Source organism: Fundulus heteroclitus, chromosome 15 (genome assembly GCF_011125445.2).
Source record: "Fundulus heteroclitus isolate FHET01 chromosome 15, MU-UCD_Fhet_4.1, whole genome shotgun sequence".
Taxonomy (NCBI): domain Eukaryota; kingdom Metazoa; phylum Chordata; class Actinopteri; order Cyprinodontiformes; family Fundulidae; genus Fundulus; species Fundulus heteroclitus.
The window spans coordinates 14239255-14310581 of record NC_046375.1 but is presented as its reverse complement, the minus strand read 5'-3'; the positions used below and the strand labels follow the sequence as shown (position 1 = coordinate 14310581).

Genomic DNA, 71327 nt, shown 5'->3' with positions numbered 1-71327 from the left:
TTTAAAGCGGGTCCTGAACTCTATTGGTAGCTGGTGTAAAGAATCTAAAATGGGGGTGACGTGATCTCGATTTCTGGAATGGGTCAAAAGTCCGGTGGCAGCATTTTGTATGGTTTGAAAGCGTAGATTTATCCAAACCAGTGAATAGAGCATTTCAGTAATCTAAGCGCAATAACACAAATGGATGCATTATTTTTTCCAGTTTTGCTGAGGAGACCACATGTCGGCGTTTAGAACTGTTCTTTAAATGAAAGAAACTGGATCGAGACAGAGATTTCACTTGTTAGTCAAGGCCCTGAGAAAGAAGTGAAAATTACACCAAGATTTGAGATACTGGACTTCAGAGTCGGATAAAATGAAACAAGTGCCTGACTGATTTTAGAATGAAGTGCATTAGGCGCTATAATATAATGTTTTTGGTGTTTAAAATTAGGTAATTGCTGGAAAACTAATCACAGATCAAAGATTAAAAGTGGACATGGGTGGACGGGTGCTTCAGGTCAATGTTCTGCTGGAAGATGAACCTCAGTCCCAATCTCAAATTGCAGGCAGCCTGACAGGTTTTGCTCCAGAATATTGTTGAATTTAGCATCATCCATCCAAAACATGGCCACAGCATGATACTGCCAACACCATGTTTCACTGTGGGGACGGTGTTTTCAGGGTGACGAGATGTGTTGGGTTTGCTCCAGGTATAGTGTTTTCCTTCGTGACTGAAAAGTTTAATGTTAGTCTCGTCTGACCAGAGCACCTTCCTCCATACATTTGGGGAGTTGTCCACAGGCCTTTTGGCAAACTCAAAATGGGCCTTCTTGGTTTTTTTTCTGGCCACTTTTCCATGAAGCCTAGTGGACAGATCCTCCACTCTCTGCTGGGGAGTTCTGCAACTCCTTCAGGCTTACCTTTGGTCTCTGTGCTGCCTTTCTGATTAATGGCCTCCTTGCCTGGTCTGTGCAGCATGTAGAGTGAGGAGGTTAAGAGGTCAGGGACAAGTTTTTGATTGTATTAAACTGAACACTCTAAAACGACTTAAATTATTTTTGAGTTTTCACAATGGTACTACTTTTCTCTTTTTAAATGTCTTTATAAATCTAAACCCAGTTTGCAGTCTTAAGTGGAGACATGAGAAACTTTTTTTAAAAATACCTAAAAGCTGCATGTGATTCTATTATGAATATGTGTTTTATGCTGCTGATCAAATTAAGTTTCACCAGCAGCTCTTTACTGATACTACTAATTTAAGGTCACCTTCTTGTGTCAGAGCAATTTATACGCCAGCCTGCCGGATTTTTTAAATGTTACACATCTTCAGTGGAAGATTTATTAATTACAACACAGGATATGACATGGAATATATTTTAGAGCTCAATATTATCACAATCCCCTGCCTGTTCGTCACAAAGCTTTCCAATCTGTGCAGTTAGAGGAAAGTGTGGGACAAATGGGCGAAGCAAACTGGTCCTGGGTACTGAGAAAAGCCTAAACTGTGTATGAGTCCCAGAGCGGATTTGCAGAGTTTATCAGTCCCGACACAGCGTGGCACTCATTGCTCGTACGCACTGCTTTGGATAAGGGGGTTGGAAGAAGACTGAGTCCTTGCCTTGGTCAATAACATCCCTGAGGGTGCACAAGGTGCTAGTCAATCAGGAAGTGCTGAAACATCGGATCGGCCGATACATCCACAGTTGCATTTTGATTTACATTGTATTTAATAAACACCTTGGCAGATTATTTTAATTTGAAACACAAGTTTTAGCAGGTAGATGAAGCATTGGGAAGAATTAAAGGTTAAAGGTGTTTAAAAAGCATTTTTTGCTCCAAATGTAATCGAAGGTTCTGCATTCCATATCTAAGCATTTATCGCAGGTTTAAAGGATTTTCAGTCACTTAAAAATCACATTTTGCACTGAAGATAAACTCCTGCTTCCATATGCTGCCCTCATTATGTTGTAGGAGAAAGATTGTGGACCTGCTACTTGGAGGCTACACATGGCTGAGGACATTTAACGACCTGATGTTTTGACTAAGCACATAGATCTGGTCTCTCACAGTGTGAAGATAACTAGTGTGGAAGATTAAAGTCCATTTTTATGGTTCAAGTAAATAACAACATAATACGTATCTGTCTATCTGTCTGTTGTTTAACAAAAAGTAAATTTTCCTGTTTAAGACCAGTTTGGATTACTGGAATTGTTTCTATTTGCTGCATGTCTGAATAATGGAAGAGATCGTTATTTTAAACTTTCTTCAAATTCTGGGATTTCATTAGTTCAATTAGCCATTAAAATCCAAACATTTTGGTTATGCTTCAATAAGACTATTTAAAACTCCTGCTGGAATTAATCCAACTCCTTGAGTTATTGTTTCAGCATTTCCACACAATGCTATTTCCTAATCAGACTTTCTATTGTGTGAAGTGCACCAGTCCCTCCTGCAGAAAAATATCTACACCAGCATGATGCCGCCACTGGCATTCTTTACAGTGGCAGTGCAAGCTTCCCCCTTTTTCCTTCAAATATAATGACCAAGCACTTTTAGTCAGATCTATTCTCAGACATGTAAGGTCTTTGTTCACAAGCCCATTTGCAAACTAGAATCTTTCTTTTTATGTTTATTTAACTAATAGTTTCTTCCTCGCTGATTGGCCTTTAAGCCCCTGTCAGTACAGGATTCTTATTACTCTGGATAATGACACTTTCTTACCACCTTTTGGTCAGTATATTCTGCTTTAGTTGGATTGATGCACGCATTTCAGGATCTCTCTTCATACTAGATAGTATGATGTTTGGACATGCTTGTTATATTTGTATATCATTATTTTATCAGATCAATGTGACACGTTCACCTATTTGTAAATTGTACACAAGTATGATCCAGACTCATGGATGTCTTCCATTCTTGATATCCTGGGAAATGTTGTCACACAAGGAAGCAGAGTGGATTTGAGATATTGACTTAAAATATGTGTCACCATTTTTCTCAAATATTATGAATCAGAAGTTTAAATGCATAGTAATCTTCATGCATGTAAACTTCTCTTGATTGAAGAAATTTTAAAGCTACCATTAAACTATATCATACTTTGACCCAATTCTAAATTTATTTGATAAAATTAGACTTGACACCTATCCAGGGTGTATTCTGCCTCAAGCCCTGCTAGAGATAGGCCCCACCCGCGACCCTGCATGGATAAGTGGGTATAGATAATGGATGGAAAATTACCTCCCTGAAAAAAATGGAGTGGAAGAATAAATTTACTCAGATGAAATTAAAGCTCTTTTCCACACACTGAAAAGATTGGCTAAATCACATAATCATTAAAGGAGAGCAGGTTACAAAAAGGTCTAGTTTTGAAGGGCAAGGCGGCAAATCTTCCAAAGAATCAAACACAAAACCCCTAATCATAGAAAAAATTATATTTTTTTATAAGATGCCATTGCAAAGCTTTAGATTCATCTAGCCTCAGAGTGAATCAATTCTTTGAATATGAGAAGAACACTTTAAAATTCTTCTTCTTTCAATAGCCACAGTTCTAATCTGTTGATAACGATAATCTCTGTTCAGTACAGGTACAGAACACATGCCTTTTATTTAGACCTGCACTGGGAGACTTAGCGGCAGGGTTTGGCAGGGGCATTTGGTAGCCTACTGTCATGATATGGGGTTTTGTTTATGTTTTTGGACTGTTTGGCTGATCCTTCTCCACTTCATGCTCATTTCAAGCCCCTCTCAGACACCCTTAATAATTAGCTCCACCTGCCGCTGCCACTAATTATCCTCCAGTCATCCCAGCCGGTTCACTGCCTATGTATACCTGCCTCGCTCACTTCTCACTGCCAGAACATCTCTTCTCGTCGGTGTGCTTTTCTCCAGTGTTTGTGGAGCTCAGCTGCTTATCCTGTGGACCTGTTCCCACCCCTACCCTCACTAGTCGGCCTTACTAGCACTTGGGAGCGATGCCTGCTTCAGGCTCTTCTTGGGGATTCTGTGTTGCGCTCTGCCCTCACTGAGGTCTCATTGCCTGCATCGTCCGGTCACCTGCCTGTTCCTGCCAACATTATTTAGTCATGTGCCTATTCCGGCTATCATCACCTGGTCAGCCTGTCTCAGTCATCTCCTGTTGTCATCAGCCATTCCTGGTTGTCTGTTTCTCCTGCCGCCTTCTTTTTATTTTAAAAATAAACATTTTAAAACCATTCTGTCTGGCTAGAATAGCGGGTTCCCAGAGCGCCACACATTACACCCAACGCCTCTATCCGTATCACTTTGACCTGGAGGCAGCTGGTCTTGTGCTATGTGCCACGTGCCTCTGTGTCAGGTGTATGAAAAGTTTGTTTTGTTTCTGGCTCCTTTAAATCCCCTTTTTATCACATGAACTTGTACCGCTTGCTCATGCTCTCCTCGAGCTCCAAGGAACTCAGAGCGCAGTAAGACTGAGTAACAGCGGATGTAGTAGGCAATGCTTTTCACAGACTCACGGAGGCGGTCTGGAATGTGGAGGACACAAACAGGATTGGAGGATATGGAATTTGGGGGTAAGGCAATTAGGCAGAAGGGGAGGGAGGAAAATTAACTGGCAGGGGTTGGAGGAGAATTGAATCTAACAGGGATGCCTGATGAATGGCCAGACATGAGGGAATAACTAAATTAAAGATGGTCAGGCAGAAAAATAAGATATAACAGAACTACTAATATGATATTGTACAGAAGCCAACTAGGCAGGAACCAAATATAAGAATAAACTGCCAAATAATAGATAACAGAAAACTAACAGAAGCTGAGTATGTAAACACTGAACAATAAAAGTGTAAAACATAAACAGGCTGCAGGAGCCCTAGCGAGCTACAAGAAGTAGACAAATTCCTGGGGATGCTGACACTTTTCCACCTTGATGGAACTCAGTTTTCATGTTATATCCTGTGAAAAAGACACATTTATTGAATAATCTCTTGTTACAGATTAGACTTTGTGTCCTTCTAAAACTAAACATAATGGTATCAATATAGTCTCAATACATCTGGACATGATCTTATCTTAAAAGGTATTTGCTTAAGTTGTTTCTTTTCATATGTTAAGAAAATGTTTTAGACCTGAATTATGAAGGATTATAACAAGTTGTAAAAGAAAATAAAAACTTCTTAGCAAGCCACAAGAAAGTTAGATCCACATAATTTAACATGAGTCTAAGGAAAACAAAACATCCCCTACCTGTCAAGAAAATCTTAATATTTTTTTTTCTTTTGGCAAATGTAATCTAGTCTTTAGATATATATTATATGAGAAAACTGCAATTAAAGCTTATGGTATGGATATCTAGTAGTTTCCTTTGTGCTATGCACCCCATATGCTGACGTTTTACTTGCCAAAATCCCCATATGTTAAGTAAATTACTCCTTTTTTCCCCTCTCCTCAGTTTCAGCCCCACTGCCGGTTGCAGAGAAAGAAATCATTCAGTTTCAGTCTTTTCTGCTACATTACCCTTCCTTATAAAACTCCACCCATCCGACACGCAGAGGCACACAGGCGACCAGACTCTCCAGACTTACTGTAATTGCGTTTGCATTTGTCTGCACTTTTCGCTCTCTAACATGAAGGGGCAAGCAGAGTTATTTCTTCTCTCTACTTGTAAATGGTACATTTAAAGTTCTGAGTGGATCCAGTGGACTAAAAGAGCAGGAGTGGGAGATTCAAGAGGTGCAAAAATTACTGGAGTTAGGTAAGTCTGATGTGTGGATTGAATAGTAGTTTATATAGAGAGTACACTCAGGTTTTTTTTCTCATACATTCCTCCGCTAAGGTAAAGACATTTACATCAGTTGCAAAAATGTAACAACAACATGCTCTAGTAAAGATATTTTCTAGTTTTGAGATGCTTGTATTGATGTAGATGTTCTCACTTATACTAAATAACTAAAACATACTATACATATTAGACTATTAATCTATTTTATTGATCGTTAAAATTTGAAATTATGATACTATAAATAATAATAATGTATTTCCAATTTGTTATTTGTAGTCCTAGAACAAATACCTATACACATATAAAATGCAAATTGGGGTTAAAAAATAGATTTAAGGAAACCAAAAGAATTATTATAAAATTTGGCCCCAAGTAAGAGTTGAACTAGAGTACCATAAGAGAATGCCTTTAAGATAGTATCTCAACATAAAGATGTAAGGTATCATCAATTGTGACAAAAATGTGGTGTAAACAAATTTAAAATGCAAAGATTATCAAGCACCACACTGTGAATAAAGGACAGTAAAGTGTTTCTGTAACAATTAGAAGTTAACCTATTTTAATATTAGTAAATTAATTACTAGAAACAGGCTGTAATGATTTCCACATAAAGAAAAGTGAACCATGATCCATAATTCACGCCTGGACATAAGAAAAGGCAATTATCATGTAATTTAGTAAAGGGCTGTGGCTCACTGGATGAAAGTAGCCCAGTGCACATGGGGCCCAAAGATAATGCTACAATGCCTGAACAAAATCACAAAATGCACATTGGGATTCTTAACATCGTTTTTTTTTTTTTATTATTACAAGTGAGGAACTATAAGCGAAAAGCCCTAATTTATCCCCATGCAATGTACAGATAATCATTAACGCCTTCATCACACTACTAAATATCTGCCTTGTGTTTCAGTGGTGTATAAAGATTTATCAACATTGCCATCCACGAAATGTACACCACCACTTGTGACATTTACAAAAGTGCTACTCAATTGCTGCAGCACTATCCCAGTAGTGACGTTACCTAATCTTATGCTATGTTATGCAGACACTAGTTGCACAAAAGAAAATTTACTCACCACTGCATGTCTGAATCTTGAGGGGCTATAACAAAAGGGCAGTCCAGCACATTTTTTAAATAATGCAGCTAAAACCCTGTAGACGGTTCATAGAGCAATCTACATTCAGCATGAGATTAACAGACAATCAAGAAATGTGGAAGAAAGAAAAACAGGAGGTTATGTTTCTGCAGAAGAAACATACTGCATATTAATGCCATTAATTAATGCCCTCATTCCAGTTCACTCCAGTGCACTATGCAAAACAAGGGTACATAAAAACGAACACAGACTCTTCATAGATCTGATAGACTTGATGTCTTTACAAAATCTCCTAAATTCCTTATTTTTCAGACCAACAAACATAGATGATCATACATTGCAAAATAAGAAACATTTACTATAGCTTAGGTTTTTGAACCCTTTTTTACATTCTATCTATTGATCAGAAGCTCAATTAATGATGCCACTGCTCTCTCATACCTTAATACGCTTGATGACAGTCACTGGGGAAAATGGTAGCTGACGCTACATGACAAAGTTGTAACTTGATGGATGAATATTGTATTTTCAGTTGCTCGTGCCTGAAAGAAAATGCTGTCATAAATTAAAGGGAAGTGCACAAAAAAATTTATGCATACAAATTTGCTATCATTTAACTTTTATTCACATTTTAGTTGTTTGATTTGATTCACTCTGATTAGTTTTTTTGCAGGAAAAAAAAAAAAACAGTAACTTCTTTTGGCACCGCCTTCATACCAGAGACCTCATTGTCATGGTGCTGCTGAGAGTAATTTGTTTTGACAGCTGTAAAACACACCTGGTCAGGCTTTGACAGAGGGGCCGCAAAGCTGAATGACAGCCACACGACAAACACTCAGATTAGCTCCTAAACTCCCAGTGAAAGAGGAGGATGTGTGCAGCCGAGAGCAACCGTACGAACCAAGCCAACATCTCAATGTCAGGGACTGATAAAAAGAGATTCACCAAAACATTTTTTTTTTAAAATCACAGAATCATTTCTTACCAAGATTTCATCTTCAGAAAACAAATATGTCTACACCGCTGTTGGTAAGGTTGGAACCAGATATTTACGTACACTGAAAAAAAAGAGCCCTCACTAGTTTATTTTACTTTATGTCTGACATTAAATCAGACTAAACTGTTCCTGTTTTGGATCAATTAGAACTGCCCTCATGTGTGTGTCATCATATAAAAGTTAACAGAAATCAGCCGAGACAACGGTAGGGGAAATGTGAAACTCCACAAGTCGGGTTTATCCTGGGCACAATTTTCACTTCCCTTAAAATGGCACATTCATCCGTTCAAACAACTGTAAATGCCATGGGAATGTTCAGCTATCATACTGTTCAAGAAGGACACGCGGGTTCTGTATCCCAGCGATTAACGTTTTTTGGAGAGAAACTTGCGTATCAACTAAAATCAAAACCGCAAGACCTTGTGCAAATGATTGCCCGGGCTGGTAAAAGAGAATCATTACTCCAAAAGCATCATAAAACTGGAGAACAGTTGGCAAACAGCAGAAACCTGAATTTTTGGAGACAGTTCTATGGAAACTAAAATTCAAGTATTTGAACATAGGGACCGTTGCTTTCTTTAGACGAAACAGGGTGATGAGAAAACGATCCAGACCACAAAGTACAGAAGTGGAAGTATCATAGTTATGAGGGTGCTGGTACACTTCACAAAAATACATGGCTGATTAAAGCAAGATCTCAAGAAATGCATCTTCCAAATAGAAAACGACGCTAATCATACCAACACATTGTTTTCAAAACGGCTTAAGGACACAGAGTCAATGTTTGGGAGTGGCCGTCAAAAGACCCTTGACTCAGTATCGCAGGATATTTTGGGCAGAGCTAAAACTGTGTCTAAAAGCAAGATGGCTAGCAAACCTGGCCCAGTAACACCAGTTCTGTCAGGAGGAATGGGCCAAAAGTGTTTATAAGAAGCTTGTGGTCAGATGGCCAAAACATTCGATACAAGTCGTATGGTTTAAAAGACAGTTCTGTCAAATATTAAGATTCTTAACTAGAAGAAAGTCTGGAAATGTCTCATTATTTTGGCAATTTGCAAATAGAAATAAGTTTTGTAATCCTAAACGAGATAAAACAGGAACAGTTGGCAAAAAGGAAAAAAAAACATATATGCATGTTTTATGTAGACATCTGGTTTCAATTGTACAAATCTCTACAAAATGTTGAAATTATTTTTCATATTTTCTATCTTTATTAGAGTAGCATGTTAGCTAATTCTATTTCAGGATTTAATCCCTTAAACAGGTCTTACATATCTTTGTGTTTAAAGATTACAATGAAGCACTAAATGGTTCAAACTAATGGCTTTCCCTTTGTTGCAATGCTTCTGCTAGTTTAAGCCAAGAGAAAACTCAGCCCATAAAAGTCACTTCACTGTGACGGATCCTCTGCAGTGAAGCCAAGAAAGAAGAAAAAAAAAATCACTATATGCTGAACAGAGTCCAACACAGATGCAGTTTGTACCTAACCGCCTGCATCTGAACTTTCCAGGCATTTTTCAAAGACAAAGGCCACAGATGCTGCAAGTCTGTGATACACTGAGGAGTGAACGTTCTCCTAGTTAACAGGGTTCTAAGCAAACCAAATTAATGTCAGCAAAAGACTCTTTAAAACAGACAAATGACAATTTTATCTGACTACCCTCTGTCGTTAGGCCAGTGCTGTCACTGTGGAACAACAAGGATTTGTTTTACTACTGGTGAAACAAATGTAGTCAACGTCTAGAGCAATAAAAAGTGTTTGGATGGCCCCAATTAGGAGACATAAAATCCTACCCGGTGACAGGTTTCACATTTAATTTATCAACAAATGCTTCACTTTTTCTGTTTATAGTTGACTAATTAGTTTTAAGACTCAATATAATGAAGACTGTTCACACTTAATAATATAATTGCAGAAACAGATCCAGTGCATGCCGTCATTGTGACCTGGATCACGTCTGGAAAATTCATTAAATCTGCTTTTATTTTACATTTTATGTCATCCTAACTGCAACAATGCACACAGACAAAAGAAAGCATTACCATGATATCAGGGTAAAAGTCTCATAATCTCACTAACCTTCTTTGAAGACTTCTTCACAAAACCAATGCAACAACATATTTGAAGGCACCATATAATGAGGCCACATACAGAGGAAGTCCACTGTGGGTTTTATGGATGTCTCTCCACACTGTTAGTAGTCTTAAAATAAGCACACGATTTTACTGTTTGTGTCTCCAGATGTGGTTTTGGCATTCTGAACAAGACATACAGAAAGATAAAAACTAGCCATACTTTCCTCTCAGCTTGGAGAAGTTCAAAAAGTGTTGAGCTCGAACCAAACGTGCTCTGATAGCAGAAAGGTCTCTGCAGTGCGTCTTTCTCTGTGGTCTGGTTTTAAATATTTTCCATTTCCATACAGAGAAGCAAGAAGCTTAGATCGCCACACAGGTTCAATAAAAACTGCAGTGGTTTTTAGAAAAAAAGGAGATTGGTCCGTTTTTTCCCCCCTCCATGTACTGTCAGCATTGAGAAGCTATTATGACAGATCCATAGAAAACCACCAGAAACAACAGAAACCCTGCTGCAAGGCAATGTTTTGGCTTTCACATCCTTGGCGTGACACAAATTACCACATCATCTAGCCACAGAATGTGAGAAACTCTTTACTACACAACCACAGCTGAGGCAGCAAACTTTGCAGCAATATCTTTGTTTTACAGCAAAAAATATAAAACCACTGAAAGACTAAGTTTAACCTATTTTCCTTTTGACGACAAATGCAGACGCATAACGTCTGATCCATGCGTTTTGATGTAAAATGGTAACCTTCTGAGGAATCTAAAATGCAGTTGTGGTTTTATTCACATAACTTGAAGGGGCTGGACAATGGTGCAGTTGTTAGCACTGTTGCCTTAAAGTAGGAAGATCCTGGGTTTGATTCCTGTTCAGGAATGCCCCACCCTTCATGCATGTGTAGATTCTGATCTGATCAAAAGTTTTCTAACTAAGGAATCCCAGCCGATTGCATCGAGTCGTGCTTTTTGTTGTTGACTATGCAGCAATCCCTCATACCGAGCATGGGCTTAGCATCAGTGGAGGGGAAAACTCCCCTTTAACAGGAAGAAACCTCCACCAGAACCAGGCTCAGTGTCGACAGCCTTCTCCCACCGACTGAGGGTGTGAGAGGGCAGAGCAGACGAACAAAAGATCCCAAGTTCAGTCTGATTAGATGGAGATCATATGAGATCATCAGTTTTCAAGTCTTGCCACAGATTTAAAATCTAGACTTTCACATTCAAGCACATCACTGTCTGTCACCAATGCAATCTAGTAATTTTTGCCCTCAGTCCTGCAAAATAAAACTTGTATAGATCGGCAAATATTGCACAACCTTTTGAAAAAACATTATTAAAGAAACACAATTTTATTTCTATTTTGAAGTTTTAAGATAAATAGTATGGATAATTTTTTTGCTAATTCATGTAGGAAACAAAACCACAAGAGGATAATCAGGCAGTCTGTACAAATAATATTACTAGTAATGTTCACTGAAATCATTCTAATATTACCATTAATGTAAATTCACTCAGATAAGAGCGACCTGTATGCAGCTAAATTATACATGCTGCATGCATAATATTATACAATCTGCACATGACATTTCACAAAAGTTCAGCTGAAAAAAAGTTGTTTGATAAATTGTGCAAAGAATAATATGATCAGCGCTAAAATATGCAGCGTGACATTCAGAGAACCGCACTTTTCAGTCATGTAAGTATTAGAGAAGAGTAGCAGCCACGTTTACTTCTCATACTGTGTGTCAAAAGGCATATTGGATAGCAGGAACATTTCTGGAAATGTTTCTGTCATTTAACAGATTTTTGTCTTTTCAAACTGATTACGGACCTGTTGTATGAGAGAAGTCCCTCTGTGGAGATAGGTTCAAATCTCTGACCTGTCAGGAAAGGTATCTGTTGCAAAACTACCAAATCTGTGTACGACTACAGCAAGTCACCACAGATTGTCATTAGCAGCTAAAAGAACATCTCTTTTTCCATGACAAACAAAAAAACACAACACCCCTTTGGAATATGAAAACATACAAATCTGACTCTGAAGTGTAGAGTGCTTAGAAGTCACAGCTGACCTGTGCAAATATTAGTGTATGCACCCCTGGTGAAAGCATCAGAGCTAGTAATTATGGATAAATACTCTACTGTACTTCATATTTCCCAATTCCTCTCTCAGCCCTTCAGTCTCCTTATTTACAGTGCGTTGACAAAGTGTCTATACCTCCTTGAACTAAATAATTTTTTACATTTCATGGGTGTACAAGATGTTTATGCAGTATAGGTAAAGAAAGTTTTAACAGCACTCCTTGGGGCCAAACAATGTCCTCTGAATGTTTTACACAACCTAGAAATCTTTTTCCACCTTTCAGGGGAATTCACAGCCACTCACCTTTATCTCTTCAGGCTACCATGCGGCAGGTCTGGATGAAGCTCATCTTGGCCTGGATATCCTTGGCAACTGCTGTATTTGGCCAAAGTGGAGACGATGATTGGGGTTCAGGCTCTGACATCTACCCTGCCTTAATGGCCACCAATGATACATTGGAGGCTGTGGGTGATGAGCCTGTGAGTGTGGAAAGCAACTATCTCTTAGCCTCGCCATCACCGCCCCCCTCGCTCCAATTTGAACCCCAACCAGATAACTGCTCCGTCCACTTTAGCACTAATGCAGCGGTTTCAGATCGAAAGCTGAAGGCCCGGAGAGAGGAGCTGGACTACCTGCGAGCTACTCAGTCTGGAATCAAGACAGTGGTGGAGAACTTGGAGCAGTTCGTGGGGGCAGAGCTGGGGGATCAGAAATATGAAGATGTGATTAAAGAAAACATCATCAGCATCCAAGAAGATCATAAGGGCTGCAATGAGGATTTGGAGAAAGCGGAAGAAGATTTGAAGAACCAGCTAGAAGGAGATGGTACTGCCGGGATGGAGAAGTGAGTACTGTTAAAACATCATGAATAACAATAGATGGAGGGGGATATTTTGCTTTTCATTAAACATTAATGGTTTGGTATCTTCATTTAGTTCAGTCTAGGATGCCATTTGGAAAAAGCTCACATCAGTGGAGTCGATCAGACTGTAAATTACATTGCTTAGTCTTGGTTATTACAGCCTAACTTATATTTGGTGAAATATTCCTTAGTCGTTTGTAACTCAAAATACACTTTCTGTGGCCAAAAATGAGCTTCTGCCATAATTCAGATTTTATGTTTGACCACTCTTCTTGTCAGAGAAGGTCAGCTTAATTAGAGTCGATAGTTTTTCTGTCACATACCTAGCATTTGAGATTAGCACACACGTTTTAATGGGGTTGGGGTTCGGAACTTCGTGAAGGCCATTGCAGAAGATCATGGCCCAGTCACCACACTCATGTGTGTCCAGGTTTTGAATCTCAAGCTCTTGAATTGAACAATTCGAAGTCCATCCTCCTTTTTCATTTTCCCATCCACTGTGCAATGATGAAGTATCACTTGAAGCAAAGCAGCATGACGCTACTACCACCGTGCTAGACAGTAAGCTCCACATTGTTAAGTCAAAAAAGATTTTTTTGAACAAACGTAGGCGTGCGTTTGATTTTCTTATGTGTAGTTTTGGCCACAGAAATCCACAATAATTCTAACTTGTGCACCCTGATCTGTGTTTTAATCACTTTTCTTGTGTATAATTGTTCCACCAAAGAAGAACAGTTCAAACAAATCATTAGTTCCCAAATGAATGACATCCTCGTCCATGATAATGTAGCAAGTGCATGTAAACATCTGACAGCAAATGTATGTTGCAATGACTAGAGATTGGCAGATCACTGTTCTTTAAATAAACCCTAATTCATAGCACCCTGTTTTGGCATCAACCAAACACAGCATACCACAAACAACGTATACTAATTACCAAGTGTGGTGGTGGAGGGATTGTGATTTGGGCTCATGTAGAAATCCACAAAACTCGGGAAATATGTGGTCATCGAGTCGGCTATGTACTTCCCAATACACAGAAAAATAAAATCATGGAAGGTGAACACATCTGTCTGACAGACACTTATCCTAAATTGTATAATCAACAGTACAAACCTATAGCCGAATGATTGAAAATGTAAATATTCAAGGTCTTGCAATGGTCTAATCAAAGTTCAGTCCTTAAACTATCCGTTATGCTGTGGTGGGACCTAGAGAGCTGATCAAAAGCAATCGTCTACAAGCCTCCGTGGGCTTAACCAAAAACAGTGCACAAGAAATGTACTCCCCAAATATATGGAAGAGTGTTAGTCAGGTATAAAAAAAAAGTCACGTGTCATGTGCCAAAATATTATTCTACAAGCTATTTAATCATTGGGTGAGCTGTTTTTCACACACACGTTGACAAATAATGCCGGAATATTCTGGTTTATGTGCTTGCTGTTAAATTAAGATCCTTTCAGAACCTTTTAAAGATCAAATAAAAATGTAAAATAATGTGTACTATAAATATTGTAGAGTAGTTCAACAGGTATTCCTTCACTTACTTTCCCTGTTCTTATGTGTCCTCCTATAACTGTTTTTTTTTTTTTTTTTGTATTCTGGAGCAGAGTAAGAGAGGAGTCTGTGGTCTTTGGAGAGATGCTTCGAGCTGCAGCAGACATTGCCAGCAGGTTGGAGAGGTCATCAAAAACCCTGCATGCTTCATTTACTCAGCAGCTGAAAGACATTGTCAAAATCCACCACTAGGAAAATGATGAAAAGGATTTCAAAACTGCTTGGATGTCAGTTTCCATTTGAATAATAATAACTACATGAACGAAGGCTGACAAGCTGTTTTGTGCTCAGCATGACAGACTTAAGTCTTTGGGTGTTTTTGTTACTTACGTAGATGCATGTATATGTCTAGTTGAACCTTCAGCAGAATCAAAATAGTTTAGGAAATATATTTTGAAAGAAAAGGCTAGGAGAAGGGAGAATGACAAGGTAAAACAAACTGCTCTGTTTGTGGAAGTCATAAAATCGCAACTTGTTAAATATTATCTTTAATTCAGGAATTCTTTGTGGAATAAGATTGCAACAGCGTGTGGTGTAAGTTTGAGCCAAGTCTAATATTTATGAACCAAACTAGAGGAGTCTTTTAGAAAGCAAACACCAGTGGTGGTCTTCACCAGAGAAGGATCTGCTATCTTGTTCCAGAGTGTGGCTGGAGGTCAGGAAACATTTAGAATAGGAAGAGTGTTCACATGGATTATGTTTTTTCAACAATTAAAAAAGGACTTGGTGTAACATGAAGAAAGCCACGCTCCCCTGCTACTTTCTTATATACACTTTGCCAGAACTGAATCAGACCCAAATCAGCTGAGGTGATTTGTGATGGAGTCCTGATGGAAGTACTGCTGCTGACCTGTGATGGACTAATGATCCAGCATGTACTCCACCTCTCGTGCATTGTCTGCTGGAGGTAGGCACCTCCTCCCTAATGAAACACCTCCCAACACCTCTTCCCGGGACCCGGCAAAGATAAGCAGAGATGGACAATGGCTCGATGGATGGATGGAAGCTCTACATACTGATGCTTGGTTTGAACTTCAGATTGTTGTCTTCATTACATTAAAACATATCATAAAGGGGACAGTAGGAACAAATCTTAGCGCTATGATTTAGAATATATTTACATTAAATGGATGTATAGTATTCATAGTATAGAGTGTGTGCTTGCTTAATCCAAAAGTTAGCCCAAAACCTTATGCAAAACATCCTCTTAAATGTGTTTTATTGTCACTGTGCGTGTGTAAAAACCAAGATGCTAGAGGGCAACTAACAAAACCCAAGGCTTGATCTGGTGGTTTGAAGCCAAATACTGTCACCTTAAAACCACAAAGCCAACCGGACATTGTGGTATGAACCCAAATAAGTGATACCTGTTTTGTTTTTTTTGTTTTACAAATAAGGATCTAGAAAGCATAGCATACATTTGTGGAAGAAGGTGCTCTGGTCAGATGAAACCAAAATTAAACATACAAAATTATATGTATGATGGAAAGCTAATGCTACACATCACCCTGAACACACCATCTCTGTGGTGAAACATGGTGGTGGCTGCATTATACTGTGGGGGATGCTTTTTTTTCCAGCATAAGTGGTAAACTAATTAGTGCTAATGGAAAAATGATGGCCCTATATACAGGGCAAATCTTGAAGAAAACCTGTTAGAGACTTCAAAAGACGGGAGACTGGGTGGAAATGTTTACCTTCCAGGACGACATTCATCCGAAACGTACAGCCAGAGCTGCAGTGTAATGGTTTAGGTCAAAGCATGTTTGCATGCTAGAATGGTATAGAAAAAGTTTACCTAAATCAAATTGGGAATCTAAAAAAAATAATATTAATAATAATTTGTCCTCCTTTACAGCTATTCGTTTTTTTAAACGTATATTTATTACATAAATTATATTTAGGTGTACGGTTTTAGCATGACAATAAATAAATAAATTCAAGAGATTTATTCTCTACAAGGCGTTGCATGCTCAATGTTGTTGATTTAATTAATGAGCAAGATTCAAAGGTTCTGTATTGTCACCAGGTGTTACCCTGGTGCAATTTCTTTTTGGACAAAAAAAAGAAAGAGTACACATGACAGAAATACCAGACAACAGAAAATCACTCTGATATTCGAACAAGGGCTCAAATTGAATTATGATTAATATTTATATTTCAAAAGCAGAGCAGACGAGAGCCTACCAAAAAAATGTCGCTGTACTTTTCCATATCTGGAGTAAGAAAGTATGCCTGTTAAGGCAGAACCCGTTGTGAAAGGGGTTCTCCAGAGACTCAGAAAGAGTGTGCTGTCATCAAGGTAATAATGTTTGCTTGTTGTTCCAATAAAACCATCTTTGTTTGTTGTTTTCCAACGATGCGTCGTCTGTGTTCGTCCACACCCCGGGAGAACTGAAACATCTCCAAGCATATTCGTTCACTTAGTCTGCCCTCTAGCTGCTTTCCACAGAAGTGACTCTCTTGAGTTGAGCTGCGTGTGCTGCCTGTGCTGCTCTACAGTGAAAGAAGGTTAAATAATTAGTGTGTAGTAGTTTCAAGTGTTTTAGAGTAAAAGTTTCCTTTGCATCAAAACTTTGTTGCGAACAGAATTCGAGAGAGAGACAGAGGGAGAGAGAGAGAGAGAGAGAGAGAGAGAGAGAGAGAGAGAGAGAGAGAGAGAGAGAGAGAGAGAGAGAGAGAGAGAGATAAAGGCGCATGTTCCCTTCTAGTTAGTTTCCTCTGTCCTGATCAGTTACTGAATTTTAAAACAATTTCAGTAACAAGGACGTTACAGCGCAGCGTGCGTAATTGCGCAATGGTTTGGATCTGGCACCAGCGCAAACCTGGACAACATTCTTCTCGATGAGTAGGTTTCTTAAACAGAACCCACAACATTGACACCCTTCAGTGGTGACCGAAGAGAGATTTACCCATGCTGCCAGACGGCGCGGTACTTGGTCGGAGCGCTTTTTGCGCTCTCCCCTCTCCCTCTCCTCTAACAGCAGTCGTGCAGTTGTCCTGATATGCCTCCCAGCTGTGAAGATGACACATGTTTCTCTCACGGAGCGGACTCTCACGGACGGGACCTACTGCGCTCTCCTCTCTGATCCAGTTAGACCTATCTTTTTCCGCAGAGCGCAAAATGATTCGCAACCACCTGTTCCTGAAAGGGACGGTCATCGTCTGGACGCTACTTCTAGGTCAGGCTGGTAAGCGCTTCTTTCATTTCATCCTGTAACTCCAAACAGGAATTTAAAAGACAACAGACTGAACCTAAATAATTATTTTTTTTAAGGAACCAATGAACCGCGATGAGCTTCACCTGTATTTTTCTACCGATATTAAACGTCTGCATATATTTTCAGCTAAAACCAATGAAATCGCCTTGACTTCTTTGATAAGGTTTTTAACCTCAGTCTCACCACCTATGAACACCTTTGCACTTTAAAAAAATATATTTGTTGCTGATTTTATGTTGACCTCGTTTGTAGGATTTCAATACCTCGTGTGATCTTGTCTTTTAACTCAATTTTCTCAAAAGTGAATTGAAAGCAGTTTTTATATAATTTCATCTTTTATTTTAACGACTTCTGTTAAATCAATAAAAAAGAGGGCATACGTTTTTTTTTTTTTTTTTGCAAGGGCATATAAATTAGAAGCTTCAAACTAGGGATGTTCTGATATCCATTTTTTTACGTAATTTGTAAGTATTTGAGCCTCAAACATAGTTTTTACTGCACACTTGACAAGAACGTATTGTAGTTGGCCATAAAACAGTTCCTAGATAGATAGATAGATAGATAGATAGATAGATAGATAGATAGATAGATAGATAGATAGATAGATAGATAGATAGATAGATAGATAGATAGATAGATAGATAGATAGATAGATAGATAGATAGATAGATAGATAGATAGATAGATAGATAGATAGATAGATAGATAGATAGATAGATAGATAGATAGAGTTTTATTTCAACAGGTCAAGATGTAAATATTTTGTCCTTTTTCCCTGTATGGCCCATTTGTTTTATTTGGACCACCTGCCTCTTCACGATCCCTGCACTTTTTCATGACCGCTATATTGTGGCCCAGTTGACCTAAAACAAAAGCAGCAGGTGAAAAAACAAATCTTGGGTGTAGACGGCCACTGTGATGCCAATCAGTCAGACATGCTTTCATGATTTGATACTTGAGACCATACTACGATACCTCTGTTAGAATCGATAATTGACAGTAATTTAGTTGGAACTACTGGAGAGGCTCAAGTAATTGTCATGATGTTATACGTTTGTCACGATTTATTTCTGATCTAACTGGCCTACCAGCTTTCACATACATTCATCAAATTGTGACAGTTTGTTTTCTCTGAGTCAGCCGTGATTGCAGCCAGAGCCGGGGTAAACTTTATTGTCTCCAGATGCTGTATTCATTTTAGATTATTGTTGATAGTCATAAAAACGTGTGCTATTATGTGTTTTTCTCTTAAATGCTCCCTCTTGGCAAGAAATATTGTTTTACTTCTGGTTTATAATATTTTTTTTAATTTATTTTAAAAGGGAACAATGAACAAAAGTCATTATATTGTGTAAAACAATAGCCCATGATTGTTAAGGTGCAAAACACTAAAGAACTGATAAAGCTATGTTCATATGATGCGTACTAAACTTTAAATATGCATTACTATTGTGTTGAAATATGAGATGTTATGAATGTGTAATGCGTTTTGAAAACATTTGTCGAACTTTTTATAGGCTATGTTATGAGACTGACAGTGGAGCACAAAAATGCTCTTGTAGCAACAATTAGAACTGCTTCTTGTCGAATTGAATACGTTTTTCACTCGAATGTACAAACAAATTATTTGCTAAGACTTGCTCAATAGATGCCTGAACAAAAAAAACTTTTAAAATTTACATCTTCCTTCCCCATTTTTCCATTTTACTTTTGCAGTCAAAAACAGAGATGCCAGCTTTTGAGTTGGTTCATTTGCCACCAAGCCAAAGATCAGCTCTTTGACTTAAAGCCTTGCTGTTTTCATGTCCAGAAAGTGTTGCATGTTGTTCTTCTGCAAACTTTGTACTTTAAGCACTTGACAGCCCAATTTTACCAAGAGCGCCTCTGGCTGAGCAAGCTGCTGACTCGATCCTCCAAACCGGTCAGTGTTTTATGGACCTGGCCAAGAAAGCCTGGCTGGCATCCAGCCTTCAAAGCCCAGTTTGCTGGATGTTCAAGGTGTCATCTCATTTTAAGACTCCACTGCCAGGAGGTTCTTTGATCTATGGTGCCCAGGAGCCATTCTGTTTAGCCTCACGTCTGATCGCTCAAGCACGGACAAATGGATGCACTTCACCGGGCCTGTCAAGAGACCAGATGAGAAGGCTCAGCTGCGGCCTTGTTGGTCGGATTAGAATAACCAAATCAAGGCGGGAGATGAACCGGCCAACTCCTAAGAGTAGCAAAGTCCTCTGCACTAATACAGAAAACTGCAAACATAGTGCAACCCTATTTAAACTTAATTCTAATAGACGATTTATGGTTGTACTTGATTTTAGTCTTTAGTACAATTTTATCATAATTATTTTTCACACACACACACACACACACGCACACACACATACATACATATATATATATATATATATATATATATATATATATATATATATATGTATGTATATGTATATATATATATATATATATATATATATATATATATATATATATATATATATATATATATATATATATATATATATATATATATGTGTGTGTGTGTGTGTGTACAGTATAAGTACATATAGACTGTTTCGTTTCTAAGTTTAAATATTTTATAACGTAATGAAATGGTGTGGGGTCTCTGCCATCCCGATTTTAAATGAATCAAGGATGCAATACGACCAAACCATAAAAGGAAACATCCCCATTTCTTTGGGGTGGAATATAATGAGCCTTGGTGCATGACCAATTGTAAAATGTCAGACTGTCAGTTTAAAGCTTTTGTTTTAGAGGTAATTAAATAAATGAGGAATTTACCGTCTTCAGTTGAGAGACTTTGACAGTTTTTGCAAATTAAGGGCGGCTGTTACTCCTCTATAACTAAGCTAATCAACTACAGAGTTATAAAAGCATATCATCAGGTCTTAGGCGCACTTATAGTCATTGTATTTTTCCCAGAATACATTTTTTTAATCCCTTCAAATGTTGTGTCAAAAATCAAAACACTTCTTTGACAGCTGTTTTATGCAGAAGCTGTAACACTAAAACAACAGACATGGCAACAGAAACACCCTTTACTGTTAACGTGTGATAGTAATGGCTTTGGTCAAGGGCATTGAAAATATATTCCTATCCATTTAACTATGTCACATCTTTAATAATGTTAAAACCACAAACATCAGTGTATTGAATTTTTGTTTTACCAATACTGAAATGTTCGAGTGAAACATCCCATCCCCATGGGTCAATAATTTGCCAGCTTTTTCTGCAGTTGCAACCACAAGTCTTGTGGTGTTTCTCCAGCATCCCTCCACATCCGGAGGCTAAAACATTTGCCCTTCTACACAATCCATCTCAAGCTCTTTCAGGAAGAGAGTGGCTGTGGACATCTGTTTTCACGTCTGTCTACAGATTGCCGATTAGATTTAGGTCTACACTAGTCTGGGCCAATCCAGCATATGGAAGTGCTTTGATCTACTTCAATCCCAAATCATATAAACTGGTTGCTGTGAAGGAGCTGTACTCAGAACACAGCGGTGCTCAGGCTGATTGTCATTGTTTATTTAAGAAAATGACTTCAACAAAATAGAGGAACGAACAAGGAACAGCAACCAACAGGAACCCCAGGTGAGGTGGCGGGACGGGATGGAAAAGAGACGTTGATGAATGGACATGGATGAACAGAGAATCTGGCGGGGAGTTAAGGAAACTGACAGGCTTTTAACTACTGGGAGAGATAAGGAGGGGCATGAGAACCAGGGGGGGGGCTAATGAGGGGAATGCCATGCAGTTGGAGAAGAAGCAGATAAGGGAAACCAAGGGAATGTTGTTAATAAACACAGAATAAACGCATAGGAAGCTGAAAAAGATCACAAAGCAACTACTAACACAAAATAAAATAAAAGTCTTAACTAAACACTCAAAGGGCAGAACGTTACAACGAAGAAACTCCACAAGGATAAATGAACCGGTACGGAAAGACCTTAAAGGCAATAATAAACTACCACAAATAATCAATATACAATCAAAATACAATCAAATTTGTCCTGAAGGAAGGTATACCCCTGGTTCGGTTTCGAATCTTCTGCAGCCTCTTAACAGGTTTCTTCTAGAATTGCCTTGAATTTAGATTAAATGATCTTCCAATGAACTCTGAACAGGTTCTGTTCCCCCAGCTGAGGAAAAACATCCAAACCGCATCACACTGCCACCACCATCTTCTAACATGGGGATGGTGTGTTCAGGGACTGTTATTTATTTCCTCCACCTCGCATGTTTTGCTGTGTCTCCTACATGGCTTGTGCAAAACTGCAAAAGGGGGCTTCTTGTGGCTTTTTTTTGTGCAAAGGCTTTTTATTTTTTCAACAGATACTCCCGCCTGGCGGTCGTTCTGTAGTCTCTTTCTGCTTTTGGAAGGATTGAACGGTGCTCCGAGATGTTGCAAGCTTGGTATACTGTTTTAAAACCTAACCCTGCATTAAAGTTAATCCCATGTGTTCCTCTGTCCCCATGATGCTGTTTGTCTCTGATGTTCTCTAACAGACTGCTGAGGCCTTCACAGAGCAGCAGGGTTTACGCTGAGGTTAAATTACACATGGGTGGACTCTGTTTACACTAACGTACAGGATTTTATTTAGGGGTATCACAGTAAAGGGATCTGAATGCAAAGGCCCACCTTAGTTTTGTAGATTATTATTTCTACAACAAAAATTAACCATGTATCTTTTTCTTTCGACTTCCCAGTTATACTCTACTCTGTGTTGGTGTGTCTTATAAAATCTCAGTGAAATGCATGAAAGTTTGTGGCTGAAATGTAGCAAAAATTGGAAAAGCTCAATGGCTACGAATACTTTTTTCAAGGTACTGTACATGCAGGCTTTCTGATTCACACCACTGCTGAAGCTGAAATCCTCACTGCAACGCCTTCCGTGCGTCTTATCCTTCAGCAAAATACTGGTGACTTAACTTGCACCTGTATGCAAACGTATCCTGACCTCAAATGAAGAATCCATTAAATCAACTACCTGACTGTGAGAAGCCACATATTCAGATGAGTTAAAGCTTGTAGATCATGTGGCCTGAATGTCGCCGTTGTTCATGGAGAGCAAAGACTTCCTCGCTCTCCTGTTCAGCTAGAGAGATTTCAGCAAACCGTCCTCATGTGGAGCTCATATAATAATGATCTGTTGAGTCGTAAAAAGTCAAAATCGATAACACTTTGCAGAGAAACTTCTTGTATGTTCATATGTGCAGGATGCAATTTGTGAAGGATTATATTTAGGTAAAAATATTTCGTAGAATAATATCAGAGATTAAACTAAATTACCTAGATGAAATGTGTTTTATGAGGTTGTAACAAAAATAAAGCTTCTGAGCAAATAAAGACATCCTGTTTTCCGCAGTTCTTGGTCACGTCAAGACCCACTCACATGCCGAGGATGAGCTCTTCAACACGCTGTTCTCCGGTTACAACAAGTGGTCAAGACCTGTGCCAAACATCTCCGACGTGGTTATTGTCAAGTTTGGACTATCCATAGCTCAGCTCATTGATGTGGTGAGTTTATTGAACCAGTGATTGGAAAGAATTAGGGATAGTAGTTGCCGGTTGCAAAGGATTCAAACAAAATTGTTGTTTTAATGCAAAATAGCTTTCTCTTATAACGCTGAATAGATATTCCTGAATCAAACAAAGGAGTTTTACGTGACATATTCACAAGCGATTTTCAATAATCTAGACGCTGCTATGTAATTTTTTGTATTATTATTGTTATTATTATTTCTATTATTTTTATTACGTTGCTTTGTTATTTGATGATAAAGAATTGGTCTAAAGGCAAAACTGTTCTTCTGCCCCTTCATCTATGGTCATGGTTAAAAGAAAGGGCATATTGTTTTTAGGTTTTTAATGTAGAAATTATCCTAAAACTTGATGTGAAACTGTTTAAATATAACCTCGAATCAACCATGAAAGCAAAAGGGAGGTTTGTGAAAGAAGTACATGCCAAATACCGTGCACATGTACAACAATATGTTAATCTGTAAAATCTAAAGAGGATGTTCTTTCTTTTTGCCATGACAGTTTGATCCACCCCTTATAGCTGTGAGATTTAACCAAATTAAAAAGATCTCATTTGAATCTCATTTAATCTATAGCAATTTAGCTTCACACTGACATCTTTAACTACTTTACAACTCATTTCTTTATTCTCTCTTTTTTTGCATTTTAAGGATGAGAAGAACCAAATGATGACAACTAACGTGTGGTTAAAACAGGTTAGAAAACTTAATATATCAAACTTTTTAAGAAGTGTTTCTACCTTCTTGACAAACATTCAAGGATCAAACCATTTCTTGTTTTTCCCTCCCAGGAGTGGAATGACTATAAACTCCGTTGGAGACCAGCCGACTATGACAACGTGACGTCTATCCGAGTTCCATCAGAGCTCATATGGGTACCAGATATAGTCCTCTATAACAAGTGAGTCTAACAAAATAACTGTAAAAAAAACAAAACAAAAAAAAAAAAAAATACATTATCGACATACCATGAAAATTACTCTCTCTTTTTTTGTGATTTCCACATGACTCTTCTGCAATGTTTGGGTTTGAACTTCATTTTCCTTTTTACTAAATGCTAAATTATGTTTTTATGTTTTTACAATACAATAAACAATTATGTTACAGACATACATTGAGGCATACTCGATTAAACAACAGGTACACAAATTGTAGTTAAACGCAAGTAAAAATGAAAGAATTTTGAAGTACATGGGAAATAAGCGTAAGTGTTTTATAGGAATCATTTTCACACAAATTCTGAGCTTATTTTTGCCTATTCTTAAAAGTAACAAAGATTTTTATTTTTCAATGTATCCTTTGAGGATTTTTGGTATTTGGATGTTATTTTAAATTAGTATTATTGTCTGGAAAAGAATATTCTTAATTATGATGGCATTTTTAAACCGATTAATATTGGCAAATATGACGTGTGGATGTCACAAACCACAGAGACTAACAGCCATCTATTCAAACTGCTTGTTTTAGCATTTTACTTAAACCGTTATTTTTTATATTTTAAATATTTAAAAAAATATTTTTAAATATTACCTTTAATTAAACTCACTTTGCTGATCAACTTTTGGGTTGTAGGTTTATGATACATGCATAGTGCCATCTAGTGGCATAATACATTAATTGCTGTTTACGTGTTTTAGGTTTATTTGGAGTGCTTCTTTTCTAGAATGTGTTAATTTTTTAAAATGAAAGCAGCATTCATGAATGCACTGAAATTCAACGTTGAATCCAAACTTTAGACACGACTCCCTGCTCCTAAAGTCACCTGACTGAGATTAAAATCGAGCAGGTTGATGATGGAGTTCTGCTCCATCGAGTCTGTTTAATTACAGTCTGTCAGGGAAATTAAAGTGGTGAAACTGATGAAATGATAGAAGCTCTTCAACAGAAGCTACCATAATCATAAAAATTATGAATAGTGAGCTGCATTTTTGACCACGTGACTTTTCCCAGAAGAAAAACATAAATATTAGCGTGCTGCAGCCCTTTTGCCCCAGATTTGCTTCCCTCTCATACAGTCAGATGTTGAATTTGATTCACAACATTTCTTTTCTCTAGTGCTGACGGCGAGTTCGCTGTGACCCATATGACCAAAGCTCATCTGTTCCACACGGGCAAAGTGCGCTGGGTCCCGCCCGCCATTTACAAAAGCTCCTGCAGCATCGACGTCACCTTCTTCCCCTTCGATCAGCAGAACTGCAAAATGAAATTCGGCTCCTGGACCTACGACAAAGCCAAGATCGACCTGGAGCGCATAGAACACACCGTGGATCTCAACAACTACTGGGAGAGCGGCGAGTGGGCCATCATCAACGCCGTGGGAACGTACAACACAAAGAAATACGACTGCTGCCATGAGATCTACCCGGACATCACTTACTTCTTCATCATTCGAAGGCTCCCTTTGTTTTACACCATCAACCTCATCATTCCCTGCTTGCTGATCTCGTGCCTCACCGTTTTAGTTTTCTACTTGCCCTCGGACTGTGGCGAGAAGATCACTCTTTGCATCTCGGTCCTTTTGTCCCTCACTGTGTTCCTGCTGCTCATAACAGAGATCATACCCTCCACATCTCTCGTCATCCCTCTCATAGGCGAATACCTCCTCTTCACCATGATCTTCGTCACCCTGTCTATCGTCATCACCGTGTTCGTGCTGAACGTGCACCATCGCTCGCCCAGCACCCACAAGATGCCCCGCTGGGTCCACTCCGTGTTCCTGGATCTGATCCCGCGCTGGCTGTTCATGCGCAGGCCGGCGCCCGACGGCCGGCGCCGCAGGCTGATGCTGCTCCAGCAGAAAATAGCCGAGGAGCGGCGGCAAATGCAAATAGCGGGGTATGACCCGGGCCACTGCGTCAGCACCTCGTACACCTGGACGAGAGACGGGACCGCTCTGGAAACGCCAGAGAGAAGCTGTTACGAGGATTTGGAGCTCGGAACGCTGACGTCGTACTTCTCCTTCCGCCCGCCGTCTCCCAGGCCTCCGGGGTCGACTCCTCCGCCGCAACAGAAAAATATCGGCGACAGCCAAAAGCTGCAGGAAGGCGCTGCAGGATTAAACAGGCAGCCCACCGGAGCCAGGATTAACTCAACCCAGAAGCCGCCTAAAGGGGACGGTTCGGTGTCAGAGTCAGCTTTCATTCTTTCGCCGGGCGTGCTGCGTGCATTACAAGGGGTTCACTACATCGCAGACCACCTGAGAGCTGAAGACGTGGACTTCAGTGTGAGTATTGCTTATTAGATGTACCGCAGTTCTACCATTTCCCTGCTGATTAAAACATGCTAAGCTTGATAAATCATATTAGGGAAATTATCTGACAGTTAATCTATGATTAACTAGGTGATAATTAAGTTAAAAGTAATCAATGCCATGATATACTGTTGCTATATGACAGATTATAGCAGATTATACATTATTAGTTTCCTTTCAAATTGAGAGTTTTCCTTTCAGTGCATCATAAGGTTTGTGTGTTGGACACTAGCAGCAAATCTTGGACCACATTCTGTCTGGTGACCTGATTCAGTTTATTTCCAGTTTGGCTGCTGAACAGCTGGTCGGACCCAGATGTTTTTTCTATCCCTTCATGCATCATACCTGGGTACTAACTGGTTACACCAACAACAAAACTCTTCAGTGTGAAAGTTGGTACTCTAGGCCAGGGGTCACCAGCCTATTTGAAACTTTGAGCTACTTCATTGGTGTTGTGTCATGTTAAGGCCTACCAGTACTCACCTTTGAACTAGAAGAGTCAGACTTCACCTTAACTTTATGTAAAATAAATAACATTCCATGCTTTGGTATAGATATTGTCATTTTTAAATCCATATAAATGCAAGTGTGAATAAACAGGAAGAATAACGGAATAAAATAAAGTTTTGGTGGTGGATTGTGGTTCTTTTAGAACAGGCTCGTGGGCGCCACATGTGGTCCTCAGGGGTTGGTTTGTGCCCGTGGGCACCATGTTGGTGATGACCCTCTGCTCTAGGCAAAAAGATTTAGTTACTTTCATATAAGAGAAGTGTCAGAAAAAACATAAACTATAGGAATCAGAAATCATGACATTTCTAACCCCTTGTAGGCTATTGTTACAGGTTTACCTCAAAGCCAACACTGATGCCACCACTGATCATATTAGGAGCACTTTGCCGCCAGCTAGTGGTAGTTATGCCTAGTTTTGCTACACTGCATCCTAAATACCTACATTTATATCTTTTACTTTTGCTATATTCAAATTAACAATCTCAACGTGCATTTCTGATTCTGATTCTGATTTAGGATATGTTTGACAGCAAAAGCGCAAATAAATTACTTCTCATATAATCGTGATTAAATCAGGCAGAAAGGAGTCAAAGTAGCATAACAAAAAAAAAAAGATCACAGGAACTACTTTACTGAAAATTGCAGAAGAGATTGTGCTTGAAGATGATAGACTATGGAAAATCTAAAATATGATAGCTATAATCTGAAGATTTAGCTGAGTGGGAAGGGAAGGACAGAGGATGTCTTTTTTTTATCATTTTATAAATTGAAAAAAGGGCGTTGAATCAGCTGAAACTCGTCTACTTGATGAATGTACATACCAGAGAGGTCTGAGGTGCACCGTGTGAGAGGAGGGAAAATCCCAGAAAAGGATGACAACTTCAGAAACTAATCTGAAGTTGATGGGTCAATGATAAGACTTTTGTTTCTTCTCTGAACACTGATGAGTAAAGTCCTCCTAATTTTAAAGAGAAATTGGTGATGCTGAATAACCCAGGAGTCTGAAAAAATAAATAAAAATAAAACATACTTGCAACAACTTCACAGAAATATGATGGCAACTATCAAAGTGTGCATTGTGAACAAGTCTGGTGTTGTAACCAAATCTGGCAGAGTCCTGTTTCTGACTCGGCCAAGACATATTTAAGCTGATAATGTTTCTTTGTCTTCTAAGTCAGAACATAGCTATTAATGCTCCTGCTGCTGCCGCTAAGGAGTCGCCACAAGGTGTTAATCAACCAATCAGAAGCAGATGCTTCCTGTAAGGCAACCAATAATAAGAAAATTAATTCTATTTTTTTTCTGACGAATTCTTTGGAGGAGTGCAATAATCACAAAAAAGTCAACAAGCTATTATAGTAGCTAAAAGCATCTCCTGACTGAAGCTGCTTTCTCATTTGAAACCTTTTGGGGGGTCATAAAACATTTATAATTTAAAGATTCACAGCCTTGTCAGTGTGAGATGAGAGACTTTTACGACTAGACCAGTGGCCTGTCCGAGGCAATTTAAAAGGTCTTTGAAGAAAGCAGTTAAGCGTATGTGAAAGCTCAGATTTAATGGGTTTTCTGTACTACCATACATACATCAATACCCTAGGATTTTCTTCAGGTTAGACTGAGTCTGTTCTAAAAAAAAAAACAAAGGTTCAGAAAACAGTCAAGAAGATTTTTTGGTCAACTCACAAAGTGATGAAAGTCGGATTCTGAAAACATCTAGAAAAACAGTCAATTAAAGAACAGCAATTTAAAATAGCAACTTCTCTTGCTTTACTGATGTACAAAAAATAGATCATATTTTTGGCCAAAAGTCACTTCAGGGAGATTTCTCTCAAGTTCTGGAACTAGTAGTAACACGTGGGCATAAAATCCACTTCTGTGGCTGCTTTTGATGTGCCTAAAGTCACATTGAAACTGCAGATGAGAACCAAGACCTAAAGTTTCAGAGCGCAGGTTCCTGATAGATGATTGATGATGACAGTTTGCAGTAAATCACTTTGACTGAATGGAAAAGCGAGGAACCGTCTCTAAAATGAATATACTGCAGTGCCTAAACCATATATTTAAAAAGCTAGTTTACAAACAAAATAAATTTACCTCATATGATTTTGTCTTCTGAATAGCTATATTTTATTTATTTTATTGATTTATTTATTTTTTCCACAGGTGAAGGAGGACTGGAAGTATGTTGCCATGGTCATCGATCGGATCTTCCTCTGGATGTTCATTATTGTGTGCCTGCTTGGGACAATAGGCCTCTTCCTACCCCCATGGTTGGCTGGCATGATTTAGGTTTTTTTGTGGAAAAGTTTGAAAAAAGAAATTATCTGATTTAATGTTATGTACATTTTTATTAAATAGTTAACACTTTCTGGGATCAGAACCGAAGTCACCTAACTTTACTATAAATAATGAGACCAGTGACATTTTATTTCTGTTTCCAACCTCTTTGTTTAAAAAAAAGTTCAATCTTTGTAGCTATAATGGCAGCTATGGGATCTAACATGCAGTTTGTCAGATATATTGAATAGATTCAGGCTTCCAGATTTGACAAACTTTTCATTAATGGACTTCAGTACTACTGCAGCAGGCTCAACAGCAGAATGCTGACATCAGCAAGAAAATATTCACAAAAAAACGTGGATGCTGACATAAACCAGCAGTGAGATTTACTGTGTTAGCATGCTAATTAGGGGCAAATATGCAACAATTGTTATTGTTAACATTAACGAGTTTTATGTGAGCTGGCAGGGTGTCAGTGAAACACCAAATTCTGTAGCTGACCAGAATCTGTGACCCGATTTCTGTAGGAACCTCAAACTTGATCAAGGTTATTATCACGGTTGCTGTCATGATGTATTGTTTATTTGTTTTGTTTAAATCTCTAAATTTGAATTGATTCCCGTGTTTTGTTTATGTTTATTTCGTTTTTATTCCGTTTTTTTTCTGTTCAGCTGTTTCCCTGGTTTGCTTCCTTCCCCTGTGTTTGTTCTTTGTCATTTCAGCCATTTTTCCTCAGCTCCTCTAGCCACGCTCTACTTTCAGCTGTTGACAAGTTAGTAAATTAGACTCAGCTGTTCCGTCCTCCCAGAGTTTGGCCTTCGAGTTTCCAAGGCAAGGCAAGTTTATTTGTGCAGCACTTTTCAGTAACGAGACGATTAAAAGTGTTTAATCGTTCCTCGTTCTTGTGTTATACCCCATCATGGTTGTGTTTGCTCATGTTTCTGGTGCTCTAGTCTAATATTAAATAAATACATATGATGTTTTAATCAATTAAATAAATAAAAACATGTCATGGATCAAAATAATCTGGTCAAAGAACTTGGTGCACCACCGGAAGCAGTTTGGACTTAATCTGTTGGTGGATTGTCGTTTCCCTGTTATAACATTTAGTTTAAAACGATAAATTGTAAAAGTTTCTTTTTGAAGGATTTCCAATGATTCCTCGGCAGCGGATGCACCTTTCAGTCAAACTTTTTAATTGTTTGTTGATACTATACCAACTACTACTGCTACTCTCTGGAATCAGTGCACTGCATTTTAGACTTGTGTTGTGTAACAACAGGTTTGGTTAGGCTATGAATAACTGTTAATAAGTACTAGAGGTAATTATTAACAAAGTTAGCCATTTTAAATAACATTACCAAATTGGGACACCACCTGATTGTCAGAAAATAATAGCCAAAAGGTTATTAGTCTTTGTTAATTATTGTTTTAAGAAAGACCTGCCTGGTGAAGTGTGGTATTATAGAGCAATCTGTGAAGGAGTGGATGTGATCATTGGCTTTCTGAAATGGCAAATACTGCATACATATACAGAATCAACACACCTTTCCAAAATACAAGAATTTATATTTACTGATTTACTTCAGTCAACAAACCAATCCACTATTGACATTTAACTAAACTAAAAGTTAAAATGAAACGAATAAGCAACTAATAATCTAGAGTAAAGGGAAAATATAGTAAAACTGAAGCCAATAAAATGATGGTGAGCTTGTTTGTTTTGAGGAATTGGGAATTAGGTCAAATTAGCTTTAAAAATAATCAAGAACAACAACTGGTTTGTGTTCAAACAACCAGTTCCCAATGCAAAGCAGAAAGGAAAAATAAAATATTATTTTAATAAAAAATATTTTGGGAATAATTTGCTGAATTAGGGATCAACAACCTTCTGCACTATTGGGTCTTAGTTCTGTGTTAATCAGTCTTCAGTGAATGATTGTTGAAAAGGTGTTACACTGCCAAGAAACGTTTACGGACTCACATCATGACGAACGCATCTTACCTGTTCAACTTTTAACTTTTGTTGGGAGAACGGAGGCACAATTTTGCTAATTTTTAAGGGCCCTGTGGACATATTTTATTAAGTTTAGTGATTAGATGCAATGATTAGAAAATACAGATAAGACGGAGGAAGCTCAAGTTACCGGACCATCAGAGTTTAAACAATAAATAAAGTTTGTTGCCACTTAAGAAGCACAACCCTAAAAAACTTTTGTAGCAACAAAGTTCAGAGTTTTTTATCACTTATCATTAAACAACACACACAAAGTAAACCACAATAAAATAGTGTTATCCTTGAAGTGTAACTCACCCCGCTGTATAACCATAACCAGACAAATTTAAACAGTTTAAACAGTTTCTTTGCAAAAAAAAAAAAAAATCCAAAAAAATCTTATTTTGGTGTAAGTTGCACTTTAACAAATTTTCTCTGCCCAGACACATCCTGTACTCTCATTCTGATGAGATCTGAACAGATTTGCAGATAATGCTGTCTTTCTCGTGGCAATGGAAGGGAAAAAAACAGCTTCAATGACACGATTAGGGACACCGTCTCTTCTTGTTAATCTGTAATTCTTTCAGATTCCTTCCTGCGGGAGCTCAGGACTAGCTAGGCTCAGGTGGCTGGAGATAGTCAATGCTTACTCAGATGACAGACTGTTTATTGTTGTTCTAGGGTATCTTCAAAGATACATTATTTTACTCAGCCACCGGGATCAAAACGTTCATGTGCGTGTCCCTGCTATGCAGTCTTGTGGATCTGTTAGAAAAGAGAAAGACAGAAAACATGCTGAGGTCTTGTAGCTCTATATTGTCCCAGGGATCCCCACTGTGAAAAGTCTCCTTTCTGGTAGCTGTCATGAAAATGAGTTCATGATGCACATTCTGATATATAGAGCTTTTACCACTCTGTTTTATTCTCTGGTGCATTTCAGTCCTTTTTGTTGTCATGGCCGTGCCCCAACACTAATATGTTCAGCGAAAGTTCACTTGTGTTATTTTTTGTTTGCGGTTTGTTTGTTTGTTTTTTTTGTTTATTTGCCAGAGGCATTTATTCTCGTTTGCTAACTTTACACTCCATGAGTTTGACACCACAAATATTTTGTTTTAATTGGTTTTTGTTTCTCAGCCAGTAATGGTTGACTGCACTAGTCACAGCAACAAGGTTTGAGCAGAAATGTTTTTTTGCATTGCTTTTTTTAATCTCCGTTTTTCTTTTTATTTAAGATGCCACGATTGCAATTGTTTTTTTGAATCATAATAAAATAAAAGGAACAGAGCAAAATAAATGAAAGTGCCTCTTTCTGAATAGAATGCATTCTTAAGTGCTGTACATCCATCAATTAGCTATACGCCTTTCTTTTGACTGGCATGAAGCTGGAGTACCCAGAGAAAACCCACACATGCATAGTGAGAACATGGAAACTCCTTGCAGAAAGGACACCAGGTCAGGATTCAAACCCAGGACCTTCTTGCTACAGTGCTACAATCTACACCAATGCCACATGTACTATACAGTTTGTTATATGTCAAAAATAACCTGACTGAAACTGTGGATAACATAAAGCAGGAAAGCCACACTGGACTGGCTCACCGATCCCAAAAAAAAAAAAAAAAATGTATGTAATTGTGTTAAGACATTTTGAAAATAGTTTAATGTGACATAAACCTATTCATGTGAGAAGATCAGAGATAAACCAATATTTCCGGTGGTTTTGATTTATCTGTTTAACTTCTGGTGTTATCCTACACAAAATTATGATGAAAAAAAAACAAAAATAAGCCAACACTAAAACCTCTATCTAAATTTAATTGAATATTTCTAAATATTTCTTAATGTTTTCTTGATGTGCTTGTCTACCAGATGTGCACTTCAAAAATCCGTCCTTCGTTTAAGAGTGGCAGGAAGAAAGTTATTGTTGAAAGAACACACAAGCTTGAAGTATCCCAAGCAGGAGACCCAGCAAACATGTGGATAAAGGTGCTCTGGTGAGAAAAGACCTGAAAAGTTTTTTTTTTTTTTTATCTTCATTAGAAACTACGTAATCAACACTGCAGATTACCATGAACTCACCATCCCCACTGTGGAACATGGCGGCGTTAGCATTATGCTGTCAGGATGCTTTTCTTCAGCACAGACGGGGAAGCTGGTTAGAGTTGATGGGAAGATGGATTGAGCTAAAGACAAAAGCGATCCTGGAAGAAATCCTGCTGAAGACTGCACAGGAATTAAAACTGAGGCTTGGGCCCACCGTCCAGCAGGATAAGTAAGCTAAAGGTTCAGCTAAAGCTACACTGGAATAGTTTAGATCAGTCCTTTTTCATGTGTTAGAATGGTCAGATAAAAGAGAAACATCTACTGGAAAAAAAATGTTAAGGTTATCCTGCCAACAATCTGATAGAAACACTTAGTTTAAAGTAGCATATTATTTCTGTCTTGATACACTAAGCAGGGTACTTTTGGTGGTTTGTGATTCACATGGGAAAGTCTTTGTTATGCACCATGACCTACTATGGGCCACAGCTATGTAAGAACGGTCTTTCTTACATCAAGCCTGCAGACTTGTGTGAAAAGTATACAAACAAAATCTGCATTCAAAACCTTTGCTGCCCAGTCTCATCAATAAACGTGCTGCAAGCCAAGGAGTGTAATAAATGACAAACTAAAAGAGATGCAATTAAGTAAGTATGTGAACAGTTCAAATATATATTGTAAACTTTGATGAAAATTGTACTTTAAACATTTATGAGCGTTCACTTAAACCACGAAAACATCTTGGGAGATTAGAGTTGTTTTAACATGGCAGAAGTCTGCTTTTCTGTCACTGTATCTGTTAACTGGTAAATTAATCTCTGGTTCATCAACATATAGACTCTACAAGAGTTAGTACTGCAGGTAAAGAATTGATGGATCATAACCTCCTCAACTGAACCTCACTTGAATAAATTTTAACTCTTTGGGTCATATTTAGGCTGCTTACTCAACACTAAAACTTGTAGCGATCAAACATTAATCACAGGATGCATTCAGTATTTACAAAGATTTTTAATTTTCAGCAGAGGAATGAATATCTCGTCGTAGTCTTTGACCATGTCCATGCTGGAGTCTGAGTGACCCTGCTCTGCTGCTTAAAAATCAGATCATTACACTTAAACTCTTTGACCGTCTCACTTTGCTAATCAGCAACATCAAATTTAAACATGATTGTTCTCCAAAGAACAAGAGGCTGCAGTTGGCTCATACTTATTAATACAAAACTATCTGAAAAGGCCCGAATACGACTACAGACATGGTAAAAGTCGGTTAGAGAAACCAGAAAACAAGCAGTTCACTCTGGGGCCGCTGGCTTGGCTATATTTGCCCTGACTCTTGCTTGGTCCACAGCATCCAACATGTTCTTGCTATCCATGGCCAGAGTGTGTGCAGCGGCCAGCATCTGCTTCTTGCACTCCTCCTTTAAAGATGTGATGGCGTTCTGCTGGGCCAGGTGCATTTTTTTGATCAGCTCGGCCATGTCATTGTTGAGCAGCTTCTGGGTACCTTCGATCTGTGGTGCAAGTGAGGAAAAGGATTGGATCAGAAAAAAATAAAAGATGGCCTCATAGATATATATATATCTTTTTTTTTTTGCAGAGTCCTGCCTTTGTGCATTTAAGTTAAGGATATTAGTCTTTAAACACCATGCTTTTCTTGTGTTTGAAATCCTACTGTACCTCAGTCCTGACCGACTCATGTAAACTGGGCAGCACATCATCCACGCTGTGGATAAGATCCCTTAAGGCCATCCCAACAGACTATGAGGACAGATCAATAAAGAAAATGAATCAGGTGTATGACTCAGGAGGATTTGCTCTACCTTTTAAATTAGCCAATAAAACAGCAACGACCTACAAAGTGGAGGTTGAGGGCAGGTAATTTGTCTCAGTGTACCTTGACGATGGTGATGTATTGTTCTGGCTTCAGCTCGGCGATGTCATTCTTGAATTGGACAACAGCTTTGACCAGGTCCATAACGTACTGGTATACTTTATCATCAGAGCGGTCAATCTCTGCTGTGGGAGCAGCCTAAAGTGGAGTTTTAATTGTTAAAAGTATTAATTTACAATTAGTAGGGAAAAAGTATTTTGTCTACTTTAAATGACCAAACACTTAGAGATGGGGGAATTGTCTACCTGTGCTTTGAGTCGTGGGGGTTTCTCAGGTGGAGCTGGGTGGAAAGAAAGATCCCTTTACCGAACAGTAAAAGGGAATCAGAGTTGAATGTAAAACAATATATTTTTTCTTAGAGCTTACCGTGCTCAGTTTCATCTTCAGTTGGCTACGAAGACAAAAACAAACATGTTTTTATGCATTAGAATCACAAAATTCTAGTAAGTGTTAAAAATAATAAAATATCTCAACTGAAGTAGTACCTAATGTAGGCATTAGACAAGAACAGAAAATGTTTTTGTGAAACTGCCACTTTCGTAATTTTACTGCTTGGGTCTTTAGATCCAGTTCTAACAGTAACACCTAAACATCTGAATATTGTGAAAAAATCAATATCGGAAACTCCTGGTACACCCTGACCAGACTTGATCTGTTATAAACTGATATGCTGTGAATAATACAAGAAGACACATTAGTCTATAGACTATCGCAACGTCCAAAATAAAAATAGTTTAATTGTTTAATTTAATGCAGGGAAGTCTTTTGACAAGGATTGTTGGAAATTTATAATTGCTAACTTAATTATTTTTGGATCCAGACATCTTTGTCGTGGACCAGATTATCATACAGCTCACTAAATGCTTGTGTAAAAAAAAAATGTCTTGATTTCTCGGAGCTTGAATCTTGAAAGAGGCATGCTTGTCCAGTCTCCCCTCACTGTTCTCTATATTAATTTAACTGCTGGCAGCTGCAGAACCAAAAATATTTGTGAAATTCAAACAGCTAGTAGAATCCATAAATTGTGTTTATATGCTGATAATGTGCTGCCCTTTCTGGAAAATGTAAACCCCTCTTACAGAGACAATATCCCTTATAAATACATATTTAACTATTTAAAACCACTAAAATAGGAATACATCAAAGGCATTCCCCATTTCCCCTAATATTCATCTTCTCTGTAACCTTTTTTTTTAACAGAGTGGAAATGCTAAGAACCTGGGCATCAGTTTTTCTAACAGGCTAAATGGGTTGACATGATTAATTCACTTCCTGAAATGAATGACAAATATTGAACTTTTTCACAATATTGGATAATGTATGTATCAACCTTTGGCCTAAATACAAAACACTATGTCAGGATAAAGAACGAATACTGCACAACAGCTTGAATCCCATTCCACGGCTGTGAAACATGGTGATGGCATCATCTGATGTGGGGATGTATTAGCAGCAACAGGTAAGCTTGTCAGAGTCGATGGGAAGATGTTAGAGGCTACAAAAGACTTGAAAGGGCAAATGTTCACCATTTAGCAGGTTAAAACCAGCCAGAGCTGCAAAAGAATGTTTTTTTTTTTTTTTTTAGACAAAAGCATATTCATGTGTTAAAATGCCCCAAATTGCAGGCTAAAATCTAATTGAAAATCTGCAGTGAGATTTGAAAATTGGTTTTCACAGATACTATGCAAACTGACTGAGCGTGAGCTACTTTTGAAAACAATAGTCAAATAGCTGAGAGGTGCAAAACTTGAAAAAAAACATGATGTAAACCAATTGCAGCTTTAATTTCAGTGAAAAAGTGGTCATTCATTTTTTTATAGACTATAACATTGACATATTTCCTCTAGGAACTGTATTGTCACTTGCATATCTGATCTTGTACACATGGACACCTACCCTTGAGCTGGGAGTGCCATCTTGTCCCATGGGGTCCTGCAAGAGAACAGGCAGGTTCATTTTACAGATTAAAGACATGGGGCCTCTCTTTTGTACTGTTATCAGGGGGACATTCAATCTAATATTAGTGGGGCATCGAGGCTGAACAAGAGTTTCGGTTATATTCAAAGGTGCCTTGTTCCGGTCAGGTTCCACGGTAACATTGAATTGGTGAGCAGAGGAACACAGGGACACAGAGAGGGGATTGACAAAAGCTAGCGATGCTCTGTTTCCCACCAGGAGTCGCTCCTCCTTCTCCAGCCACTTCCTATCTTCCATCATCTGCTCTTTCTGTAGCTTCAGAGTGTCCTGCATGTGTTGTCTCTCCTTCTGCCACAGCTGCTGGGCGTCCCTCCTACTGTTTGGCTCCGTTTGCAGAAACTCGCCCTCCTAATCCAGTGAATATAGAGTTTGTTTAAATAGAAATGATTGACAATTAAAGCATTCCAGCTGACAGAAATAAGCTTCATTTTTATTTTTTTATCTAAACATGACTAAAGGTCTTACCCCTAAGCTGAGGCGACGGGGGGACCTAACTGGCAGGGCAAGCGTGTTTCTGGAGTCAATCGGGGATTGGTATTCACAGGGGCTGGCCAGGTCAGGTGAGCTGGCACACAGAGCCTCATTCAGCTGCACAAAGGTACAAACAGATCAGTCCCATTGTAAAAATCCTGTAAACATCTGAAGTTATTTGCCCAAACTGCCGCACCTGAATATGTAGACCGATATTGAGCGTGTTCCCAAACCGGCTTGGCTTCGTCCTTGAGGGCTTCAGTGAAGGTGAAACAGGTAAGTCAATTTAGGAAATCTGACCTGCTTTCTTATAATGTATACAATCATACAAAATAAAATGAACAAGTTTTTGTTTGTTGTTTTTTGTTTGTTTTTTTTTACCTTGGGGGGAGCTCCTGCAAAGTTCACCATTGGTTCAAAAAACTTAGTGGTGCGTACTCTGTCTCTGTCTCTTTCTCTCTCTACCGCTTCCTCCTTCTCCATCTTGTGGACGTCACTGAAAGAAACATGTTAGGATCATGTTTCTATAAACTGAATTAAATTTGATTTAAACATGACCCGATTTACACACAGCTATACAACTATTAAAAACTGATAAAAGAAAATCAAAGAAAATGAGTGAGTCAGTAATTTTAATTGTGAAAAAAAAAATCCAAAATGATACACAGTGAACATGAACATGGCTTACTATATTTCTTAAAGCTTCAGCTGCAATACACATATCTTAATATACAGTATGTTCCCATAGTTGCTGTATTACTGATAGCAAGCTGTCCAGGAAAGGCTGCACTTTCATCCTACTGATATAAAATTTCTACATTTTCTTTGTCTCAACCTTTCTGGAGCTAGGAGAAGTCTTGCAAAAGACTTAAAATATTAATAATAATTAGACTCAATGTATTAAGAATGTAACCTGACAACAGCCAGCTGCATGTCTTGCTCCGCCTAGCTCCACTCACATACATCTGGGACACGGCTCATTGAAAGTGATTTCCCCAACCAATTTTATTGTCTGGCCAATCAGGACGCAGGGCGGGTGTTTCCTGGATGTGACGTAGTGGAGAAGTGACCGTGAGATTCCAACAACAATGGCGGCTCGCATCGAGGAAGCAAGCGTTAGCATTGATGCTGCTATTTCTTCTGTGTTGTCCAATCTACCTAATATTGTTTCATTAAAAGAACATCAGAGAACGGCTCTGAAGGCTTTTGTTGGTGGAAACCATGTTTTCGACCTTCTCCCAACCGGATTTGGCAAGTTTGGTTTTCCGGGGCGCGTCCGCGGACGCGCAACGCGGACGCGCCCCGGAGCGGTTAGCGGTTAGCGCTAACCATATAAGGAGGCCTATTAGTCCTCAACGCGGTCGGCCCGGGATCGACTCCGACCCGCGGCGCTTTGCCGCCTGTCTTCCCCCCTCTTCCTGTCAGCTCACTGTCAATAAAATGCGTGCCACTAGAGCCGCAAACACATACAAAAAAAAAAAAAAAAAAAATATTTTCCTGCGTCGCTCTCATCAGCGTCACGGGTTAGCTTCGGTGTGAGTGGTTGAAATAGCACGTCGATAAAGATGACAGACAAGTGGCATATCCAATCATATGCAAGGAGTTTTGATAAGGCCCAGCCTTCAGTAAAGGCAATTCCTATCGCGGTGTCCCAGATGTATGTGAGTGGAGCTAGGCGGAGCGATACATGCAGCTGGCTGTTGTCAGGTTATTAAGAATGTGCATAATTATTAAAAATTCCTATTATAAATATTTACAAAAACTTTTAGGTTTTTAAGTTTTTCATAGTAAAAACAATGACAGTGAAAGCAGGAAATAATGTCTCATTTTTGCAAAGACTAAAATAGAAAAGTGAAACAAGTCACATGTCTCACTTTCATATAGCTGATGATGCAGTTCTTCCTCCATAAGCTAAAGATAGTTTAGGTTTTTAACCTAGCTGCTTACTAGAATTGTTTCAGTTCCCATTTATGATTAAACAATTGATGAAGTTAGCAGTGGAGTTCAACAGGGTTATATCAATGCTTGTTTGCTCCAGAAATTTGGTGCATGTAACTGTCAGGATGCAGCGTGAGGGCTGCATGCTGAGCCTCTCTCTCGTTAATGCGCAGCCTGATGGGTTCCACCTGTCAGGCTGCAATTAACCCGCAACTGCCTCCACCTGGTCCCACCCCTATTTAAGCATACCTCTCTCTGCTCTCGTTGCCGGCCCGTAGTGTTCACTTCCGTTCAGTCTCAGTCTGTTTCATCCTCTGTTGCGCCTCTGTCCAGAGATCTTTCCTCGTCTGGTTGCCAGAGTTCCCGCGCCCGCGCCTATCTGCTACTCCAGGATCCTCTCAGCTACAACGGTCTTCAGCTCTGCAGCTCTGCCTCAACGGTCTTCAGCTCTACAGCTCTGCTCAACGGTCTTCAGCTCTGCAGCTCTGCCTCAACGGTCTTCAGCTCTACAGCTCTGCTCAACGGTCTTCAGCTCTGCAGCTCTGCCTCAACGGTCTTCAGCTCTACAGCTCTGCTCAACGGTCTTCAGCTCTGCAGCTCTGCTCAACGGTCTTCAGCTCTGCAGCTCTGCCTCAACGGTCTTCAGCTCTACAGCTCTGCCTCAACGGTCTTCAGCTCTGCAGCTCTGCCTCAACGGTCTTCAGCTCTACAGCTCTGCTCAACGGTCTTCAGCTCTGCAGCTCTGCTCAACGGTCTTCAGCTCTGCAGCTCTGCCTCAACGGTCTTCAGCTCTACAGCTCTGCCTCAACGGTCTTCAGCTCTGCAGCTCTGCCTCAACGGTCTTCAGCTCTGCAGCTCTGCTCAACGGTCTTCAGCTCTGCAGCTCTGCTCCAAGGACTTCCGCTCCGCAGCTCTGCTCCACGGTCCTTCGCTCCCGAGTCACCTCCGGGTCAGTCTCCCCGTGTTCCTCCTGCTAGCCAGCTTCCGCACCCTTCACCTCCGTCCATAAAGACTCTGGTTCCTCTCGTCATTCACTCATCATTCTGTGCAATAAAACTCACTTCAAGAACTAGCTCTGTGTGTGCGTGCTGTGTCCGGGTTCATCCAAAGACAAATCATGACAATTACGGGCCGGCCCAAGGATGAACCCGAGCACGCACAGAGCCTAGGTGCGGAAGCTGGTAGGATCCGCCCCACCTCAGTTCCTGTCTGCGTGCTCAACTTCCTGTCCGCGTCTCAAGATCCCCGCTCTCGACTTCCTGTCTGTGTCTCCAGTTCCTGCCTGCGATCCCTAGTTCCTGTCTCCATGCTCAAGTTTCTGCCTTAGATCTTTAGTTTCCTAGTTTAGCTTTATTTTCCGGATTTGTTTTCCAGATTCTCGTTCTTAGTTAGACATCTAGTTCTCCAGTTTCAGTTGTTGTTGTTTTGAGTTATTTTGACCCCGAGGTTTTGAGTTACTCAACATTCTTTGGTTTTCCAGTTTTCCAGTTTTCCTTTAGAGTTCTTTAGTTTGGTTGTTCTGCTTTCAGAAAATTCATATAGGTTTAACCATGGTTTTGGTTACCCTAGGATCTTTTGTACTTTAGAATTATTTAGGAGTTTTTTTGTTTTCTTTAGAGTAGTTGAGTTTCTGTTTGCTTTGGGTTTAATTTTCTTTCTGCTCAGTTCTATTGTTCTAGGTTTACCTTTAGTCTTGCGTTGTGCATCTAAATTCTAGTTATTTACCTTAGATTTCCTGTTTTTCCCGTGTTCTTAATTCTAGCTTTAGTTATCTAGTTTTTCATTTGTTTTAGCTGAACCAGCCCTCGTCTTCCTGTTTTTGCTTTGTTTTATAGTTTAGTTCTAGGTTTCGGTTCCCCTCCGAGTTTTCTGGTTTATTTGGTTTTCTCGTCTAGCCCCTGTAGTTCCTCTCGAGTCCTGTCTTAGTCCCATAACCTCTGTCTTAGTCCCGTAGCCTCTGTCTTAGTCCCGTAGCCTCTGTCTTAGTCTCGTAGCCTCTGTCTTAGTCTCGTAGCCTCTGTCTTAGTCTCGTAGCCTCTGTCTTAGTCTCGTAGCCTCTGTCTTAGTCTCGTAGCCTCTGTCTTAGTCTAGTAGTCCCTGTCTTAGTGTAGTAGTCCATTGTTTCCCTAGCCTAGTCCTCTTGTTTGGTCTCCTTCTGTGGTTAGGCGCTGCCAGAGCTCTCCGGCGCTTCTAGTCGCCGGCTGAGTCCTCTGGCGCACCCGCCTGTTGCTGCCCAGCGCATGCAAGCCGCCACCAGAGCCCTCCGGCGCTCCCATGTCGCCGGCTGAGCCTCTGGTGCGATCGGCCAGTTGCTGCTCGGCGCATTCCCTGTTCCCTGGCGTGTTAGGACGCCCTCTGTTCGTGTTCCCTGGCGTGTTAGGACGCCCTCTGTTCGTGTTCCCTGGCGTGTTAGGACGCCCTCTGTTCGTGTTCCCGCGTGTTAGGACGCCTTCGTTCTTGCTTCCCCTGACGTTCCCATACGTCAGTTCTTTCTCCAGGGGTAACCATACACCAGTTGTGCTCCAGCGTTTCTATACGCTGTAGAGCCCTAGTGTCATGGCCCGCCTGTACCTTCCTCTGGCGTTTCCACACGCCTGTCCTCTTCCCTGGCTTTTCTGTATGCTAGTTGTGTTCCACCGTTTCCGTACGTTGTTGAACCCTAGCATAGCAGTACGCCTATACCTTCCCCTTGGCGCTGTGTGCGGCCGTTCTGCCTCGGCGTTTACCTCACGCCCCGGCAATCTTACCCTTATGCCCCGGCGTTTCCCACACGCCCCGGCGATCTCTTCCCTTGCGCCCCGGCGTTTCCCACACGCCCTGGCGATCCCTACTCTAGCGCCCCGGCGTTTCCCTCACGCCCCGGCGAGTTACTTACCCTTGCGCCCCGGCGTTTTCCTCACGCCCCGGCGAGTTTCCCCTTTGCGCCCCGGCGTTTCCCTCACGCCCCGGCGAGTTGCTTCCCTTGCGCCCCGGCGTTTCCCTCACGCCCCGGCGAGTTACTTACCCTTGCGCCCCGGCGTTTCCCTCACGCCCCGGCGAGTTGCTTACCTTGCGCCCCGGCGTTTTCCTCACGCCCCGGCAACCTCTCTCTTGCGCCCCGGCGTCTCCCTCACGCCCCGGCGAGTTACTTACCTTTGCGCCCCGGCGTTTCCCTCACGCCCCGGCGAGTCTCTCCTTTGCGCCCCGGCGTTTCCCTCACGCCCCGGCGAGTCTCTCCTTTGCGCCCCGGCGTTTCCCTCACGCCCCGGCGAGTTGCTTACCTTGTGCCCCGGCGGTTCCCTCACGCCCCGGCGATCTCGTCCCTTGGGCCCCAGCGCTTCCCTCACCCTCCGGCGTACCTTCCCCTCGGCGTTCCCATACGCCCGTTCCTTGCTCTTGGCGTTTGCGCACGCCCGTTCCTTACCCCCGGCGTCTCTGTACGTTAGTGGTGCTCCAGCGTTTCCTTGCGCTGTTGAGCTCCGACGTGTCAGTCCGCCTGTCCTTTCCCCCTTGGCGTTCCCATACGCTCGTTCCTTGCCCTTGGCGTTCCCATACGCCCGTTCCTTGCCCTTGGCGTTCCCATACGCCCGTTCCTTGCCCTTGGCGTTCCCATACGCCCGTTCCTTGGCGTTTTTGCACGCCCTTTCCTTTCCCCCCGGTGTCTCTGTACGTTAGTGGTGCTCCAGTGTTTTCTTGCGCTGTTGAGCTCTGACGTATCAGTCCGCCTGTCCTTTTCCCCCCCCTTGGCGTTTCATACGCCCGTTACCTTCCCTAGCGCTGCTGTTGGCCCGTTCCTTCCCCTTTGGCGTTGTGTACGCCCGTTCCTTCCCCTTTGGCGTTGTGTACGCCCGTTCCTTCCCCTTTGGCGTTGTGTACGCCCGTTCCTTCCCCTTTTGGCGTTGTGTACGCCTGTTCCTCCCCCTTGGCGTTTCTGTACGCCTGTTCTTTGGCGTTTATGTACGCCCGATCCTTCCCTTTTAGCGTTGTGTACGCCCGATCCTTCCCTTTTGGCGTTGTGTACGCCCGTTCAATCCCTTTGGCGCTGTCAAGCGCTTGCTCTTTCCCCCGGCGCTGTCAAGCGCTTGCTCTTTCCCCCGGCGCTGTCAGCGCTTGCTCTTTCCCCCGGCGCTGTCAAGCGCTCGGACCTTTCCCTGATGTGCCACGCCCTAGTCGTGCTCCGGCACATCAGTGTTTTTAGCTCCTTGGGTTTCCCCCGTGATCTCTAGCTCCTTGGTCCCCTAGTGTTCTCTAGCTCCTTGGTCCCCTAGTGTTCTCTAGCTCCTTGGTTCCCTAGTGTTCTCCAGCTCCTTGGTCCCCTAGTGTTCTCTAGCTCCTTGGTCCCCTAGTGTTCTCTAGCTCCTTGGTTCCCTAGTGTTCTCTAGCTCCTTGGTTCCCAGTGTTCTCTGACCCCTTTGGGTCCCCTAGTGTTCTCTGACCCCTTTGGGTCCCCTAGTGTTCTCTGACCCCTTTGGGTCCCCTAGTGTTCTCTGGTCCCTTTGGGTCCCCTAGTGTTCTCTGGTCCTTTTGGTTCCCCTAGTGTTCTCTGGTCCCTTTGGTGCGTGCTGGCTTTTTGGTCTCTCAGTTTGACTCTTGCCCGCCTTCCTAGGCCCCCTCCACCCACCCAGCGTGGAGATTCTGGGCCGTCCGGTGTCCGGCCTTGGGGGGGGGGTACTGTCAGGATGCAGCGTGAGGGCTGCATGCTGAGCCTCTCTCTCGTTAATGCGCAGCCTGATGGGTTCCACCTGTCAGGCTGCAATTAACCCGCAACTGCCTCCACCTGGTCCCACCCCTATTTAAGCATACCTCTCTCTGCTCTCGTTGCCGGCCCGTAGTGTTCACTTCCGTTCAGTCTCAGTCTGTTTCATCCTCTGTTGCGCCTCTGTCCAGAGATCTTTCCTCGTCTGGTTGCCAGAGTTCCCGCGCCCGCGCCTATCTGCTACTCCAGGATCCTCTCAGCTACAACGGTCTTCAGCTCTGCAGCTCTGCCTCAACGGTCTTCAGCTCTACAGCTCTGCTCAACGGTCTTCAGCTCTGCAGCTCTGCCTCAACGGTCTTCAGCTCTACAGCTCTGCTCAACGGTCTTCAGCTCTGCAGCTCTGCCTCAACGGTCTTCAGCTCTACAGCTCTGCTCAACGGTCTTCAGCTCTGCAGCTCTGCTCAACGGTCTTCAGCTCTGCAGCTCTGCCTCAACGGTCTTCAGCTCTACAGCTCTGCCTCAACGGTCTTCAGCTCTGCAGCTCTGCCTCAACGGTCTTCAGCTCTGCAGCTCTGCTCAACGGTCTTCAGCTCTGCAGCTCTGCTCCAAGGACTTCCGCTCCGCAGCTCTGCTCCACGGTCCTTCGCTCCCGAGTCACCTCCGGGTCAGTCTCCCCGTGTTCCTCCTGCTAGCCAGCTTCCGCACCCTTCACCTCCGTCCATAAAGACTCTGGTTCCTCTCGTCATTCACTCATCATTCTGTGCAATAAAACTCACTTCAAGAACTAGCTCTGTGTGTGCGTGCTGTGTCCGGGTTCATCCAAAGACAAATCATGACAGTAACACCATCCATCTTTCCCTCCACTCAGATCAGTTTCCCAGTCCCTGCTGCTGAAAAACATCCCCACAGCATAATGCTGCCTCCACCGTGTTTCACTGTTGGGATGATGAGATGTGTTTGGTTTGAGACAGACTTTTCCTTGGTGGTTGAAAAGTTCAGTTTTAGTCTCATCGAATCAGGAGCCCTTTCCTCCATACATCCGGGGAGTCACCCACGTGCCTTTTGGCAAACTCAAAACGTGCCTTCTTATTTTTAACAATAAGTAAAGGTTTTTTTTTTTTCTTCTGGCCAATCTTCCACAAAGCCCGGCTTTATGGAGTGTACGGCATATTGTGGTCCTATGGACAGATTCTCCCGTCTCTGGGGCCTTTCAGAAAAGGTGTGTTTGTACTGACGGGTCATGTGACGCTTAGATTGCACACAGGTGGACTTAATTTCACTAATTATGGGACTTTTGAAGGTAAATGGTTCAGAACATTTTAGGGGCTTCATAGCAAAAGGGTAAACACATATGCACATGCCAATTTTCAGTTTGTTTTTTAAAATATTTTTTCTTACTCCAAGAAAGATTAAGTAACACTTAAATTACAATGGGATGTAACAAAATAGGTAAAGAGCCAAAGGGGGAAGAATACTTTGCAAATCACTGTATATATAGAGCCACTGATTAAAATGCATTTTAACTATATTTTACAAGGTATTTTGTTTTTGTTTTTTTCTTGCTTAGGCTTAATTTTCAACTCTTGTTCCTGGTTGGGCTTTTACACAATCAAGACTAATAGCAGCTTTAGCTGAAACCACATAGTTTTATAATAAAATAAATATACATTATCAATAAAATACATTTTATTGATATCTGACATTTCACATCAGATATCAGTTAAACCTATCATAGAAATTAGGATCAGTACTGAGTAAAAGATCATGACAGAATTAGAGTTTTTCTCTTTTGGGGGGATCTTTTATTACATTTCTAAATAAATACCTGATCTTGATCACAAGCTCAGTGAAACTGGGTCTCTCTCCGGGATCGTAGGACCAGCAGCGCGTCATGAGTGAGTAAAGAGCAGGAGGGCAGTTGTCTGGTTTGGGCAACCTGATGCCCTGCTCCAACTGGTTAATCACGTCTCTGTTCTCCAGCCAGAAAAACGGCTGCTGCCCACGGCTCATGATCTCCCACATACACACAGCTGCAGAACGACACACACACGCACACACACAACATAACTGAATCCAAGCTCAGATTACTTCACTCAGTAATTCATGTGTTAAGCACTATAGATATAAATCTGATGATTATAAAGGGAATCAGAAAATGTGTCTGAGCTCACCAAACATCCAGACATCACTAGCTGAGGTAAAACGTCTAAAGTTGATGGATTCTGGGGCCATCCACTTGATCGGTAACCGAGTAACAGAAGCTTCAGGGACATTATAAAAAAAAAATGGTAAAAAGTTTTTTTTTTTTTATTCAGATTGCCTTCTCTAATATTCATTAACCACCCAGATCCTCTGATAGATTTTTTTTTTTTATTGTCTCTTCTGTTACCTTTGTAGTATTCTTCATCCTCGATGTACCTGGACAGACCAAAGTCTCCGAGCTTCACACAGTCCGGGCTTGCAACTAACACGTTCCGAACTGCAATGTCTCTGAAATCAAAGTTGAACAATTGATTAAAAAACTCAGACTGAAAATTGGCTTCTTCTTCTTCAGGAATAGGCTTTGTTTCTCTTTTAAGTCGAAGAAGAGACTGGTAGCTGCAACGTTTTTACCCGTTCTGGACTATGGTGACCTAATCTATATTAATGCCCCAGATCAAGTTTTAAAAATGTTAGACTCAATTTACCACGCCTCCCTACGATTTATCACAAATTGTAAGCCTCGCACACACCACTGTGAACTTTATATACGTGTGGGCTGGCCAGCATTAGAGACTCGTAGACTCACTCACTGGTATATGATCATTTATAAGGGTATTCTGCGTCTGCTCCCCTCATACCTCTGTGAGTACATTCAACCAAGAGCGGCTGGACTGTATTCTCTACGTTTTCAAGAGTCTCTGCTTCTTTCTGTACCTAGTATCCGCACTGAAGCTGGAAAGACAGCTTTTCAGTACTCTGCCCCCACAGCATGGAACAATCTTCAGAAAGACTGGAAGTTGAAGGATTTGATCCCGATCGGACATTTCAAATGATTGCTCAAAAGTTTGGAAATGAGTTCTATGGTTTGTAACTGTTTAATGAAATTCTAATTTAGATAAATGTTATTGTAAACTGTAATGTAATTTGTAATGTAATCTTTTGCCGCTATCTTGGCCAGGACTCCCTTGAAAAAAGAGATTGTTAATCTCAATGGGACTTTTCCTGGTTAAATAAAGGAATAATAATAATAAATAATAAAGCAAAACGATGGAGCATGAAAATGCTACTGCAGCCGATCATGACAGGCCACAGTCTGCTGGGGTAATCAGGACACATTTATGCACATAAACAAACGTTTGGCTCAATAAGAAGCTTTGTCCTTGAGAGAAACCTTCAGCTTAGCTCAATCCAAACAGGGGAAAGGGAATGTTTACATTTTTATGCAGGCGAAAAGGTAATTTCTTTTGTCAATGTTTTGTTTTCACAGAGGCTTGGAGCTGTGAAAGGCGACCTTGCTGCCTGAATCCTACTGATAACGTCCAGTTTTTCTGCGAGTAGCATAACTTACTCAAATATTCTGCCTAACCTTCTGTATTTTAACCTCGCGGCAATTATTTTAGTCAAAATATTTAACTGATGTTCATAAATCCCAGAAAAAAACTGATCATATCTTTGTTGTAGTTTGTCAAATACTCTTGTTTTTAAGTGTTTAAAGGGGTTTTTCGTCCCTTGTAGTCCTAAGTTAAGCACAAAGATCAGCACAAAGCACAAATATATTTTCAGCACAAACATATTTTTCTCAAGAACAAGCCCGCCTGCTACGCCTCACGCTGAGGAATTCAGCGTGTGTTGTTCAGGAGAGATGGTAGGATAGAGCTGGAGATGGATAGACTGATCAGGGCCTCATCTGCAGTAATGTGGCTGCTGCTCCCGTCTGTTTTGTTAAAGAATGAGCTGAGCCAAAAGGCAAATCTTTCCGTTTCCATGCACATCTACGCTCCAACCCACAGCCATGGTCATGAGATATGAATAATAACCCAGAAAAATGGCATCCCAGTAGACAAAATCAGCTGGGGTGACTGGCTGAGATAGGATTAGGAGCTCAGAGTAGAGCTTTTTCTCCTCCACAATAAAGGAATCAGCAGAGGTGGTTCAGGCAGATGCAACCTGCAAACATGTATTTGGAGACTGATAACTTTGGAGGTTTTCAGAGAACACTCTAAACAAGAAAGTAAAGCACAATATAGAGCACAAGTTTCTAAGTTTATGTTCCATATAAACCCTCATTTCTCTGCATGATAACTGAAAATGTTTTTAAACCCATTCTGAGTTTTGAATTCTGATTTATCTACAGTAACCTGTGGTTCCTTTTAGAGAGAATCCAAGTGAAGCGGTGATAAAACCCTCAAGGACTCTTTCAATTTATGGAATCTGTCGATCAAATATTTAATAGAAATGTGTGATTAAAGAGGCTATAAATTGGAATGAGACCCAACACACATTTAGTGACTTTTTAAGGTCAGGTACAACAAAAATCAGACACAAAGCTCTTTTTTTAAAAGACTATGGGGCTGATCAGAGGGGCTTGGGTGAAGCCACAGTGCCCCCTACAGACATAACTGAACTAAGGACGTTTGTCTTTAGATTAAAGACAATTTTATAACTTAACAATTGATTATTCGTTATTCTTTATTCTAAATAGTAATATCTGTGACTCTTGTTGAGGTCTTGTAAAAATATAAACAATTCATAAAAGGAGATAAAAAAACAACTAAGAGTGTCAATACAAGATAATCTACATATTCTTTATTCATCCAGTTTCTCTTCATACTCCTTTTGTTGTTGTTTGTTTTCAGTCATTTCTACAGATCATTTAAAAAAAAAAAAGTATTCATACATCTTGAAATGTTGAGGTATGAATACGAAATATAGACCAAAGTGTTTCGCATACAGACCAAAGTGTAACTGTCTTCAATGTGAAACACTGCATGTGGTAGGAAACTAGCATTGCATGTGGCCTTGGACACAGTCTCTCCGTTGTGAAACATGGTGGTTGGAACGCGATGCTTTGACAACGCTTTTCTCCAGCAGAGAGAGACAAGCTGATCCCAGTTGATGGGAATATGGTCGGGGCTACAAAAAGGACAATCCTAGTAGAAAACCTGTTAGATGCTGCAAAGACCAGGGCTGAGGTTCATCTGAAAGCATACATTACACCCCGACAGATTGAGCCAGCGCTGCAATAGAGGAGTTGAAACCCAAGGATAATCATGTTTTAGAATGGCCCAGTCATAAAAATAATTTTTATTGATACTATGACGGAGCTATTTTCTAAAGAAAAGCTATCAAATTGGGCTGCAACTGCAGTAAAAGGGGGCTCTACATCCATTAATTCAAGAGAACTGAATGCAAATGTTAAAAAAAATTTAAAAAACATGTTCTTCTTTGAACTACTTTGTGTTTGCCTATCACACACAATTCCCATAATACTTGGTTAACACTTTATAAAATGTTCAATAGTTCAAGGAGTAAGAACTGTTTTTTTAAGATCCCATTTGGTAATGCCTTTTTCTTGCACAGCTTTGTGGAAATTATCTTTTAGTGTATTGACTTTTTCGTTATTTTTGTTGTCCTGCTTTCTTTCAAAAACGACACATGCTGTCACTCCTGTAAACAAAAATCTTATAATATACTAACTGCATGCAGAACTTGACCTTTCAGACCTGTAAAGAAGACTAACCAAATTATTATTATTATTATTATTATTATTATTATTATTATTATTATTATTATTATTATTATTATTATTATTTCTCACCTGTGCACCATGTTGCACCCTCCCAGATAGACAAGGGCTTTGCAGATCTGCAGGCTGAACAACACCAGGGTTGTGTTCGTCAGCTTGTTCTGGTTCTGTGTCAGGTAGTTACCGAGCTGTGGAGATGATTTAATCCGTTAGATAACGTTCACCTATTCAGCTTCAGCACTGACCACACCGTGTTGGACGTAGCCACATGGGCGGTTTAACGAAGACGCAAAGGGCTGGGACAAACCTCTCCGTACTGGTAAAGCTCCATGACGATCCACACAGGATCGTCCTCTATGATTCCAATCAGCTTGACGATGTTAGGATGATCCAGGTTCTTCATTATAACTGCCAAGCAGAGTTCATCCTTAATAAATATCGTTCACATCTGCAAAAATTCTTTATTTTTCTTTTTTTTAACCAATTTTAGCCCTCGTTACCTGCTTCACTCATGAATTTCTCCATCACGTCTGGTGAACAGTCCTTGCAGGTCTTTACTGCCACGTTGACTCTTTCGCCATTCTGTCCAATAAAACAACGAACAGATATGTTTTCTGGCTCCAAATGTGTCTCCTGTCCAGCCTCTGTTGTAAAGTCTGATTTTGGTTAACAGGTTTAACTCTGTATAGGCTGAGCAGATTATTTTATCATTCTTTATGATAAAATAATTCTTTAATATTTATTTAAAAATTGATTTAGTGTTTTAGGCATTTTTGGTATTTGAACCTCATAATTTTTAACTATTCTCATTTTGTGTTGTCTATTTATTATTTGGTATGTATATACATATTTATATTAGTTAGTTGTCGCTGTGTACAGGACTTTGGACAGAGGCATCTGTATTAAACGTGCAATATAAATAATGTTGACCATGACATTGACATTGAATACTAACTTACAGCTTTTTTGTACACTCCGTCGTACACTTCGCCAAAGAAGCCCTCCCCGAGGATTCGGCCCAGAACAATGTCACTTCTATCAATCCCATACTTCACAGCTACGGTGAGACAGACATGTTTAGGGACTGGGAAAAAAAAGGGTTTCGACTTCTTTTATCTTAAAACGGCCATGCGTGACAGCTTCAGACAAACCTGATTTTGGCCTCTCGTCAAGAATCTCACAATAAATATCAGAACCTGAAAAAGCAAAAGGAGGGAAACCTTGAATAAAGACGCACACGACTAAAAAAATGTAGAAAATCAGAGGTTTTAGACTCACCCATACTGTGTCTGGCTGAGCTGTGGTCTCTTTTGAATGAACAAAACAAGATAAATCATGACTTTTTAATTATGGCTCCTTAAGGGTGTTAAGAGGGTGATCCGGTAAAACATCTCACCTTGTGGGGATGTCAGGAAGGGACGACCGTGCCGGGTTGTGGTCTAGATGGAAAGAGTTTTTTAGAACATTTGTTTGAAGAACTTGATTTACAATCCATGATATCGCTGTCCATTTTCAGACAGTGGTAAGATAAGCACACCTTTGTTTGGTCGGTAAATAACGCTGTCGTCCGTGTCATTTTCCAGCCGATAATATCCATCAATGAGATCCATCATGTTCTCTGCCATAGGGACCGTAGCCACACTAATGGACAGGTTCTGTTAAAGAAGATGGAGCAGGATGGAAGCAGGATCAAATATCCTTGGAGTCTTGTTGTTTTTAAATTAAGCAATAACTTAGGGAACCTTTAGAGGTTTTTCTTTTTTTCTTCTTCTTTTTTTTTTGGCTTCACTTACTTGTTTGGCGCCTTCGACGCTGATGTTTAGGAGCGCCTTACCGTCGCTCTGTGGCAAGCACTGGATTTTCTTTATCTGTTTGAAGTCAGTTAGGAATAACGCCTGTGGCACAAAATGACAGGTAGGCTGGTTTATGATGAAAGAGCATTGCTTGATTTGTGACATAATTAGGCTTCAACTTATGGCTGTAAACAAGTCATTTCTTCCCGTGATGTTTGTAAGGGACCACTTTCACAAAAGTAGTCTGAACGGGCAGCTTTTGAGTCATACTTTCAGACGTTTTACTTGCTCTTTGAGACAGAAAAGCACAAAAATGCTGCTTTATCAAGCCATGTTTTAACACACTTTCTATTAACAAATGGCCTTACTACAAATGCCACACAATGATGCAATAAATAATCCCTGCCGAAACATCTTACACCAACATTTAATGACTATTTTTTCAGAAGTGGTTTTCTCACCAGAAATTGACGAACAAACACCTAGTTCAGGCTTGGAGTGTGAAGTAACGCAGCATTTTTAAGTTGTGAACTATGAGAGGGAATTAATTCCCCTTTAATCCGTGTGAACTTAAACTTTAGCCACTTCTTGTAAAGTGTGAAGCTGCTTCCTCCCACTATAACCGTGAAACACAAATGACACGTTCTGCCTGATTATTTCTTCATCCCTCCTGCTTTCATAAATAAAGCTTGGAGCTGCCGATACGTTGATTTAGACAGATGCAGAAAGACGGCAGAAATCCTCATGGTGACCAGTGGAACAGATGGCACTAAAACCCGATTTAGCAGCAGAACAGGGTAATGGTACCGGCTTTAAAGGAAGCAGTTTCCTTCCAGGTGAGACAGACAGCTGATACAACACAGCAACGAGTAGCAAACATGAAGATATTACAATGCTCGTAACGATTTGGGAGAAATTCATGGAATGAGACAGGTTAGGAAACATCTTTTCGCTTACCGCTGAATCCTTCTGAGAACGTTGCCGAATGCCCCTTCCTCCAATGACCAGCTCCACAGACAGACTCCAGCCTTGCTGGTGACGGACGCAAAGGTTTGTGATGTTAACGTACAACACTGTGTGTTTGGAGTGCCCGACAATGACAGCCGTAGGATTTTATGGCTCATGAGGAGCTTTACACCACTCACCACTAGTTCACATGGAAAGGCCTCTTCATCATAGTTGATAAACGTCTTGAGGGTCTCGAAGAACTTTATCATACAGTCGTCCTCCTTGAGCATTGCGTACTGTTGAAATGTTTGCTGGATCATCTTCCTTAGCTGCCTAGACTGGATCACAATCCCAAACAGTCGTTTACATACCGTAGACATTTAGAGTAATTTTTTTCATGTCAATGAAAAAAAATGTAATCTGCAGGTGCCTGTAAATATTGGTTAAGAGGTTTACCTTCATGCTGTTTATCAGTTGCTGTGGGAAAAAAAGGTCCAGGCCGACTTCTTTTCTAAAGGACACAGACATGTTCTGTTAAAAAAAGTGGGACACAAAGCGCTGAAGATAGCTACAGCACTGTCCGCAAACTTTTGTTTCTTAGTCTGGGTTAGTTGAGTTGTTTTTTTGTTTTTTTGTTTATTTAGCATGTCAAGGATTTACACAGCCTGCAAACATAATTATACCCTTTGAAGGAGACAGGAGGCTTTCAGTTCTTCTTTTTCACTTTGAAATACTTCAGTTGCAGTCCATATAAAGTGCAACTGCTATGCTTTGGTCTGCATTCCTTAAGTTACCCCCATGTTCTCCCTTTTTAGCCCTGTTCTGAGGTACACCTGAGAGCAACTCGTTTTATACCGTCTCTTTAAATCTAAAGAAGGCACTACACACCCCGTGCCACTTCCTGGTCGTAGGGCGTTCCACTCCACCCCATTCGGCCATTTTTGTAGTATGCTGGGGGACGGTATCATAAACTATGTGGGTTAACACACCCGACAACCAAACATTTTAACTTATCCACTTGTAGCTTCAGCATCCTTTAGCTTAGCCAACAAAACCACAGCAAAAACATGTATAAAAATGGTGGATTTGTGAAATTGTTAAGGTGGAAGTCCATGACCTTGTTTAGCAGTTATGCAGCAAACACTGTGACATAATTGTTCAAAAAACACAATAGAAAACAAAGAAAACTGGCGTGCTGGTGGTGCAGCGGGTAGCGCGACCCATGTATGGAGGCCTTAGTCCTCGACGCAGTTGATCCAGGTTCAATTAAAAAAAAAAAAAAACAACAACAAAGAAAACTGAACGGCTTGAAAAATATGACCCAAACCGAATATAAAGATATCTTTGGACAGAATAAATTCACCTTTCCTGCACCCATAGAGACTCCAAGTATATAACAAAATGCATTTAAGGGCTAAAAAACTGGATGTTGCATGATATGTCCCTTTTAAACTTTTTCTGTTTTTATGACGATACAGCCACAGAATTAAATTTTTGGGGCACTTTTATTGAAGAGACCAAGATAAAGTAGGGCATACTAATACAGTTAAAGGAAATGGATTGATGGTTTTTAAATTGTTTTTAAAATCTAAAATGTGTTAGATTATTATTGGGTATGCCGAAGTCGATACATTTGTAAAGTCTTTTGATACATCTGGGGGCTGTAGTTTGTTCTGCTTCATCAGCCCAGCCTCTGCACAGCTTCCCTGTCCCTGCTTAAGAAAGTGACGCTCCCTCTGCCGTGTTTTGCTGACACATTCTGCATGTAGGTCAAAAATATTAATTTTGATGCCATCACACCAGAACTACCTTATCCACATTTTTGCCATTTCACTTATATCCTTTCTAAACTGCGAATGGGACGCCACTGTCTTCTTGTCACTCTTCCTTAAACTTTTCAGTCATGCAAGTCACAAATCAGACCTTTATGATATATAAATACTCTGTAGCTCAAATTCCCATTTTTCCAAATATTTAGATCTTTTTTATTTGTTCCTAACTTTATATGTTTTCTATTCCTGTTTCTGTAACTACTCTAACCGAAGCAACATCGTCTTGTCTCTTTCAGAATATAAGTTTTGTTCCTTCTGGTAAACTTTTTATTTTTATTTTCAATTTTAATTTAGAAATCTATTATATAAAGCTCATTCTATTGATAGTGATTAGGATGCACATTTTCTCTTTTGTTGTTTGCCCCCGTTTGCCCAGTTGTTTGACCCACTTACAGCTTAGTATAGCCTTTCTTCTCTGCTTACTTGTCAGATTTTGTCTTTTTTTCTTTGTCTTTGATCTTTTTTTTCCACTTGCCTGAATAGTCGCCTAACATCAGGGAATACAGTTTCTAACATTCACACGGATTTTAACAGCCTAAAACCTTATTTTGGAGAAGTTCGGAGCCATTTGATCGTCAAATACAAAAAGACAATTTTACTTCAGAACAGGTGCAGCAAAGTGTAAAAACTTACTCTAGCAGTTCAAAGTTAGATTTCTTTTCAAGGCCTTTTGCATTCATGTCTTTATAGAACCTCCTGTGAAGACAAAGTGGCATGTAAGCATCTGCTAGATTCTGCAAACAAATGTCAGCTATTTAGACTGGCAATGATTTTATGTTATGCAATTCATGTACAAGAAAAAGTTAAGCAAAGCAGCTGCAGTGAAGCCCACGCACAAAGCACCCTGAATTCAAACAACTCATTGACTCGCGAGCTGAGGAATGCAGTGACTCACCTGATCTCCAAACAGCCGAGCTGCATGGCCATCCCATCGCTGACCTTGTTGGCATGATACTGCATGTAGTCACTACGCACCTGTAATGAAAAATTACCTGCTGTTACTCAGAGAAATGGAAATATTGTCCCCTAACTCAACAGTTACACTGTAAATAATAAAGAAAAACGTCTTTATTATTTACTTATTTAGTATTATTTACTATTTAATAAAGAAAAACCTTTTTCACCATTGTTTAGTTTCTGAGATTCCTATGTACCGTACATCAGCGTTTATTTTACTTGCTTTTACAGTTTTTAGGCACGGTTCCATAGTTTCTTTCTGAACGCTACAGCACAAACTTTATAAAATACTAAATATTTTATATTCTAATAATATTGATATAATTAGTTGTTTTGTACAGCAGGAACCAGATGTTTATATTTGCTGTATAAAAATGCACAAAACCTTGTTTGTCTCACCGTCTAACATTAAATCTGACTATTTTAGGTCCGCAAAGATTTCAAAAATAACCTCTATGTCCTTAATAGCCCAGAATAATGACAAAAGGAGTTTTGTTTTTTTTAGAAATTGTATTGACGTTCTTCAATTCCAGATGTTTACGTGCACTAAAATTCCCATAACTTCAAAGAATTTGGGAAAGCCCAAATGAGATGACCATGTTCTGGCTTTGCCAGCCTCTAATACATTAACTCACAATATCTGAGTTAAATGGTGGCACACCTGTGGAGGAGCAGCTTCATTGTGTGATATCATGGAAAAAAACATGGGCTGATTGGGGACCTCTGCAAGTTGGGTTCATCTTAGGATACAATTTCCAGATGTCTAAATGTGATACGTTTTTTTGCAAGTATAAATTCTATGGGAATATACAACAATCATAATATTCAAGGAGGAGACGGTTTCTGTCGCTGGCATAAGCTGGTAATAAAGTTTCAAAAAGCCCAGTGTAACATAGATGGGCCTAAAACACCAATAAGTGAGGAGATAGCCATTACTCCAGAATAAGATAAAAAGCTACATTGCTATTGGCAAATGAGTGAGGAAAAAGATCTTCATTTCTGGAGACATGAAGTGTTTGATTATAACGACTACTGATACATTTGGTGGAAAAAGGGGGAAGCTTGCAAGCCTGAGAACTCGTTCTCCACTGTGAAGAACAAGGGTGGCAACAACAAACTATCTTTCTTTCTACAAGAGAGACTGGTGTACTTCACAAAATAGATAACACCATAAAGAAAGAAGATTATGTGGAAATATTAGGCAACTTCTGAAGTTGCTCTCTGCATTAGCCAAAACGTTAAAGGTTGGGCACAATGTTCTGAAAAAAAAAAAACAATAGCCCCTAAGTATAATGCAATATCTGTCACAAAGGGGGTTAAGGACAACATATTCAATAACAGGGCGTGGCTGTCACAAAGCCCTAATTTCAACACATTTGTTATCAGAGCTGAAAAGGTGAGCGAGAAAGACAACGACAGAGTGAGAATTTAATTCAGTACCTGCTGGTAAAAATAGAGAAAGGTGGATCTGTCCTTTTGAAACCTGTCCAGGAAATTGACCGGAATGTATCTGATCCTAAGGTCATACCTGCACCCAAAAAAGAGGAAAGGTATTAATATTAGACATGTGCTTGTGCTATATCGTACATCACAAGAATGGTCTATGCAACGAAAAAGGCCTGAAAATCTTCCTGCACCTCCACTCAGCCTCCACGTGATGACTCTCGTAGCGTTGTTCAACCTCACCAACCGTCAGATCTGGATGCAGCCAGTGAAGTTCTTCGGACTTTAAGTGCTTCAATAAAAGACCGTAACAGTTTGAGAGTTCAACGTTGGGCCCCAATCGACCGCTGACCAGGATTGATCGTATGATGGCCTGAGGGAAAATTAAACACAATTGGCAAATGTTTAGTACAGGTTTCCTTTCTCCTCCTTTAAAACGTTTGAATTGAATTTGTCACATCTTTAATCTTAACTACTACTGACAAAGAAAATTAACATTAACCCCTTTTTACCTACGTTACCGCAGGTCATTCATTCCTGCTGCTATCAGATTATACAATGCTGCACTATAACTGTAACCATAACTGTAATAAGTAATGTGCAATAACTAATGTACAATAATCTATTTAATACACTGTACTACAACCTGTGGAATAATCCTGATGTAGTGAATTCTGCTGCTATCAACACCAGAACATAAGTCAGTACACATGTATGTATGTATGTACAAATGTATACACGAATGTATATGCACATACATACGTGTAGGTACGTATGTATGTAGGCGTATAGATATATGTATATATATATATATATATAAGTATATATATATATGTTTATATATATATATATATATATATATATATAAACATATATATATACTTATATATAAGTATATATATATGCTTTAGATATATATATTATAAGTAAAAGTATATATAGGTTATATATCGATATCATCTCTATTCTATATATATTATATAGCTAATATATAGCTCTATATCTATATAGATCTCTATATTCTTGTATGAGCCGATGTGACGAGTGAATTTCTCCATTGTGAGATCAATAAAGACTATCTTATCTTATCTTAACTTTTTTTGGCTAATACAGAGTTAAAAACTAAAACATCATTCTTAATCTTTACCACTGTCTACCAGAATTTATCATCAAAGCAATCACAGAAACATTTTTATATCATCATCTCCTCCTTCAGACGCTTCTTCTCCTATACATGCAATGGCACGCTCTCACCTGGATTTTCCATGCACTGTTACATTTCACCAGCTTGAAGTTCTTTCCCAGGTTGTTGTTGGTGCAGAAGCACACCTTGAGGATTTTTACCGGTCCTCCCTCCTCAGTGAACTCGCTTTCAGAGCCGGTGTCTGTGCCACTTTGTCTTGGACTGGCTCCTTTCCAGGCCAGGGTCTCACCAGACATCACCTCGTACATTGTTACAACCAGGTTGGCGCTGTCACGCCCACATCATCCTTTCAACCAAACAAACCGAAAAAAAACAAAAAAAAACAACATTTGACTTAAGGACAACTGAAGGCATTCGACAGAAACTGTGAGGTTTTTAAAGTCTGCAATTAATAAATGGAATCAAAACAAACCGTGTGTCAACCTGCAAATAGAACATCACCAGAGGACACTGTTCTCTGACTATCTTTATCATACTACTACAGTAAGGTTTCATGTGCTTTGCTTCATATTTATCCTCTGATCTTGTGCCACATGGGTGCAATGATTCATGACAGACTGCATGTTTCCCATATTTGTGTTGCCAAGCCTGAACCTGCAATATTTATCAAACAAAACGCTGGTGGAGCAGCAAAACAGGCATTCAACAAGAAAGGTCAATTCACCAGATGAAACTGATATTTCATCCATGCTGGAAAAGCAATAAGGATGGGACTTATTTTATCAAAAATAACAGTCTACACTCTACAAAGACAATATAATAAACCACCAGCTTCAATGGTATTATGATAGCAGCCATTAGCTCTACCAATTTGAGGCTACTGTTACCTTACAAAGAGACAAACACAAAACACAAAAGTTTTTTTTTTACGCAAAGTACATGTGGTAAACAGTCCCATCTGAAACCAAAAACAGTTATGTCCCTTTGAATACGGTATTTAAATTGATCATTTGTAAATTTTTATCAACATCAGTCTGTAGTCATGTTGAGTCATTAATTGGAGAGACCTTAATTCCTGAAATTCATGTCAGGTCAAGTGGAAAGCCTTTGCAATAAAAACAGGCAGATACCTGGAATTCATTATCATTCATAACAGCTTCTGATGGTTTGTGAGAGGGTTAATTTAGGATGCTTTATCCCCATTAACAAATAGGCCTTTCAAGGCAAACAGCAGAAAGCACAATCTGCTGATTAGTTTTCCTTAGTTCAAATCTTGTATCGTCAAAAGATTTTTACTCATGATCTTTAATTTCTGTTTTTTTGTTAATTATTTAGCATTTTATGCACAACATTTTATGCAGTTTCGGTCCAATCTGCTGGTTTAATGGCTTTAACGACCGCCCATTATTAAGGGGTGGACCGGTTTTGGTTGAATTTGCATGTTTTCTAAGACAAGGTCTTTGTTTGAACAGGAGTATAAAGCTTGTTACTCCACATTACTCCAGACTTTTTGAATTGAGAAAGCTTCCTGGAGAGGAAGCGAAATGTCTTCAACTACGAAAAACAAGTCCAGTTGCTTTGTTTTTTACTTTTTTTGGAATGACCATGACCTGGATGACTGAGAATCTTCACCAGTTTTGTGCACAACACTGTATTATAGTAAGTTGTATATTGCAGTTCTGCAAAAGTTTTTAAATATGTGTCCCAATGAGACTAGCTGTTACAATAAAGATTTCATAAAAATACTAAAAAATGATCTACCGATATTGTACTATCAAAAGTATCGGGTCACTGTCATTTAGACAGATATGTACTTTAATAATACCAAGTTCACACTCTATTGGGTTTATGATGAAGTTGGCCCACTCTTTAAATCTATAACAGCTTTAAACCTCCTGGGAAGGCTTTCCACAAAGCTTGATTTTGTGTTTATTCGACAAAAAAATAATTAAGTAATTTCTGAGGTCAGCCAGTGATGTTGGAGACGAAGATCTGGTCCACAGTCTTGAGTCTAATTCATCCGAAAAATATTCCGTCAGGTTAATGTCATGGCTTCCAATTTCTCCCACACCAAACCTGCTCATCCATGTGCTTATAGACCTTGCTAAGTGCACAGTCATGTCAGCACAGGAGGGAATCATCTCCAAATTGTCTTCACAGAGATGAGAGCATGAAATTATCCAAATTGCCTTGGCTTGCTGAAGCATTAAGAGTTCAGAAATAATTAAACATTTAAGAACTAAGGCACCGAGCCCAACTCCAGCAAAACGGCCCCACACCTTAAAATCCCTTCTGCACACGCCTTCCACTTGACATAATGCACTTAAACGTTAAAAACAGTTCTCTGAGCAAATGTTAAACCCAGACTCATCCATTAGATGGCCAGGCTGAGAGGCATAATTCACTCCAGAAAACATATCTCCGCTGCTCTAGTTTTTCTTTTGCACCACTGCATCTGCCATTTTGCATTGCGCTTAGTTATATTGCTGTAGCTGCTCAGACTCAGAAAACCGTTCCCTGAAGCTCTCTAAGCACTGATCTTTAGCTATTCTGAACACTAAATAAAGTTTGAAGGTCTATAACTGTTAACTTTAGAGAAAGTTGGCAATCTTAGCGCACTCTGCTCCTCGGCATCAACCAAACTTGCTTTGTGTGTTTTAACCGTCTAACACTTTGTGGCTGTGTTAATATTGGTCCTATTTGCTTCCACGTTGTTTTATTACCACTAATTGTTGACCGTGGATGAGGAAATTTCACAACTGGGCTTAATGCACAGGAGACATCCTATTATGGTAACACGGTGGAATGCATTGAGCCAAGGAGAGCGACCCATTCTTTCAGAAATGTTTGTAGAAGCAGAATAGCCGCACTTTCTGTGGCCATGCAGTTATGAAACACCTGAATTCAATTTTAATGGTTAACCCAGTACCTTAGGCAACATTTTTTTAGGGTCCTTGTACCTTCTCCTGGGTAACTACTCCAAACAAATGCTACCAGAATAAATATAGTTCTTTTTTCCGACTGGTTTAATTTCAAATACCACTGTTGCTACACCACACTCTCTCAGGAAATGAGTGAAGTTTGTCAAAGTGAAAATTGACTTTGATGGATTTTACACCCAAATCTTCGAGGAGTTTCCAGTACTTTAAAAGATTATTTCCAAAGCAGTTTCTTTTCTGAACTCATTAGAAAAAAAACGTCAGTTTACAAAATCCTTATATCAGACTCTATTGAATACGTGTCTTCAGTGGGCAGCATATGATATGATGTAGTTTATTTTTTACATGTCTTTGGATATTCTTTGAAACACTCTTACATTCCCTCTTTGTCATTATATGTATCGTTGATATTAGAAAGACTGAATAGAATAGAATAGAAATGTCTTTGATGTGCCCTACGATAGAATAGCGACCTGTTCAGGGTGAACCCCACCTCTCGCCCATTGTCAGCTGGAAATGGGCACCAGCAACCCTCACAACCCCACAAGGGATAGACATGTTAGAAAATGGATGGATGGATGTCTTTGTTGTCCCACAATGGCGAAATACGGCTGTGACCGAAAAACACAAAACATTTTCTGATTTAAACCTAGCATATCTGCCATTTTCTATAATTTATTTCTATACCGGTAATTGTATTCATAAGATTTTGGAAAGTTCATAATTGGGAAAGGTGTGATTAAGCCCTCTGAAAATGGGTAAATGGCCTAATGTAGTCATTCTGGACTCCTTGTGTCCCATAATGCTAATATTTTAGCCAAGCATAGACTGCACGTGTAATCCACAAATATGATATACATAAAAGTGGTAGTGAACTTCAAATCTAACTCTTGGGCAAGTATACATACAAAAGAAAAGAAAATGTGCATTGGGGAGCAAATAAGTGGTTTGCAAAGCTACTTTAAATGGCAGACAGGGATTCAGTCAATACGTCTGATTTATTTTATGTTACTGATAATTGTTGCTCAAATAGACTGACACTATGCTTCTCAAGCAGTGGCCCAAACTGGATCAAAATTTAAATATATAAAGCCACTTGACTTGCTAGACACAGATAATACATTCTGTTACCATGTGCCGCTGTTTGTCTCTTTTGAATCAAATGAGCACATTCATGCTCCTAGAAGAGTCATTGACAAAGCCCAGAGCTGGATTTGGATAATAAAAGCCCAGATCCCATTCTCCACCAGTCCAATTCTAAACTAATTTTTTTATATCATGCTACACCATGCAGACACTTTGTCTCCTGCACTGAGGAAGATTATTTTGCCTCAGCCTGCCAAGTGCTTGAAGTGGCTGGCATGGCAGAGTACCCCAAGCTACTGTATTTTCTGATTATGTATTGAACATTCAACCCAAGATGATTAGAAGATCATTAAGAATGGAACAAGAAAGAAATCAAGACAGTGAAATGTGGGTGAAGTAACTTACTATGACTGTGTTAGGACAGAGTAAATTTTACACACTTCATCTTGATCAAACCCCTTTACAAAATGGGGGCACATCATAAACCATGATACATTGAAGAAAAAAGGCTGTTCCTGTTTTAGTCAACTATGCACTCATATAAAACATAGCCAGATGTCTTGGTTATCTTTAGAAATATAACGTCAGGCTCCGAGAAGCAAATCTTTAACTTGTTTCAATTTTTCTGTTGGTCCTTTTTTTTTTTAATCAATCATATTTATGGTTTGTATGATTACAGAGAAATTGTGACTAAACTGCCTGAACAAAGAGAGTCAATTAAATTTAGAGAGTAAAAAACTCTAATCATCATTGCCCCCTTCCAAGTACCTGCTAAGTAGGTACAGACAATGGCTGGATGATTTATTTATTTCCATATGAAAATATAAGTGACAGAATGTTAGATACATTATGTTCAGTAAAGCGGCCATGGAATTTTCATTAAACTACTTTTGTGCAGAGAAACGTAAAGAATGTCCCGGTGGTTTAGTAAAAGGCGTGTTCCAGGTGTTATAGGAGGAGGTGGTTGCTGACGATGGAAAGATAAGGTACTGCACAGTTTGCAAGTGGCAGCTTATCCACATATTATTTCAATTCTACTTCAGCTTGAAAACTAATTTTGAACACATTACTAACCATTAACAATATTCTGGACTACTAAGTACAGTATACTACCTTCTGTCTTATACTGAAACTACCAAAATACCAAAATGCTGCACTTTAGTTTGGTACATCAGTAAAATTTAAATATTAAGTTTGCACCAGCAAACAGGCTTAAATTGGAGGCAACCGGACTTTCGTACAGTTCTTTCTGAAAATGTTTCGATGGCTTTCCAGGAGTCTTTCAACGATGGTGGCGTAGAGGTTAGGGAGTTTGTCCTGCAATTGGCAGGTTGCCGGTTTGATCCCCCGCTCTGTCGTTGTGTCCTTGGGCAAGACACTTCACCTGCATTGTCTGCTGGCGGTGGTGGTGCCGGTGTATGGCAGCCTTGCCTCTGTCAGGGCCCACCAGGGCAGCTGTAGCTACTAGCATAGCTCACCACCATGTATGTTAATGGGTGAATGACTAAACTGTAGTTTAAAGCGCTTTGGAGGTCGTCAAGACTAGTTAAAGTGCTATACAAGTACATGCCATTTACCATTTCAGAAAGAACTGAACAAAAGTCCAGTTGCCTCTGATATAAACCTGTTCACAATGACCGGATAACTGAGAATCTACACAGGTATTAAGTCTGTAACCCTTTCATCCCTTTTCTATTTGTTTCCACAATCTTAAAGCCTCATTTATCATATTTATTTCTTATATAGAATAACAGTGAACTTAAGCTCTTGTTTCCACCAACAGCTTCTAAAGATTTCTGGACCTCTGTTCCTATATGAGAAAGGCCCTCCAGCAATGCAAGAATACCCTCTGACCACCTGGCTTAAACAAACATGGCTAGGGTCGGTGATTGTAAATGATGATAATTCTTTATTATACTGCTACATAAACACACACCTTGTAACCGTTGAGTTGTATTCCCAAGTCTACAAATCGCACCTTCGCTGAAAGCAACAGAAAAAATGCTATTAGAAATAGTTACTTTGAGTCTCTGAGAACTCCCTGCTGCTCTTTGACTCAGCATGTTTAGAAACAATCTCGCAAAGACAGACATCTACCCTGACCACGAGATTTCTGCCAATTACCCACCTTGCAACCCCGCTGGTGAGGAAAAGGCCTTTTAAACGTCATAACTGAGCAGCTCCATGCTGTTAGGCCGCTGTGAGGCGTGCTGAGTTTGCGTTAGTTTCTCTCAGGGCTCTTCCACCGCTGTTAGGTTGTGTTTTGTTAGCCTGAGGCCACGAATTCCCCAGCAAGATCATGTAGGCGTGTTTTTATGTGCGAGTGCGTGCAACGAGGAAGAGAGAAGAGGGAGACAGGCTGAGAGGACAAGAGCGAAGCATGTTGCACCATCATCTGGCTGTCTGTGGCCCAATGAAGGGGTCCCAGCAATCCCACAGATTAGTACAAGAAGAATGCTTGACTTGTAAATATATATCTTGACTAACATCGCAGAAACATTTAGTAAACGCCGAGATTCCAAGTGTTTAGAAAATAGCCAAGTCTTTTCTGTCAAAATATCCTGCATTCTCCGAGAGACAGAAGGACAAATTATTTATACCGAGCAGAACAGAAACACGCCCAATGCAAGAACAGAGCGAGTGTAGCTTATTATATCGATCACTGGCATATTTTTTGTTGTTTGTTTGCTTGTTTGAAAAAGAAAACACGGGCTGCAACGGTAGAAGAGTTGGTAATACTGCCATCTTGCAGTAAGAAGATCCTTGTTTCAAATTCCAGCCTGGGCTCTCTTTGCTTTGAGTTCTCCCATGTTCTCCCTGTGCATGTGCGGGTTCTCTCCAGGTGCTGCAGCTTCCTTCCATAGTCCAAAAACACAAGTAGGTTTATTGATCATCTGAAACCGGTGACATGTCCAGGTTGTACCTCACCTCGTACCCAGTGACTGCTGGAAAGAGGCACCAGCCCTACAGGGCACTAGATCTACTAATAGGTCGAAAGTAAGGTTTGAATACTTTTCTTTTAGTCTTTAATGCTTCTGATTATCAACAAATGTTCATATCAGATAAACATAACCTGAGAACATGTGCAAGTCTGTTTGCAAATAAAATTTTCATTTATATTTTTTTCAGGGGGTGAAAAGCTATCCGAATCAGTAAATTATTACTTAAATACCTTCGAATAGAACCTGTCTAACAATATGAATAAAATTAAATTAAATACAAAAAATCTGAAAAAGCAACACATCATGTTCGAATCTAAAGAAAAGGTGATAAACAAGTTAGTCAAATCTATCAGTCTAGAAAGGGTTATATAATAATCCTAAGGCTATACTAATCCAGCAAACAGCGAAAGCCATTATCCACAAAAGGAGACAACATGGAGTAGTAGTAGTGAGGTCACTAAAAACCCAGAATACCATATAAAGCACTGCCTTTGCAGGGGAATATTAGGTCATAGGTTCATGACTATAACCCCAGATGCAGTTGAACAACGATCAAAAGCACAAAGACAAGGTCACCTCTGATTAAGACCATTAGAAGTTCTGGACTTAAATCAGATCGAGGTGCCGTAGCCTGACCTTAACCTTCCAATGTGACTGAATTTAAATATTTCTGAAAAGTGGGCTAAAGTTTCTCCACAGTGAACAAAAGACTAAACACCCCTTCATGTCTGTTAGAAAAGGGCAAAAACGTTAGTGGGGTAAAAGTTACAAATGTCAACATTATATTGCGAGGCACTTAAAAATGCTTAAGTCGTGCCTTTGTATTTGACAGTCTTTACAGTTTTCTTTCACTGAAACAGTTTTAGACCAACAGGAAAGTGATATTGTGCATTGCCGAATGTCCAACCTGTAGGTTTATGTGACTTTATGATCATCATCATCCGAGGCTGTGAATAGATAACCGCATGTCTTTGCTTTCACAGCTTGGACCTGGCTACAACCCAAGAATGTGATTTGAAGAACATTGACTTTCCAGGGTGTAACCTGCCTCTCGTCCATTGACCACTGGAGATAGGCATCCCATGATGCTCCTTTTCATATTTAAACCATTCAGTTGCTGCCTATATAAAGGGGAACTGCAATGCTTTGGTCTGAATTCCTCGTTAATTTACCCCCACAGCCCATCTTTTGCCCTGTTCTGAGGTTCGTTGAAGAGCAGCTCGTAGTATCCCGGGTGACTGTGTAATGAATTGTATGAGTTAACACACCCAACAACTGAACATTTTCGCTTTCACGTCCACTTTTGGTTTCGGCATCCGTGAGCTCACTGCAAAAATGGAAGTAAAACTAAGTAAAATTTTCTTAAAATTTGTGTATTTGTCCTTGATTTGAGCAAGTAAATAAGATTATTTGCCAGAGGAATAAGATTTTTGCACTTTAAATTTGAACAACTCATCTCCATCGTCTCATTTCAAGTGCTGTATATCTAATTATCTTATTTTAGGCATCTGAATACTCATTCCATGGGCATTAAAACTTTAAACATCTTAAACTTGCTGCTCAAATCAAGGACAAACACACTAGCTTCAAGAATATTTTACTTACTTTTAGTTGCCTTTTTGTAGTGCTTGGACTACAAAATAAAAATAAATGAAAGTGACAAATTCACAAGACTGGTAAGCTGGAAGTCTATGACTTTTTGAGCAGCTCAGCAGCAAATACTGTGACGTAATTGTTAAAAGAGGTAACAGAAAACAGAAAAAACTAAACAAGCCAAACAATATCTCCCAAACAGAATATTTAGATATCTCCGCACCTCCTGGAGAGACTACATTCAACTTTTCTGCATTTAAGGGCTAAAAAAATGTGGATATTGCATGATATGCCCCTTGAGGTAAATTATGTTCCAGCAGCACCTTCCTTTGTATCTGATACTGTAATATACGTTATTTAATGTCCATTTATACCATGTTAAACAAACTCTGTAGTGTGATTCTTGCAACTTACAGACAGCACATATATTTACCGCCCATGAAATGGATCTCAACGATATGGGCTTATTTCTTTCCTGTTTAGACACATGTAAAGTGTTTTTTCTTATATGTCAGTTTACATGACAAGATGAGAAACACCGTGACTTATCAGCTTGTCTCTTCTATTCGATTAGCATTTAAACATAACACTTATAATATATAGATTGCACTTTGTGGTGATCTGGGGAGCAGTTTGAACACTGGTTTCTTTTGCTCAGTGTGAGATCCTTACTCTCCTGCGCAAACAACAACACATTCTTTTGGTAAGCCACGTGTTTTTCAGTTCTGGTTTCTGTTTTAGTCTCTCTGTGAAGCCGTTTGGTTAACGCCAGAAGAAAGTTGCTTTGTGTCTGCATTAGTCATCTGCCTCTTTAGTTTATAGATAACTGGTAACTTCTTAATCAGATTTTTAAGTTTTTTTTTAGCAATATATACTATACTTTGCTGCACATTAGATTTGTGAAATTAGACATTTTTAATTTGTAATCAAGATTGATGTTTTCTTCTTTTTCCTTGCTTTCTCCAGCTGTAGTGTGACACTCTAACCTGATTCTCGCCAGATCTGTCCGCAGAGCTCCATACATCCATCTGGGATTGCTCCATTGGAGATGTATTTCAGAGGGAGGTGCCTTATCAAAAATGATTGCATATGATTGGATAAACCACTTGTCCGTCATCTTTACAGTTGGAAGATCAAGCTCTTGCCAAATGGGGAGAAGGGCGAAAACATCGTTTCCATTAACAAAAGCTGTCAAAGCCATTCTCTGTTGTTCTTTTAAATAATTAATATTCGGTAGATTGGACCACACTGATGAAATAGCAGCATCGATGTTACTGCTTGCTTCCTCGCCGCGAGCCGCCATTGTTGTCTGAGTCCAAACAGTTGCTTCTCTGATACGTCACATCTACGAAAATCCCATAGCATTTGCAAGAAGAGGCAGTGCAGTGCGAATCCTGATTGGGTCATCCATTTTATGTGGTATTGAAATCCCTCTGAATGGCAGCGAGTCCAGATGGATGTGTGGAGCTCAGCGGAACAAAATCCATCTGGCGAAAGTCGGGTTAATGACACTCAGGTTCACAGATAAATGCACTCTAACATGCATTTCTAAAAAAGAAAATAAGAACAATATCTAGAAAACACAGAACAATTTTTTTTCATTTTAACTGTTGACATACAGAAAAATAATCCCAGTTAATTGGGAAATGCTGACAAGACTACTGCTTGTGCTCATTAAAAATGAACCTGAAATCTAAACTGGGTCTAAACTTTTTTAACCCTTTTGTCAAAGATGAGTGTAAAAACCTGGTCTACTGTAATTAAAAGCAGCAGTTGTTTCTTAATTGCCATTCCACTAATATGAAAATAAAACATGGTTTAGTTAACATGGCATAACCTCTGAATCTGTTCAAATGACAGATGAGCTCCCTAAAGTATGACGTTCACCATTACAAACATGCAAAGCAGCTGTTAGAACAGCTAAAACAGCAAGAAAATAATTAATTTCCTTTTTTCTTGTCTTTCCATGTAGACAAAATCCAGGCACATGTTGCCTTCGCCTATCATTCTCCAGCTGACACTTGTTATGGTAACAAATCTTCACTAGGAAGGTTTTTTTTTTCCCTTCCTGTGAGGCCAAATCAGTGTGAAGTAACCCTTTCAACATCTCACTACTACAGAGGCGTCAGCAGGACACTGAGCCGGTCACCTCTTTCCCGATTGGTTCTTCCTGTTCTGTGTCCTCGCTGTCTGCGAACTGCCGTGCTGCACTGAAACACGCAGTATAATCTGCTCGAGGGTAACGGTGACAGATGAGAGTGAAATTCCTCGGGGGCCGGCAGAGCGGCAGGAACATTAAACAAGACAGCACTTGAGGAAAGAGGAAGCTGCATGTATACAGCGTGCGGCTCAGCTTGTGTTCGACCAGCATCTTGCAACACACACACACACATATAGAGAGAACATTTGAGTAACCTTAAACATGTGCTTTAAAACTCTTTGATGTAGCCAGCCCCTTGTAGCCCGCGTTGTAGTTTTAAGATCGTGTGAGACGGTAAAGGTTGAGAGATAGTTAGATAACTTTTAATTCTTCCATGTTTATCCCTGTCTCGCCTGCAGTTAGACTAACGGGGGTTAAATACGAAGGCATACCACATTTATTTTTGATTCCGTGTACAAAAAGGTTTGAAAACCATTCGTTTATACATTTATGTCTTCCTTTTTTCCACAATTACAAACTATTTTGTGTTACAATACTGCATTAAATCTCATGAAAATGCGTTGACGTTTGAGGTTTTCATTTATAAAACAAAAATGTGATAAAAACTTTGCCAAACACTCAAAGTATCGCTTACTTCATCTTTTCTCTCATGAGATGCAAAGCCTCTATGTACATCAATAAGTTTAGTTATTTGTCAGTAAATGATTCAAAAGTTGGCACGTCTGATCTCGATGGGATCTTCAATTTAGGGATACGAAGGAGAAACTAACATAACTTCTTCCATGAGCAATATTTTTCTTCGTCAGGTTGAAGTGTACTGTCACGTTAAGGTTTCTTTTATTGTTTTTTTTTATTGCAGTGTGTTTTCAACACCCAAATACATCAGCATACAAATGCCTGGTGTTCCTATAGAGCCTCTGTAGAAAACCACTATCTCTCTGTACCGTCCTTCTTTCCAGGTACAGCTCAGTGTTGCAAGGAAAAACACGCTTGCAAAAAATCTGTTAGGACATGCACTCCGGGCTGTACAAGCATCTGTTCCACCCTGACGTGGAATAAGATAGCACTTCTTGGTACATGGTGCTCTTATCCATTAGACCCTACCCATCACCTTTTAGGCTTTCTTTGAAAGAACAACTCTTCTGCTTGAAGAAATCAACATCATTTTGGACACAACCACATTTAAAAGATGGCCATCTTTACTTATTACAGTTAATTTCCTAATCCTTAGAATAGAGCTGTTGTTGTGAAGGCGCATTTCCAAACCCAGACAACCCATTCAGACATGCCTGTGCTCTGAACAGATAGCAGGGGGTCTGTGCGTCGCAACATTATAACCCCAGGGCCTGGAATGCGGATGGCCGGCCTCCTCACCTGCACAGACTTGCCGTGCTCAAGAACAAAGTTCCCTCTAAAGAGAGACAAGCGCACCGCGTTTCAACTTGCGCCGTTACAATCCCCATAAATAACACTTAACCAATACTAACACAACGTAAACTGGAGCATTAAAAAAAAACGCAGTTTGTTTTTTTCACAATAAAATCAACAGGACATAAAGAACAAAGCATCTACGGTTGCTTTCCTTTTTTCCCTTTACGTCCATAAACTTAAGGCCTTTTGTAAACATTTTTAAAATTAAATTATTTTCTTTAGTAAAAAAAAAAAAAAAGCATAAAGAAAACTTAATCTCGACTCTCACCCGAATTTGCTGATTTTCTCCCAGGAATAAAGTTTGATAGGAAGTATATAAATCCCTCCGGGAGCGACCAGGCCGAGCAGACCGTCTCCTGCGCTGTCAGAAAGTGGAGCAGAAGGTGTCAGGTGGCCACTCCTTCACCTCTGCAGTCCTCAGATAAGGTGGCTCCACTTCCTTGTTTCAGGAATCCCGGCTTCCTGGCTGTACACGGCGGAATATGGCTTCTTTTACACGCAAAACCATCCGATGATAAATATTTTCGTATCAGTTTCACTATAATTCCCCTTCCTTACTTCTTTAATAAGTGCGAATAAGTTTGTAATGACACCATGTTACACGCAGAACATGGTGTTGATCAGTTTCATTCGATTAAGCTTTGATGTTGATATGAAAAGCATAAAAGTAGGCTACTTGCAAATAAAACCACAATCGAAATTCTGGTGTTCAAGTTTTTTTTTTTTTTTTTTTTTTTTTCGTTTGTTCTCATTCATTGGACCTTGTCTCTTTTCTTTTTGATGAGTTGATGAGTTGCGATTTCACAATTTGACCAGCAGGCGGTGCTGTGCGCTTTAATTATTGACGGGCGTCGTTCAACTTTTGTTGAATCCTACTACTTTTTTTGTTTAAAGTGACGCGATAAAAATAAAAATAGATGTCAAGTTAAAGAAAATATAAAGATTAAAAATAAATCAATTGAAAATAATTTGGTAAGTATGAGATGGAAGTTGTTGACGTAATAATGTAAATAATGTTTAGTGCACAATAACAACGTTTATAAGACTATAGGATATCCAGAGTCTGACTGAAAACAAGATTAATATTAAGATAACAAGA

The 71327-nt window shown here is 39.8% G+C and overlaps 3 protein-coding genes and 1 long non-coding RNA gene across 8 annotated transcripts; 3 read left to right on the top strand and 1 right to left on the bottom strand.

Moving 5' to 3' along the window:
- Positions 1 to 5523: 5523 nt before the first annotated feature.
- On the top strand, positions 5524 to 15006 carry si:ch211-142k18.1. 2 transcript variants are annotated; one of them, XM_036147467.1, is made up of 3 exons: positions 5524 to 5716; positions 12320 to 12846; positions 14475 to 15006. In XM_036147467.1, exons 2-3 carry the CDS (start codon positions 12326 to 12328, stop codon positions 14611 to 14613), a joined length of 660 nt encoding a protein of 219 aa, XP_036003360.1. In that variant the 5' UTR covers positions 5524 to 5716; positions 12320 to 12325; the 3' UTR covers positions 14614 to 15006. The 2 variants fall into 2 exon arrangements, with proteins under 2 accessions (XP_036003360.1, XP_036003362.1); XM_036147469.1 differs by having other exon boundaries at positions 12286 to 12846.
- A 789-nt stretch (positions 15007 to 15795) lies between these two features.
- LOC118566171 lies at positions 15796 to 16778 on the top strand. The gene is made up of 2 exons (XR_004932863.1): positions 15796 to 16402; positions 16433 to 16778. It is a non-coding gene; the product is annotated as an uncharacterized LOC118566171 (long non-coding RNA).
- A 380-nt stretch (positions 16779 to 17158) lies between these two features.
- chrna2b (cholinergic receptor, nicotinic, alpha 2b (neuronal)) lies at positions 17159 to 29412 on the top strand. 2 transcript variants are annotated; one of them, XM_036147466.1, is made up of 6 exons: positions 17159 to 17603; positions 23027 to 23178; positions 23853 to 23897; positions 23993 to 24102; positions 25257 to 26424; positions 29125 to 29412. In XM_036147466.1, the coding sequence occupies exons 1-6, from the start codon at positions 17453 to 17455 to the stop codon at positions 29248 to 29250; spliced, it is 1752 nt and encodes a 583-aa protein (XP_036003359.1). In that variant the 5' UTR covers positions 17159 to 17452; the 3' UTR covers positions 29251 to 29412. The 2 variants fall into 2 exon arrangements, with proteins under 2 accessions (XP_036003359.1, XP_012711334.2); XM_012855880.3 differs by having other exon boundaries at positions 17159 to 17612.
- Positions 29413 to 34272: 4860 nt separating this feature from the next.
- On the bottom strand, positions 34273 to 70616 carry ptk2bb (protein tyrosine kinase 2 beta, b). 3 transcript variants are annotated; one of them, XM_012855879.3, is made up of 31 exons: positions 70497 to 70615; positions 58187 to 58422; positions 57127 to 57305; positions 56930 to 57017; positions 55428 to 55507; positions 55166 to 55228; positions 53157 to 53211; positions 52898 to 53038; positions 52710 to 52784; positions 51753 to 51854; positions 51497 to 51614; positions 51356 to 51398; positions 51238 to 51266; positions 51111 to 51155; positions 50919 to 51016; positions 50460 to 50541; positions 50267 to 50367; positions 50032 to 50147; positions 46621 to 46721; positions 46403 to 46492; positions 46057 to 46261; positions 38000 to 38114; positions 37815 to 37874; positions 37613 to 37735; positions 37343 to 37495; positions 37067 to 37102; positions 35537 to 35561; positions 35416 to 35450; positions 35174 to 35308; positions 34957 to 35037; positions 34273 to 34790 (listed from the first exon to the last, which is right to left on the bottom strand). In XM_012855879.3, exons 2-31 carry the CDS (start codon positions 58382 to 58384, stop codon positions 34572 to 34574), a joined length of 2991 nt encoding a protein of 996 aa, XP_012711333.1. In that variant the 5' UTR covers positions 58385 to 58422; positions 70497 to 70615; the 3' UTR covers positions 34273 to 34571. The 3 variants fall into 3 exon arrangements, with proteins under 3 accessions (XP_012711333.1, XP_012711331.1, XP_012711332.1); XM_012855877.3 differs by having other exon boundaries at positions 37067 to 37495; positions 70497 to 70616; XM_012855878.3 differs by lacking the exon at positions 70497 to 70615 and adding an exon at positions 64230 to 64373 and having other exon boundaries at positions 37067 to 37495.
- Between the last annotated feature and the right edge of the window lie 711 nt (positions 70617 to 71327).

Bases quoted from the DNA above. Each gene is read 5' to 3' on its own strand.
- ptk2bb (XM_012855877.3), bottom strand. From the start codon at position 58,384: ATGTACGAGGTGATGTCTGGTGAGACCCTGGCCTGGAAAGGAGCCAGT. The intron at 52,785-52,897 runs GTGAGTGGTGTA...GTCCGTCACCAG, and splicing joins CCTTTCCATGTGAACTAGTG to CAAGGCTGGAGTCTGTCTGT. The intron at 46,262-46,402 runs GTGAGCTCAGAC...GTCGTTCTGCAG, and splicing joins TAGTGATGTCTGGATGTTTG to CTGTGTGTATGTGGGAGATC.
- chrna2b (XM_012855880.3), top strand. From the start codon at position 17,453: ATGTTTCTCTCACGGAGCGGACTCTCACGGACGGGACCTACTGCGCTC. The intron at 17,613-23,026 runs GTAAGCGCTTCT...TGTTTTCCGCAG, and splicing joins GCTACTTCTAGGTCAGGCTG to TTCTTGGTCACGTCAAGACC. The intron at 26,425-29,124 runs GTGAGTATTGCT...TTTTTTCCACAG, and splicing joins CTGAAGACGTGGACTTCAGT to GTGAAGGAGGACTGGAAGTA.
- si:ch211-142k18.1 (XM_036147467.1), top strand. From the start codon at position 12,326: ATGCGGCAGGTCTGGATGAAGCTCATCTTGGCCTGGATATCCTTGGCA. The intron at 12,847-14,474 runs GTGAGTACTGTT...ATTCTGGAGCAG, and splicing joins GGTACTGCCGGGATGGAGAA to AGTAAGAGAGGAGTCTGTGG.